At 41.5% G+C, this 72089-nt stretch overlaps 1 protein-coding gene across 4 annotated transcripts; it reads left to right on the forward strand.

Annotated features, from left to right (window-relative positions):
- The first annotated feature begins 21580 nt into the window (after nt 1–21580).
- Nucleotides 21581–51358, forward strand: LOC117547755 (up-regulator of cell proliferation-like). 4 transcript variants are annotated; one of them, XM_034218567.1, is made up of 4 exons: nt 21581–21591; nt 21792–21840; nt 42118–42186; nt 44590–51358. In XM_034218567.1, exons 3-4 carry the CDS (start codon nt 42156–42158, stop codon nt 49281–49283), a joined length of 4725 nt encoding a protein of 1574 aa, XP_034074458.1. In that variant the 5' UTR covers nt 21581–21591; nt 21792–21840; nt 42118–42155; the 3' UTR covers nt 49284–51358. The 4 variants fall into 4 exon arrangements, with proteins under 4 accessions (XP_034074458.1, XP_034074461.1, XP_034074459.1 ...); XM_034218570.1 differs by lacking the exons at nt 21581–21591; nt 21792–21840 and adding an exon at nt 24638–24733; XM_034218568.1 differs by lacking the exons at nt 21581–21591; nt 21792–21840 and having other exon boundaries at nt 41273–42186.
- The last annotated feature ends 20731 nt before the right edge of the window (nt 51359–72089 follow it).

The following is a 72089-nucleotide window of genomic DNA, read 5'->3' on the forward strand; positions in this document are numbered from 1 at the left end:
CTCCTGCTAAATTATGAACCATCCAGATCTCTCAGGTCTTCAGGGACTGGTCAGCTTTCTGTCCCCAGAGTCAGAACTAAACATGGTAAAGCAGCGTTCAGTTATTATGCTCCAAATATCTGGAACAAACTCCCAGAAACCTGCAGGTCCGCTGCAACTCTGACTACTTTTAAATCCAGGCTGAAGACTTTTCTTTTTGTCGCTGCTTTTAATTGAACTATTCATATCTTAGACTGCACTGTAACTTTTATCCATGTACTTTTTTCTTTTAATGATTAATTGACAGCACTGTAACTTTTATCCATGTATTTTTTCTTTTAATGTTTATTTTATTAGTTTTTCTTTTTAATGACTGATTTTAAATGCCATTTTCTTAATCTCTTTCATTTTTTGTAAAGCACTTTGAATTGCCTTGTGTTGAAAAGTGCTATATAAATAAACTTGCCTTGCCTTGCCTTGCCTTTGCGTACCCCTAGGTTTTTGTAGTAGGTCATGATGTGATCTACTCCAAAAAGCCCTGAGTGGGAGGGTAATTTATTTACAAGAGTTGTGGCTATGTTTGTGAAAAAAATGTTCAAGTACTTGGCCACATCCAGTTTGTCTGTGATGAGCCTGTTATCTGTCTTTATGTTTAAGTTAGAAAATCTCGTTTTGAGTTTTTTACTGCAGCCAAGCTGGTTATTGAATAATTTCCAAAGTTCACAGGGTTTATTTTTGTTTTCCTCAGTTTTGACATTGATTTTTGGCAGTTTTGATCATGGAGCTTACGTCATTTCTTAGTCTGTTTCTTTCAATTTTTAGTTCAGTCACGTGGGCCTGGAGTTCACTGCTCGTGCTTTTGGAAAGCATTGACTGACTTTTATGAAACTCAGAGCATTTTTTGTCTCTGGTTTTCATGGCGGTCAGTATGCCGGAGTGCATCCACGGCTCAGCGCGATTTTTTACCCTGGTTGTTCTTAGGGGGGCCAAATCATTGAATATTGCAGAGAATTTGTTTTTGAAACCAAGCCATGTTTCTTCAACTTGTGTACCACTGAGCTCATCTCACCAGTCCAGGCTCTCCAGTTCTAGGTTAAAGGCCTCGCTAGAGTAGTTTTTGAGGTCTCTAGATATGACTGTTTTGTGACAGCCGGCCCTTTGTTTTAGCTTTTTGCGGGTACAGAATATCATATAATGATCACTTAACCCGCATGCTATAACCCCTTTACTGGAGATCCTGGACTTGTCAGAGGTCAGAATGAGATCAATGGTAGTTTGTGTTGTTTCACATACCCGGGTGGGTTGGGTGATTAGCTGGCTGAAGCCGTGCAGATCACAAATCCTACTGAAGGACTTGAAGACGGACGTGTCTTTACGTTGCATATCTGTGTTCCAGTCTCTAATAATAATTGTCTCTACATCCCCCACATCAGCCAAACACCCATCTAATGTATCATAAAAGTCACTCTGTTCCGGTGGTCTATAGATTGTCCCGACTATTACAGATTTAGCATTGTCGAAAAGAATTTCAACCCACACAGATTAAATATTTTCATGATGCAGGTCAGTACGGTTTTTGAAATTGGTGTCTTTATGTATGTACATGCAGACACCACCTCCATTCACGTTCCTGTCCCTTCTCACTACAAGATAATCTTCAATTTCAATCTCTGAATCTGTAATGGAATTGTCCAATTTGGTCTCAGAAAAGCATAATATGCTTGCCTTACCGTTCATGAATAGCTGCCTGAGTTCAGCCAGTTTGTGTCTCAGGCTGTTAGTGTTCAGATGAAAAATATGTAGTCCATTTTTGTTGCTTAAATGCACAATGTCGTCAGCTTGCAGATATTTGTCTTTGTCCGTTACAGCAACCGGTATCGGTTCTCTTCCTCTCGTCACTGCCTCATGCGTGTCGGTCTGCCGAGGCGTCCCCGGAGGAATGTCGAAGTCTCCGTTAATTCCTCGGTCTCCGCTGTCTCCACGGTCTCTGTTGTCGTCGCGTAGTTGTTGCTGCAGCGGAAGAGATGCTAATTGTGATGCTAGTTGTGATGCTAGCTCCTCGAGCCTGCAGGACTGGCTTCTTGTCTGCACCGGGCCCGGATTCAGCTGGATGTCTCCCGCTAACAATAAGACCAAGACGATCATATTTCTTCGGTCTAGTTTGCCTGACGTGGGTAAGTACTTTCGCGTCGGGTTTGCAGTTAATAATGCATGAATGCTTGCACTTCCAAAAGTGAGGTGTTTCCTTTCCCAGCCATTGAGAAGGTAAAAGTCATTGTGGTTCATTTTATCCCCGCTTTCATTACTCTCCTTCTCTAAGTGATGTTGCCTCATTGATGAGTTGAGGCAGGAGTCCATAATCCATATTGTCAGGAGGATGAAATATGTAAAATATCTTGAGGAATAACCTCCAAAGCGGGAGCTCTCGAAAATGCGACCACTCATAGCGAAACCGGATGTGTGTACATGTTGTGATGTCTGTGTTTGCTTCCCCTGTCGCGAGTTCGGATCGCTCAGTGATGATACTATACCTATATAATCTGTGGAACCTCAGCTTTAATATATATTGTATGTGCAGCTACGATAAGTAATAAGGGTATCTTTATCTTGAGTTCTGTGCCAAAGTGCATTTTTCGCTCAGGGGTCATTTAGATGCTTCTTATGAGACTTGTGTTTTGTTTTGGTAACAATTGTTTGTATCGTCAGTTAGCTGAGATTCTTCCCGTTAATCTGGTGAAACTCATTAATAGGTCCTTAAATATTAAGATGCCCTGAGACACAGTGTCGTGGAAAAAAAAGACCCGCCGAAGGGGTCTTTGGGGCTTAACAGGTTAAACTGTGTACACTGTTGTTATCAAATTTAAAACATATAATTAATAAATGGGTGAAAATGTCTTGTGCCCATAATGGGCAGCATTAATATACCCACATGACAGCTAAGGTCAGAAGAGCTTTATTTAACAGCTGTTCTTATGTCTGTGACCCCTCCTGTTGTTAATTGATAAGCCTGAAACATGCACTTGTCAAGGTTCAGAGGCACATCTTGCAAATATGGCAGTAGCTATCGATCATCTTAAGATAAGATAAGATAGGATAAGATAAGATATACTTTATTGATCCCAAGTAGGGAAATGTTTTTGTTACAGCAGCATACTACTTTGTTTGTAGCCTTTATTTAACCAGGTGAAAGCCCCTTGGGATCAAAAGATCTCTTTTTCAAGGGTGACCTACTTTGTTCTATTCCACTACAATTCAGAGGTTAAACTGGTATTTTTACTCCACTACATTTATTTTAGTTACTTTGCAGATTCTGATTAATGACGTGAAATACAAACCTTAAATCAGACTTTAGTTACACCTGAGTCAAATTCAGGGAAGATGATTGTCAAGTGCCAAAATAAACTATGCAATATATTAGACGTTAAGTACTTTGCCAGGCTTAATATTTATCTGTAGATACCCCCAACGCTTTTTTCTTATTCAAAAGAAGACCTTAACTTAAAGTATTCTTTAATGTTTAAATCAGGGGTGGGGAACCTCCGGCCTCCGGGTCGTATACGGACCGCGAGACCATTTGATACGGCCCTCGAGGTTATTTATAAACACACGAAAAAAAGAAAAAAAATCTAGACCGCAACAGAATTAAACAATTGAGTGCATGTTTTTGCTGGCCAAGGATAGGTTCCTTGAACACAACACGAGCGTAACGTGTCATCACGTGGTGTAGTGCTGCCGGAACGCACCGGAATGCCGCTCCAGCACTTCAAAAATTGCAGTACACTTAAGGAGCCGTAAATATGCCGCAGTTTTTGCGTGGCTGTGTCTTTAGTTGTAAGCCCAGTGGCGATCTATTCACCCGACATACTGATCATACAGTCAATAACGCCATCGAAAATAATATGCTACATTACAGTACAACTACTTCTGGGTCTTTGTGTGTCATTCAAGCTCGGCTGTGTGTGTGTGTGTGTGTGTGTGTGTGTGTGTGTGTGTGTGTGTGTGTGTGTGTGTGTGTGTGTGTGTGTGTGTGTGTGTGTGTGTGTGTGTGTGTGTGTGTGTGTGTGTGTGTGTGTGTGTGTGTGTGTGTGTGTGTGTGTGTGGCCTGAGCGTATTTTGTGTGAGCGAGCGAGCGAGAGAGAGCGGTACCTCCAGCCTCTCCGGTTGATATTCTGGGCTCTCTCTATGAAAACATCCTCCCCTCTGTCATGAACCTTGGAGTGACCTTCACTAGCACTTTTAAATTCGACAAGCAGGTCAGCACCATAGTCGATTCCTGCTTTTATTTTAAATAAGACCTTTGGCCAAAACCAAGTCGTATTTATCTTTTAAATACCTAGAAAGGGTTATTAACGCCTTTGTTACCTCAAGACTGGACTATTGCAACGCTCTATACGTGGGTATGGACCAGGCCTCAATTAAACGCCTGCAGCTAGTCCAAAACGCAGCTGCACGTCTTCTGACTGGCCACAAAAAGCGTGACCACATCACCCAAATTCTGGCCTCACTACACTGGTTTCCAATTTGGTTCTGAATTGATTTTAAAATCCTTTTATTTGTTTTCAAAGCCCTAAATGGGCTGGCTCCTGCCAATATAGCCGAACTCCTCCATCGCTACATCCCAGCCAGAGCTTTAAGGTGTGCTGACCAGCTGTTGCTGATAGTGCCCAAGACCAGGCTCAAAACCTGAGGTCACCAAGCCTTCGCAGCAGCTGGCCCCAGGCTCTGGAATAGTCTGCACCTCCATGTGAAGTCGGCCGAGACACTAGGGTTTTTTAAATCCTCACTAAAGACACACTTCTTCTCTCTGGCCTTCTAGTCAGAGTGGAGAATGACACCTGACATTTCAACCCAGTCTCATGGCATTTCGTGTTCACCAACACGATTTTTAATCTATTGATTCGTGTTCACCAACACGATTTTCCCCTTTCCGCCACAATTATTGCTTTTATTTTAAATCGTATAATTTCTGACTTTTGTTGCTGTCTGTGAGGAAAATAAATGGGGCTCAGAGCCTCAGAATACTGAAATCTGTATTTTTTAAATCTTTTTTTCCTTCTAATTTGTTATTCTTTTCAAAATAACACACTGTTATTTACTCACCAATAACACACAATTATCCTTGCTTTTATTTATTGATTTAATTCCATAATCTCAGGCTTTTTTGGCGTCCGTCAGGAACTGAATTTCAAAATAAAAATAACCGGAAAGAGACGTAGGCCTCTAGGAGTTTAGGATGGCCGAAGACACTACACTACCCATAATCCCCAGCTATCGTTTAGGACTACAGTCCCCGTGATTAATCTTCAAGCTCTGGGATTGGATGTTGGAGTGGCAGTGCGCCAAGGTTACGCCGAGCGTCAAACAGCTGTTTGAAATGGAACGAAACCACGCCAGACTATCCAAAACTGAAATCGAACACCCCCCCAGAACTACACATGGCTATAGAGAGGCGAAGTTCCGCCCATCTACTTCCGACCCATGGGACCCCGGAAGCGAAAAATTATGCATTGAAGTCAATGGAGAGAGAAAAGTCATCTTTTGATCCTGTTTGAATTGTGCCACGAATGACGCTATATGGCGCTGACACAGCCATAATAACTTTGTATTATTAGTGTATGACACTTATGTATGTACAACATCTGAAGATGTGTAGTTTTATTCATGCTTTCACATAATTGTACAGCATATTGCCATACTATTTCAGACTCAGTAGCCTATTTACATTCTTATATTCAAAGAAAATGAATATCTTTAAAAACTACAAGTCCTTTTATATCAGCTGTGCACCGTTATGGTGTAAATATAACCTATCTATGAATTATATCAAATGTAAAAGTCAGCCGAATTAGTGTTGATACTGCAAGGAGACGTATTGTGTGAAGAGAAATTGAAGATGTTGTTTAATTGTTGATATATTTATGATCCACGTCAAGTATTCAGTTTCGGCGGCATTTCTTCCAGTTTTTCCAAAGGTCTTCTCATCAGGGCTCTATAAATAAAGAACTACGGCAGATCTGTAATATGTAATGCAGCCGAACCGTGTATTACAATGCCGTTATGTGATTACTTTCAAAGAGAAAAGCAAGAACACTCGGAATTAAGTATTATTTTATTCTTTTAAAATGTTTTCCGGAGTTCATATCATATAAACAACAAATCCCAGCATGCATTGCGGCTAAAACATCCAATCATTGAGCTTAAACCATAGCTGAGGATCTTGGGTAATCGCTCGAAATGCCTACGTCTGTTTCCGGTTCTTTTTATTTTGAAATTCAGTTCCTGACGGACGCCAAAAAAGCCAGAGATTATGGAATTAAACCAATAAATAAAAGCAAGGATAATTGTGTGTTATTGGTGAGTAAATAACAGTGTGTTATTTTGAAAAGAATAACAAATTAGAAGGAAAAAAAGATTTAAAAAATACAGATTTCAGTGTTCTGAGGCTCTGAGCCCCATTTATTTTCCTCACAGACGGCAACAAAAGTCGAAATTATACGATTTAAAATAAAAACAATAATTGTGGCTTGATATTGAGTAAGAACATGTTTTTATGAACCACACAGCTTCCAATCTTCCACGACCCAACCGGAGAAAAAGACGTGCTGCAGGCACGAAACATTACCAGTAGAAATATATTGCTTTTAAAATCGTGCTGTGCAACACGAAAAAAAGGGGGAAATCGTGTTGGTGAACATGAATCAATAGAGTAAAAATCGTGTTGGTGAACACGAAATGCCATGAGACTGGGTTGGACATTTTCCTGTGTTTTTGTTTTTTATATTTATGTTTTAAATTATTTTCTTTTATTGTGATTGTAGTAATGTGTTTTTATTACATGTACAGCACTTTGGCTCGACCAAAAATCGCTTTTAAATGTGCTAATGTAGTGCCAGGAAAAGGGAGTTGGAGGTGATGTATTAAGAACAGAGTTCCAATCTTTATTAGCCATTAATAACAGAGAGGTTATCACATGAACTGCTCTGCTTGACGAGCTAGCAGGAATGGAAGCTAACGTTACAGGTGTTCCCACTAAAGGGTCCGTGTGGCAACAGAATACGAGAGGTGAATTATGTCCAATAACGCGTCACCACACTAGCCCCCCCAGAATTCACGTGTAAACAAAATCCGTATGGCGGGGAGGAACAATCCGCCTGCCCCCACGAGACCTGCGAACCGGAGTCGGTACAGCGACCTCCGCCCGTGCGGCCCCTGACAGAGGAGGGACCGGAACAACAGGTCCACACTCCCTGACAGGACTACTAAGAAAGTGGATCACATCACTCCAGTTCTGAAGTCTTTACACTGGCTTCCTGTGTGTCAAAGAATATATTTCAAAATACTGCTGCTGGTTTATAAAGCACTGAATGGTTTAGGCCCAAAATACATTTCTGACCTCCTGCTAAATTATGAACCATCCAGATCTCTCAGGTCTTCAGGGACTGGTCAGCTTTCTGTCCCCAGAGTCAGAACTAAACATGGAGAAGCAGCGTTCAGTTATTATGCTCCAAATATCTGGAACAAACTCCCAGAAACCTGCAGGTCCGCTACAACTCTGACTACTTTTAAATCCAGGCTGAAGACTTTTCTTTTTGTCGCTGCTTTTAATTGAACTATTCATATCTTAGACTGCACTGTAACTTTTATCCATGTACTTTTTTCTTTTAATGTTTAATTGACTGCACTGTAACTTTTATCCATGTATTTTTTCTTTTAATGTTTATTTTATTAGCTTTTCTTTTTAATGACTGATTTTAAATGCCATTTTCTTAATCTCTTTCATTTTTTGTAAAGCACTTTGAATTGCCTTGTGTTGAAAAGTGCTATATAAATAAACTTGCCTTGCCTTGCCTTGCAAAAGCGCCGTCCACCTCTGCTGTCCAGTCGATCTCCTGGACGGGGGTCTTGCCTTTCAACGCTTCATACAGCGGCCGCATGATGTGTGCGGCCCGGGCGATGAAACGGTGGTAGAAAGTCACCATCCTCAGAAACTCACAGAGCGACCGGGCTGTGAGCGGGCGAGGAAAAGCCGCAACAGCCTCCACCTTCGCTGGCAGAGGTGTCGCACCGCCCTTGGTGATGCGGTGCCCCAGGAAATCGATGTCCGACACCCCGAACTGGCACTTTGCAGGATTGATGATTAATCCGTGTTCGTTGAGCCGTGTGAAAAGGGCTCGGAGGTGGGACAGGTGCTCCTGCACTGAAGCACTGGCGACGAGTATGTCATCGAGGTAGACAAACACAAATGGCAGGTCCCGCAGCACCGAATCCATCAGGCGCTGGAACGTCTGAGCGGCATTCTTGAGTCCAAAAGGCATCCGCAGGAACTCAAAAAGTCCAAAAGGCGTTATCACTGCTGTCTTGGGAATGTCCAGGGGGTGCATGGGCATCCGCCGTTTGGTTTGGGAACGACGTGCAGGGGGGAAGCCCAAGGACTGTCGGAGCGGCGGACAATGCCCAGGCGCTCCATGGTTGCGAACTCCGCCCTCGCTACAGCCAGCTTAGAAGGGTTCAACCGCCGGGCCCTGGCATAGACAGGAGGCCCCCTGGTAGTGACGTGGTGTTTCACGCCATGCTTAGTGGTAAGCGCAGAGAAGGTGGGTAGCGACAGGTCTGGAAACTCGGCCAACAGTCTGAGAAACGTGTCTGCCCCTGACAGCAAGCCTCACAGCCCGTCGTACGCTGCGCTGCCAAGTGTGCACACGAGGGAAGAAAACGTTAAGGCATCAACCAAACGCCTATTCTTAACGTCCACTAAGAGTCCATGAGCACACAAAAAATCCGCTCCGAGGAGGGGAAAAGAAATGTCCGCTGTCACGAAATCCCAGCTGAAACTCTGTCCTCCGATGCACAGACACATAGGCCTCACGGCGTACGTGCGAATGGGACCGCCGTTAGCCGTCGTCAATCGCGGTCCGTGCCCCCCACGGGCGACGTCTTCACTCGACGCTGGAACTACGCTCCGTTAAGCGCCCGTGTCACACAGAAACAGGCTCCCAGAAATGCTGTCGCTGACGAAGAGGAGCCTGCACGTGCCGCCGACGCTCAGGGCCACTACTGAGCGCCGGCCCCTCCGTTTCCCGGGTTTGTAGCTGCACAGAGCGATGCATCTCTTCGCCCTTGCCCCGAAACGTGTGTGGTGAACGCACTCTCCGGCGTGTCCACGCCGGCTCGCCACAGCCGTGTCCGGCCTCCGCCACGCTTTCTTGACTGCAGGTGGGCCGCTGAGCGTCATGGCTAACGTCTCTGCACTGGGCTGTTGTGTAGCCAGGAAAAAACAATCCGCTTCCTCAGCCAAAGCACGGGGCTCCGTGACAGGCGTGTTGTCCAGCGCCGTCTGGACCCGGGGAGGCAAGTGACGCAGGAAAATCTCGGTGAATAAAAGCCGGGGATCCTCCCCCCCTAGCAGATTTAGCATTTTCTCCATTAACTGAGAAGGCTTACTGTCTCCTAGGCCTTGAATGTCAAGTAACTGGCGAGCCCTCTCCTTAGCAGATAAGCTAAATGTCTTAAGGAGAAGGGCCTTAATCGCCTCATATTTGCCATGATGTGGGGGGGCTGCGATGAATCCCACCAACCTGGACGATGCAGAGCTGCCCAGCGCTACTACCACATGGTAGTATTTCAGGTCCCCGTCACGGACCTGTCGGCAGGCGAAGTGCGCCTCCACATGTGCGAACCATGTCTCCGCGGCGTGCTCCCAGAATTCCGGCAGCTTTACGAACACATCGCGTTCAGCCATGCTCGTTAATTTCCCGGAAACTTTCTCGGAAAAGTCAGGGTCACCAGTGTAGTGCCAGGAAAAGGGAGTCGGAGGCGGTGTATTAAGAACAGAGTTCCAATCTTTATTAGCCATTAATAACAGAGAGGTTATCACATGAACTGCTCTGCTTGACGAGCTAGCAGGAATGGAAGCTAACGTTACAGGTGTTCCCACTAAAGGGTCCGTGTGGCAACACAATACGAGAGGTGAATTATGTCCAATAACGTGTCACCACACAATATAAATAAAATGTAATATTGATTTGATTTATTGCTGTTAGCATCTGGTTAGCTAGCTATGCTAACGAATATAAGGAGCTTTTTCTACAACCAGGTGGAAGAGAGCTCTCTCCTTTCAGACTGAGAGGCTCACATAACCTCAGCTTAGTGAGGTAAAGGCACACCTTTATATGATCACTATAGTTATAAAGAGAATAAATGAAAAACATATATCCCTGGGTCCAAAGCCTTCACCCGAAGCCCGTCCGCGATCAATAGTGGCAACATTCTCAAGCTTCAGAACCAAAGCCGACATGCTACGGTTGGCCTGGCAGAAAAAGGGGTTTATGCACCAGGAGAGGAAAGTGATACTGGACCACGATTATGCCCCGGAGATCCTCAAGAGGCGTCAGGAATATACAGAAGCGAAGAGAGTTTTGAGGGAGAATAAACTACGCTTTCAAACACCATTCCCGGCCAGGCTGAGTGTAAGGGAACATTCGGTGTAGCAGCAATGCAGTGGGAGTCACCGACTCAGGAAAGAGACACGGGAAGAGCAGGAGCTTTGATGTCAAACACTGATGATTTATTTGGAATTTCGGCCGGAGGATTCACATCACAAGTCACAGCAGTCACTGTCTGACTGCACGGGTGGGTTGTGTAGTGGACATTTTATTCTATTCCTTATATGTTTAAACCAAATGCTTCTCATTTGTTTAGATGTGCTGTTTGCCTCTATCTTCTCTACTTCAAGGCCACAGAGCTGTTTTGGCTACTGAGTTGACTCACACAAAGTCACACGAGAACTTCTACAGCTCAAGGCCAGGTGTCTAATAACAATGTGACCGTGTGAAGATTTCTTACCTTCCCACCATTTTCCTCCCGTTATAAGCTTTGCTATCATATTGAACTGCGCACACTCGCGCAGACTATCCTATACTCTGTGAGACCTGTGTCTATATTTTATTGTATCTGATGTTTGTTTGAGGCCTCGAATAAACATCACCAGAAAGACAACTCTGTCTGATTCACCATTTATTTGTTTTCTGACTTGTACTCTACAGTATTGGGGTTTTTAGATTTCCATAACAATTGGCGTTGTCGGCAGGATCTCTGCAAGTTCGATTGGGAACACCTCCGGACGCTGGTGGTGGCCGGCTCCAGGATCCTCGGATCTTCCTCTACCCCGACAGAAACCGTATGGGACGAGAGGACCAGCGCCGGGGGTGGAACTGATTGACTTCACGAGATCAAACGGACTTAGAAAGGCTTTCCAATACTGGGTGAGATGTACAATGTCTAAATTGTTTAAAGTTAAACGTAATTAAAACTCCATGACGTTTATGAAAGGGGCTGCTAGAAGATAGGGTTTATCCCGTCGTAGATAGTGGGTTTACGATTAGTTTTTTGTGTGATTTGTACTGTGAAACTAACATCACATAGGGTTTATCCCGTCGTAGATAGTGGGTTTACGATTAGTTTTTTGTTTGATTTGTACTGTGAAACTAACATCACATAGGGTTTATCCCGTCGTAGATAGTGGGTTTACGATTAGTTTTTTGTGTGATTTGTACTATGAAACTAACATCACATAGGGTTTATCCCGTCGTAGATAGTGGGTTTGCGATTAGTTTTTACGTGATTTGTACTGAGAAACAAACATCACATAGGGTTTATCCCGTCGTAGATAGTGGGTTTACGATTAGTTTTTGTGTGATTTGTACTGTGAAACTAACATCACATAGGGTTTATCCCGTCGTAGAAGTGGGTTTACGATTAGTTTTTTGTGCGATTTGTACTGAGAAACAAATGAGGTGATTTTGTCATGGGAGCAAGGCAAAGTAGGGGGCTTGTACACCCTCCTGAGTGCCCGATTGTAGACGTCATGAGAGTAAGATATGGTGAGGACAGTCTGTCTAAATTAAGTATATGGAGGGAAATGTTCGGATTTCCAAAGGGAGGTTTTTGAGTAAATTAAAAATCAAGAAACTAAAGAATAAATGTATTCTTCAAGAAAGAAGTAGAAATACAAATAAAGTTAAAGTAAAAGACTTATATAGAAAACTGGACACTCACAGAAAGTGTTTATAATAAATACTGGGAGGATTAAGCAGAATGCCGTGAAAGAAGGCAGTTGGCATTGGGCATTAAAGAAAATATTAAGGTTGAAGATGAATGTGAAGAAAAGAAGGAAAATAAATTATTTCCAAAACCATGTAAACCCCAGACATCTCTGTGTTCTTCCATTGCAGGCCTGAGTGACCTCTCCTCGACTGGGTATCCTTAACCTCCCCCGGGGTACAACCCTGGCAATCCGGCTGGCCCACCTCCACCGCCACTACAAGCCCCAGCCATGCAGTCAACTCCAAGCTCGCCACCCCCATCAGCCCCAAGTAGATGGGGACAACAGCGGGATAAACAAACCCAAGCCCAAGCAAGTGTTTGGGCAACACACCTCAGTAATGCCTTTCTCAACGGACTCACAGACAAGCTACGCAGAATGCTGGCCGGTCACAATACCGAGGGAGAGGCAGAAGAGGTTTTCCGAGGCAGAAGACGAGAAGCAAGACCTTCATTTGAGAAAGATGTTTCAAGTGTGGCAGTGTTGAACATTGGATTATGGGACTGCTCACAGAACACTGGCGAGTGGAGGCAGAGAGGGGGACAGCAAGGACGTCATTCACAATCAGACTGACCTACACCAGATGGGGAGGAGGGGACCCGATCGAGCGAGATGGAAATTCAGCTAGCATCATCGAACCAGGGAAGTGAATACACACACACACATCTTACTATTGAAAATTGGAAAATGTAGAAGACATGCCTGTGGTTAAAGAGGGTACATATTTGAAATATGACAGGGAAACAGCATTTGGGAAATGTCCCACACTAACTTTAGCTATCATGGGTGTTGATGTTCTATAGTAAAAAGGGCAGATTTGCCTGATTGCAAATTTAGTGGTAGATTTATGCACTCAATAGGAGCGGCTGGGGTGACTGTAAAGGAGAAGTTTTTGTATCACTTCACAGTAGAGATAACGGTGATGATAGTCAATCCATTTCCCACATCAGTAAAAAAAACTGTTTCTTTTATCCTCCGTCTGCCTAATACATTTACTGGGCAGAGATCTGAAACTCCGGTTCGGCTTAGGCCTAATTTATTCCACAAATGAGGGGTTTAAAGTCCGGCAGCCATCTCCTACGATGGTTAAAAAACTTTTGATGATAAAGAACTGTGTGAATGTGTATTAAATGGCTGCTGACATATCCTGATTCTCAGGCGTTGTTGCGTTTGACTGATCAACGTGTTTTTCCACCTGCTGTGTTCATGGAGGCTTCTCATTTGCATTATACGTGCTAACGTTGTTAATGTTGTTAATCTGTGTAAATGCTATGATGAGTTTTTATGTTAGAATGTGTGAATGAGGAGCTCATGCTTAAAACTAAGCTTGGAGTTTGCTGCGCAGCGCTGGTTCCTGTTGCACTCACACCCACACAACACAAACTGTGTCAAATCCCAGGGGCGGTCCACACATTTCACTAGCCAGGGGGCCCACTGATAGATAGAGGGATTTGGGTCTAATCGTTAAAGATTTGGAGTCAGTCACTGATTGGACATCTACACACACAGATTATGTTATGTACTCTATGTCAGGTGACATGTATAAGATGAAAATGTGCACAAACGTAGCCGTTCTACGCACATTGCTGTTGGTTGAGGATGATGGGGTAATTCTCATATCTCTGAGCTTCCTGCCGCGCTCTCAGATGTGCCATACTCACTCTGGGCAGCTCACAGATATGACGTATGTTTGATGTCCACGTTCCGTTCAAATCAACCCCCGTACCCATTGAAACGTGAAGCTGTTGATGGCATTCAGCCAGTGTTACCTCTCTGTTTAAACAAGGGGTCATTATTCCGTGTAACGATTCCGGTACGTACTCCAGTGTTTCCTGTCAAAAAGATCAGAGACAAAACCTCCTGACGAGTGGAGATTTGTCCAGGATTTACAGCTGTAAATGCTATGCAGCTATGCACGCTCGTCCCAAGTCCTTATCTGATTTTTTCCTAAGTTCCAGCCTCTGCAGCATTTTTTTACTGTAATAAGATCTCTCAAATGCATTTTTCAGTGTTCCTGTACACAAAGACAGTCAATTTTTGTTCACATTTGAATATAAGGGTAAACCTTACAGATGCACACATTTGTGTCAAGGCTACTTTGTACAACCAGGCATTGTGTACAAGGTTGGCCTCTCTCCAAGTTTCTAAAGGCATCGCTCTCATACAAGGCCAGTTTGATGACCTCATGATTTGCGCACCCACAGCAGTGTTCATAACACACGGCTGTTGTTATGCTTGTTGTGATGTTACATTACTCCGTTCTCTGCTTGTAATTATGCCGTTACAAGTTTCAAAGTTGTATTTATCATCTGAATTTGCCGAAACAAGTTTGGTATTCTGAAGCCAATACTTTGTTTATTCTAAAACAGATGAAAACAAACGGTCTTTTATACAAAATGGAAATATTATACAATTAAAACTACATGTTACTTTAATCCCATGTAATTGTAGAATGAACAGTCTTCCTTTGTATAAGTCAGGTGTTTTGAGTAGTCAAAATTACCTACAAAATCATTGTACACATTTGTAAATATTATTTTCCACTTGTTACCATTGTGAGGTTATTTTTATGCAGCGCTGCGTGATTTTGTAGCTAGAATTCAGACTAAAGTACTCAGATATTGTACTTGAATAAAAGTAGAAGTACCAGAGTGGTACAGTAAAAGTCCTGCATTCAAAATGTTCCTCAAGTAAAAGTAGAAAAGTATTCTTATCAAAATATAGTGAAAGTAGCGACAGTAAAAGTATTCATTGTGCAGATTGGTCCATTTCAGAATAATATATATGATATGTTTTATAATGATTGATCATGAAAGTGTTCTCAAAGCTGGTAAAGGTGCAGCTAGGTTGAATGACTTTGTATACTGCAGGGTAGCTGGTGGATTTACTCCAGGTGGAACTAAAATCTGATTATATCACTTGATTATATTTCACATCGTTCATCCAGATCTGTGAAGTAACTAAAGGTATTAAATACATGTAGTGAAGGAAAAGTACACCAGGTACCTCTGACTTATGTTTACTGCCAACCTAAAAGTACTTAAAAAATAGTAATCAATGATGTTTTGAGAAGTTATTTGGCTGATTGTTTTTATATCGGCTCAGCCAGGTTATATGGGGAGCCCAGTCTACGAAGAGTCTGATTCCTCTCACACCTCACGCACCTTACACTCATTTGTTAGAATGCCTGTCTCCTCCTTCACTGATAACATGTCGTCACTTCAGCAGCTAGCTACACCAGTTGAGAAGGCTCGGTGGAAGGCTGTTGGGGCTGTTTTTGACACATGGGTTGGACAATGTGTAAAAAGGGGGGATGTTAGAGGCTATAAATCAGATGTTAGAGGCTATAAATCAGATGTTAGAGGCTATAAATCAGGAGTAATTTGCATTATGAAAAATAATGCTGGATTTCATTGAGTTTAGCCCATCAGAGCATCTTAAATTAGAACAACGGTTCACATTTTGCTAAAGAGGGAACGGCACAATCAAAAACAAACTAGCAAAATGCTGTGCAGACACAGGTCTGTCATGGACACAAGCTCTGCCCATTGTGCTGATGTACATGCGGATGTGGGAACGAACACGGAGCCAACTCAGCCATTTTAAATCCTTTTTGGGGCTCCTCCACAGATTGGACTCAAGGCTCCAGGATGTCCTCTTCCCTCCACAACTTTGTGTGAGGATGCTATGTTGCTATGTTGTATGTTAACCTGTCATCCACTTCAGCGACTGCCACTGGTCCACTTCACCATCTCCAACCCGGCGACTTCGTGCAGGTCAAGGATTTCCGGAGAAAGAGCTGGAAATCCAATCTACCTGCGTCTGGTCAACCAGACAGCGGTCAAGGTCACCGAGAGAGAGCTACGTGGGTCCACGCCAGCCACTGCAAGGTCGTAGTCACAGGAAAGGAGAAACGGTAGAAGCAGAAGACAACAAGTGACGTGTCCTAATCACCAACAGAAGTGGATGACAACAAGTGATGTGTCCTAATCACCAACAGAAGTGGATGACAACAAGTGATGTGTCCTAATCACCAACAGAAGTGGATGACAACAAGTGATGTGCCCTAATCACCAACAGAAGTAGATGACAACAAGTGATGTGTCCTAATCACCAACTTGCACCACACTTGCACTACATACACCAAAACACACTACACACAAGGTGTCACGAGCGAGTGCCAGCTGAGCGGTTCCATATGCTCTCTGGTTCCTCGTTTGTGTTACCGGTGTGCGGAGTCTGACTGTCCGTGTCACAACATCGACCGAGGGAATACACACACACACCCCATGGAGCATTCCCACCTCGTGACGACGGCTCGCCTGGGAAAACGACGCAACCGTGAGCAATACTACCGGAGAGCCTGGACAATCACAAAATGGTTCCTCTGCATATTTGCCATGATAGTTGTGTTAGGACTAGTCCTATATTTTATGTATCCATGGTCAGCACACAGCATGTCAGCCGAAATCGAGATATCTAAGAGGTACATGGGGAGAGCAGGGCGAACACACGGGCAGAGGGGCTGGTCAAGACAGGGATTGGTAACATTACTCTAAGGGATGGGGAAGATAGCACAGTGCAGTTACAGTGTTTACAATATCTCGTATTGCATATTCAGTGTCCCTGGAAGAATCCTTTCTAACATAGCATTCCCTGATGTTAACCATATTTCCCTCCAACTGGCCTGGCCCAGTGATGCTGGGTTTGGATAGGTACATGCACTCTAGTGGATTTGAATCCAGCCGTCACTGTCCTCATGTCCTTAATGTACACGACACATCATTACCCAGAGTTCCAACACCCCGACCACCACAAGGTAAAAAGAGAGCTGACGTCCACTGGAGCTAAATTCTTTGGTGGCTTGTTTCCATGGTGGGGTACAGTAAACAATGCGCATAACATAGATACCTTACACGTTCGGCTAGAGAACCTCACTTACGAGACGACGCAAGGCTTCCAGGTCATGCCCCATTCATAATAGCCTCTAGAATATGCTCATGCAGCAATTTGCTCTTGACCTGTGTCATATTATATGTCTGTTTGATTATCCCAATACTGAAGAAAGGCTTTTCCAGCCTGGTATCTTTAGCTTTCGTTCAGTATACTGCTATTCCATTACAAGACAATCCTTTGCGCCACAGTGAGATAGACCAGCTAGAATCAGAAGAGTCTGATTCCGACACTACAATATAATCAATATAATCATGTGTATCAAGTGTACTCTCCTCTTATGCTTACATTATATTGGAGCCTGTCCTCCACAAAAACAGCCAGTTTTCTATGATATATTTGTGATGTGTTTACTTAAACCAGTGATGGAGTGTATTCATTGATGTGTTATATCAGTCTATCCTGTCATTTGTTTTTTTATTGATCAAGTATGATCAAAAGGGGGGAATGTAGTGGACATTTTATTTTATTCCTTATATGTTTAAACCAAATGCTTCTCATTTGTTTAGATGTGCTGTTTTCCTCTATCTTCTCTACTTCAAGGCCACAGAGCTGTTTTGGCTACTGAGTTGACTCACACAAAGTCACACGAGAACTTCTACAGCTCAAGGCCAGGTGTCTAATAACAATGTGACCGTGTGAAGATTTCTTACCTTCCCACCATTTTCCTCCCTTTATAAGCTTTGCTATCATATTGAACTGTGCACACTCGCGCAGACTATCCTATACTCTGTGAGACCTGTGTCTATATTTTATTGTATCTGATGTTTGTTTGAGGCCTCGAATAAACATCACCAGAAAGACAACTCTGTCTGATTCACCATTTATTTGTTTTCTGACTTGTACTCTACAGTATTGGGGTTTTTAGATTTCCATAACAATTGCCACGTCAATTCTGGAGCGCCTCTCTCTCGTTAGACCATTTAACTGGTTTCACAGAGAGTAATCAACATATTTTGATAAGATAATTTAAACAGTTGGGCACACTGAGTTACTTTCGTCCGTCACTTTCGTCGAAGATGTCATACCTTGGAGTCCACAAACAACAAAGAAGGAAGTGTCCCAGTGCACCCACAACAACAGACCATCTGTGACCTAGTGTTGCCCGGTCACAGAATGGGAACAATAACATTATGGCTGAAGCAGCCTATGTCCTTAAAGGAGATAAACAGATGTCAGGGTTGGTCATGTACGTCATATCTAGGAGTCTAGGACAATAATTTCCCTAACACTGAGGGTATTTTACGAGGAGGAGACACGCGAGTACAACTCTGCGGCGGAGGCAACCAAGGACATGGCACAACGAGGACTACAGGTTTCTGTCTACAAACCCGCTGTGAGTTGGTCGGACAAGATTAAATCCTCGATGTGGCAGACAGCCGGAGCCTCTGCGAAAGACAGTCCGCCAGTAACCACGAGAGCGGGTTACACGAAGAAACTGGAGACGTATAGAAGAAAGTGAGGGTATTACACGGACATGTTTGTTTTAAACGTTGTGGTCATACCAAACTGAGGTAAATCATTTTATTTTCTCTTATTATATAAATAGCCCTGAAATTGGAAGACTTATCCATTTGATATTTTTTGTGGGCAGAATTCTCCTATCCACTTAACCCCGTGACGTTTCACTCAGAGGTCAAGGAATAGACGATAGGGTTAGAATTTAGGAGCTGATTTTTAAACTATCCGACCGCAACCAGGGATGTCTACTGCCATGCTATTCAGTTCACTTTCTCCTACTTCCTGTAGCCTACCCAGTTTCCTGTCTAACCTTCAGTAGGCCTACACATTTTACAAATATATAAATGTGCAAATATGAAACATACAGGTCAATATCACCTTGCTATTGGTAGCTGAACTGTCAATACCCCAAAACATATTCTTAGATATAAATACCTAATTTTGAATTTAGACACAATTAACACTTAAAGTTTCATGTCTTGTTAATAAGTGTTATAATGGTAGAATTACTATTCTTGTAATTTTACTTTACGTAATTCTTGCACAATCTGAATAAAAGGTTAACTAAAGGTTGATTATATTTTTATTATATTCAAAAAGTAAATACCATTATTATGTATCGTTCCCTGCTATTGACCCAGGCTGGAGTATTGACCCTGAACACACAGTAAGTGTTGGCTCCAGGCTCCGGAGAATCCTCAGTCGAGGTGGCCTTGCTTCTTGTCTCTTCTTCTACAATAAGGATTTTAGTTAGTCGAGTTGAAGTGTGTAGTATATTATTTATTTCCCTTTAAATCTTAATTCATATACAATTAATTTTGTTAAAAAAATAATACATAACACTTTTAGATTGGTCAAAAATATGTTTATCTAAGAAGAAACATTTTTTATAAATGTTTCGTAAGACTACATATTACATTTCATCAGGAAATAATTTGAAAAATAATCCATGCTGACTATGCAGATATTTATTTATAATAGTTTGGAAGGAGTGGTAGTTTCTCTTGGTTATCTTGTGATCATGATACCGAAAGAGAACATGAGGTATGTTTGTGTGGAGTCCTGAAGGAATGCCAAAATCCCACCCTCAGAAAAAATGTGAGTCTCTTCCTGTAATTGACACACACGCACATTCAAATGTAATTTTCACACCTGTTTCCTTGAGCTGCATGTAAACACGCCTGGTGTGCTAAACTGATGAAAAATGCATGTTCCAGTCAGACTAAAAGTTCCCTTACTGTGCGAGGTTGTGCCTTGTTGAGTAAATCTGCTGCTCATCTTACAAACTGTCCTTTAGGGGTAGTGGGAGGCTACATGGAGGCAAATTCAACTGATAAGGCTAAGTTTCTTTGAGCTTTCTCTTATCTTTCCTTACTCATACTCTGTGTGTTCTCGTAGATATAGGCCTCGATCATATAAGTATACGATCAAGACTCCAAACTCAATATTTACTCAAAATATATTTTATAACTTTTCGAAATTTGGTTTATTGACAATGAAAACTTAACTAATACTTTTGGGAATTAATTGGAATGAAGTTTGCAACGAACGTGTTCCACAGGATTTACAGCAAATGCAGCAGAAAGCATCATATTTGAAAAGGTTTCAAGCCATTATCCTGATTATATTTGAATATATACCATCTGTCATAATATCTCAACACATGTTCCTCTGATCTTAGCTACTGTATAGTCAAAAATGATTCAACATTTTTTTTTTAAATGACTGAAAAATGTTATATAATTTCACGGATATTAGGTCTACACAATAATTACAATCAGAATCATAATCAGAATACCTTTATTCGTCCCAGAGAGGGGCAATTTACCTTGTTACAGCAAAAAGGCAAAAGTGAAGATAGAAACAAAAAGACAAAAGACTAATAGAAAGGACAGGCATATAATATTTAAAATAAAAAAAATAATTTTATTTACTAGTAACATTCGTAAAATATAATTACAATTTGCATATTGCACACAAGTGTTATTGCACAGCAGTGGTGTCGTAGTCTGTGTTTGTTTTTGTGTTTTTACAATATTGCACATTGGTTTAATTTCACAGTGTGTGTGGGTGTCATAGTCTCTATTGTTATGTGTGTGGGTCTACCAGGGGCCGTGCTGGTTGTAAAGTCTGACCGCTGAGACAGCGGGGGTGGAGCAGCCTAGAGCTGCACAGTGCAGACAGGGTGTCCTGGAGGGGGTGGGGCACATTGTCCAGCAGGGAGGACAGCGTGGCTGCTATTCTCCTGTCTCCCACCACCTCCACAGTGTCCAGAGGTCTCCTGTCTCCCACCACCTCCACAGTGAGGACTCCTGTCTCCCACCACCTCCACAGTGTCCAGAGGACTCCTGTCTCCCAACACCTCCCCAGTAAGGACCCCTGTCTCCCACCACCTCCACAGTGTCCAGAGGACTCTTGTCTCCCACCACCTCCACCGTGTCCAGAGGACTCCCCAGGACAGAGCTGGCCTTATTTACCAGTCTGTTCAGTCTCTTCCTGTCAGCAGCCAAGATGCTGCTGCCCCAGCAGGCCACACCATAGAAAATGGCTGATGCCACAACAAAGTCATAAAATGTCTGAAGGAGTGCGCCCTGCACCCCGAAAGACCTCAGTCTCCTCAGCAGAAACAGCCTGAGAAAAAGTCCCTTCTTGTTTCTCTGGCAACAGAGGGTGAAGTTCTGATTGAGTTCCGTTTACTCCCTGTCGTCCTCAAGAGAGACGAGGCAGACGATGGCATAGTCGCCAGATAACTTCTGATGGCAAAAAACCAATGTAACATTTGTATTAATGTTTGAAATTAGGTTTACTATGAAGTTGTAACACAAAATGTGGTGATAATTTATACCGTGTGACTCAAACTGTCAAAGTAGACCAGGTAAGTTTGGACCGAAGGGAAGACAACGGTTACTTGTGAATGGAAAGACAATGCAAAGGTTAAAAATGTGAGGAGGAAATGACTGATTTATGGGGAATGGCTTGTTGATGGATGATATGGGTGTCAACACAATCTTGCCGGCAGCAAATGCTTTCGGTTTCTCTGGCAGTATAAATATCAGAGCAGACAAAGAGAGCCTCAGTCTCCTGCCACCAGATTTCTGGTAAGTCTCAGTTAACCTTATGCTGGAAAATGTTTACTATTAGTACTGTTAATATATAGCATTACTTAAAACAGTTATAAATTATACTTAATCAAGTGTTTGATACTGAAATTGCATGTGTTTCACTGATATTATATGCAATCATTAAGAATACAACATTCGGTTTTGTGAAAAGAGGTACTAAATACATTTTCCTCCAGGTTTATAGAGAAATGTCTTCGATGAACAGAGAAGTACCAGAGCTTGCAGGTAGAGTTCATCTATATGTACTTACATTTAATAAGAAATGATTTAAATTCAAGCCTGTACCATGAAGCATTATTTGGTTTAGTGAGGTAACTTCGGTGTACTGTTTGCATCAGACCCACGAAGGTATTCTGATTATGTTTCTGAATACTTTAATTGGGTTATAAAAGCAATGAGGAAATAACTATTTCAATACAAAATTCGTTTATTATTTTCATCTCAATTCCCAACAATAAAGATAAAATATATAATGTCTGCAATTACTCTCTGCTATTTCACATTTAACAATTGAAGTTTCATTCATGTTCTGTGATTAGTTAACATATAAAAAATAGAACCACTGTTAGTACAACTAAAATAAGGTCTTAGGTTGCTTATTCATGCTTGTCTTCCAAAAATGTTATTCATTAATGATTATTAATTTTGAACAGATTGTAAGAGATTGTCACATTTTCTAATTACAATGGAAGCCGTAAATAAATTACAGGTGTTGAACAGCTATGGAAACACAAGAAACACATTCAAATTGTTTTAGATACTGGCTATGAAATACATCCCTCAAAATAATTTTCATAGACAGATGATTGATGACATGTACACTTTTTTAGTGTCTGCTGATGAAATACATTATATCTGTAAAATACATGTGTGTATGTGTCGCACAGAACATCAGAGTATGTGTACTTGTTGCAGTAGCTGCATGCGGTCTTTGAATCCTTTCAACGTCCATATTTTAATCACAGATAATTTCAGTTTTCTTTCAATAGCTTCTGTCATGTGACCCATTATCTATTAATTATTACCAGTAATTAATATTAAACTGCATAATCTCTAACATAATAACAATAATACAAAACACTGGTTTTATGTCATTCAAACAATTTATTAATGAAACCCTGTGGTTCAGGGCGAGACTTGGATGTGATCTAATTGTCCATACGACAGCTGAAAGTTTGTGAAACGTATTACTTGTATCACTTGTAATACTTTGCTGCAGGTACTTTTAGTCATGCTGTGGGTGAAAGATGTTTTCACATTTATTTCATTATTTTATACATTAAAGTGCCTTAGTGCTTTTAATCAAGTTACAGTGTTGACAGAGGGGATGGCATTGCTTAATTATTTCACAGGAGGGTTGAACCTGCAGGCTTGGCTGCGAAAAGCCCCATGGGCCACTAGCTCTAATCACGTTTTTCTTTGCTCCCAAATCAGTTTCATAAAACCTGGTTTGTGGGTTAAAGAAAACAGCTAAAACAAATCAACATATCATTCATTATTTCCAAAAAATATATCATTCATTATTTCCAAAAAAGGATGAATGATAAGTGTCACTTTGAAATGATTACTGATAATCCATCCTTCCATTTTTGTCAAAAAACCTAAAAAACGGAGATTTCATATGCATGCTTGTGAGAGCTACATTACAACCCAGCTTCCGGTTTTGGCCGTGCTGGATTTTGGGACCCGTAACACATTCACCAATGGTAATGTTTAGATGGATTTTAGGAACTTCCCTCTCGATTCTATTGGCTCTAACGGTTCAAAAGAGGTGTCAATCATCAAAATCGACCGAGGGGGGCCAGAGATATGGCAAATCCACCCAAATGACCCCAGAAGTGGGTTGTTTTGTTGCTAAACCTCTCTAAAAAGGTCAAATGGCACTTGTTTTGCATCAATCTTGATACAGGGTACTTATTATATGTTATAGTTTGGATTCCTAAAGCTTTTAGTCTACTATCCCATCATTCAAGGGTGGTTTTCACTATAAATAATGGCTTTTTATTGGACGGACACTATAATTTAAATGTTTTTGTTCAATCTGAATTTAATTTAAAATAAAAAAATTCTATATTGATTCTGACTTTTCTACATCCAACTCACAGGTTTATCCTTGCTTTGAGAAAATAGATTATTGATTTACCCGTTTTAGAAATGAAGATACTAGTCATTTGTTCTAGGAATGTAATTTTCGAGCCGGAGACCTGAAAAACAGGCTCGGGGCTCAACAGGCTAACCCTTCTCTTGCGTTAGGTCATACCCCCCTTCCCATGCTATTTTCAGTCAAAATTGACCGGTGTGTTTTGCACAGTGATATCTCTGGAACCTGTTATCCAATTTTGATGGTTGACATCTCATTTGAACAGTCAAAGCAAGTAGAATCAAGGTAGGACAGACATAATGACACCAGGAGTGAATTTCATATTATGTTTGGCAGTAACTTCAAAGATAGTGCTTATTTTACATTACTGTATATTATAAAAATGCTTGCCATGTAGGCTGTGTTTACTGGAGATGGAAATGATTTAGTTAGTGTTGTAGCTGAGATTCTTCCCGTTCCAATGATGTATGGGATGTATTGATTTGATACAAGCAAGCCAGTGTTTCATGTCATGGTCCGGACCCACCGGTGGTCCCATCAAGTTCAGCATTCACTGTGATGAATATAAAATAAGACACTGATAATATTTTCCTCAATGAACATTTATTGAAAGAGAAATATACCATAACAGAACATGTGTGTGTTCACGTGTGTTCCCGCACATAGTTGGCAATGCAAAATTGTGGAATGTCACCTAGGGCTGAACGATCGATTTTAAATTGAAATCGCAATTTGAAATGATGTGATTATGAAATCGCAAAGCCTGCGATTTTTTTTTAACATTTTTCTTTTTTTAACATTGTTTTTCTTTTCTTGTTTGTCATTCATCTACACCAATCAGAAGTGCTGTGCTCCACATGTACCAGCCATTGTTAATCAATCAGAAGTGGCCCATGATAGAAGGTGATAGACAGATTGATCTAATCACCTGCCAAGTGCTTTTGAAAGTGCCTGCCCTTTCCAAATGGCTTCCAATGGAGCTTTAGATGGTTTGGTGAAACAAACCATCTGAGTCAGGTTAGTAATGCTCCATCACATGTTTCTATTACAGGGGGAATCTTAAACTGAAGCTTGACTTTAAAGCAACCCAACGGAAGTTTCATGTAAGTTTAGTTTTTTCACTCGTAGATCGGGCTGCGGGGGTGCTAGAGACAGGAGTACGTTTATACGACCTTCCTAGCCGGAGATATGGGCGCATTTTACAATAAACTTCCGTTGGGTCGCTTAAAAACAAATATCGCAATTCAAATCGCAATCGCAATATTTGTCAGAAAAATCGCAATTCGATTTTTTCCCAAAATCGTGCAGCCCTAATGTCACCTCAGGCTCCTCTCCCTCAGGGGCCTCTATCTCAGGGGCCTCTCCCTCAGGTGCCTTTTCCTGGTCTGTTGTAGGCTTATAGTCTGGATCACTGTTGTCTTCCATTTCTGAGACATCCTCCTCTATCTCCTCTTCATCTGGTTCAATCTCCTCTTCATCTGGTTAAAAAATGTGTCACAGTGAAATGTGTTTCACTGTTGAATAAATCACTCAAAATGCAATGCAAGTGGTGATCATCAAGTGTATATGTTCAGAGGCCTAGTGTGGAGGATAACATAAGGTATTGAGGCAATCGGATGAAAAACACAATATTTATGATTAAAATAAAAGTCATTTGGTCACTTTTGACCCGAAACGCAAGAGAAGGTGGGGTAGGTAATTTCGCAGAAACCAGCGGGCTAGAATTTGAAAATACACAACCGGAAAAAATCTGCCACCTCCTTACAGAGCCCCTCCTCCAACACACATGAACGCGCACATGACCAATGAGGGCACGAGATACATTTGTGCTCAGATGGAAGGCTGACAGGCAGGTAGGCCATCCAGTTACTTTAGCCGGGCCGGCTAAAATGATTGGTCGTACTTTTTACAGTACTACGGCTTCCACAGATGACATTTTTTCATGGATTTTTTGTCAAAGCACTTCAGATATTCATTGCTATCGGGATGTTAAGAGCATTCCATGGAGTATAACAAAAAGTGTATCTCGATATCACCATGAATCTTTCACATTTATTTCATTATTTTATATATTAAAGTGCCTTAGTAGATTGCTTTTATTCAAGTTACAGCGTTGACAGAGGGGATGACATTGCTTAATTATTTCACAAGAGGGTTGAACCTGCGTGCTTGGTTGTGAAAGTCCCATGGGCCACTAGGTCTAACCACGTTTTTCTTTGCTCCCAAATCAGTTTCATAAAACTTGGTTTGTGGGTTAAAGAAAACAGCTAAAAAAATCATCATATCATTCATTATTTCCAAAAAAGGGTGATACCCAGGGGGCAAAACCCAATTTTTTGGGAAATCAGACATGGAATGTTGTAAAACATTGTCCACCAGAAATGATATCTAGGACCTTCAAGGATCACAACCTGGGTGGACAACCCGGTCAACTAGCTACTGGAAAGCTACAGTGAGGGTCCAAACAATGCAACCCCTATATGAAAAAAGTCAACAATTCTGGCTGGATTAGATGCCATCATTCTCTTTCTGATTGAATATCTCTGTGACAGTTCATAGAAAAAAAAAACTGAGCCAACCTATTGAAAGAGCAGATAATAAGCTTTCAGGTGATGCCTTGGTTAAGTATGTTCTCAATAAGGCCACTAGATGGCGCTGTGCCTTTTGTGTCTCTCCAAAGCAAAATCCATTTCAAGCAATGCACTTGTGGTCCTCTGGATTGTTTGCTGTGTTCAAAATGGGTAATAATTATAATAATAATTATACATTTGATTTATATAGCGCTTTTCCTGGTGCTCAAAGCGCTTAACAAGCAAGTAAAGAAGAAAAATAACAACAAAAGTAAAAAGTGCTAAACTATGTGGAATAAGGGCGAGGGGTTAGTGGATTGGGAGTTGAAGGCAAGAGTGAAAAGGTGAGTTTTGAGGGATTGTTTGAATGATGTGAGAGTGTTGGCAGATTGGAGTAAATATACTTATAAGATTATTTCTATATAACATATTGAAGGGTTTACATTAATATACAGAAGGTTTACTGCCGATGCTAATTTGAATTGATTCAATGTTTACAGATGTTCCAGCAAGTGAGAGGATTTTAAGCTAGCTAGCTAGCTAGCTAGCTAGCTAGCTAGCCAGAACTGTTACTGTAAACTACAATTCTTTAATAATTTGTAAATCAGTTTCACAGTGTTAACATTTAACAACCTATTAATGATGAATACCCACTTAACGGGAAGAAACTCAGCTAACAGACAACGATAAACGGAACACAATTCCAGCACACCAAGCGTCTAAATCAGGGGTGGGGAACCTCCGGCCCCCGGGCCGTATATGGCCCGCAAGACCATTTGATACGGCCCTCGAGTTAATTTATAAACACACGGAAAAAAAATTAAGAAATCTAGACCGCAAAATAATTTAAAAAGCGAGTGCCTGTTTTTCCTGGCCACGGTCAGGGTCCTTGAACACAACACGAGCCTAACGTGTCATCACGTGGTATATATCTCGTCTGACGGGGGTGCAGTTCTGATGGAGAGCACCGGAATGCCGCTCCAAAAATTGCAGTAGGCATAAGGAGCTGTACACATGATGCCGCAGTTTCTGCGTGGCTGTGTCTTTAGTTGTAAACCTAGTGGCGATCTGTTCATGTGTCATATGCACATACAGTCAATAACTTTGTTGTTATTAGCATCTGGTTAGCTAGCTATGCTAACGAATATAAGAAGCTTTTTCTACAACCAGTGAGGTAAAGGCACATCTTTATATGATCATTAGTTATACAAAAATAAGAGAATAAAGTAAACAGGTATAAAATACTATATGACAGTAAAAAAAGTTGTTATTAATAAACAAGAATACAGTTTGAAAGGGGAGTGATTTGTAAAATATCCATAAAGAAAAATAAATCTGCTTAGAGTTCTGTTTCATATGGGTGTTGAGAGATGTTTCCATAGATCTCTTAATGTTGCTCTGAAATTGCACCAGATTGATGCTATTAACTTCAACATGTTAAAACAAATCTTCCCGGGGGTGCATGCCCCGGACCCCCCTAGAGGAAGTTTAGGTGTTCCCCCCCACTTAAATCATGTTCACATGGATCGGAAACTAAATACATTTGCACACATTTTGTACACTCTCAAGTTAGCAGAGAGTTACTATGGCAGTCAGTGTGGTAATAGTAAGAAGGGTCTAAGTGAGTCATGTGAAGATGTAAAATTCGCTGTATTCATTAATATTCTAAGAATAGGACGGCTGGTGTGGGGTGATTGGTCAGGTCATGTGAGCGTTTATAACTCCTTAATGAGTTTAAATGGAGAAATGTGTCCATATCTTTCTGTTTTGGTGGTCATGCCACTACCGTGCACGTGCATGCATGCACAAGTCAGGGTAAGATATCTGGATTAAGAGGTTGCTTTTTCTTTGCACAACATGAAAAAAAGGCGAAATGAATGGGCTGTGATTTTAGTTTTTTTAAGCTGAGGTTGAGTTCAATAATTTGTACGGCCCTCGGAGGATGTTGTAAAAATTGAAATGGCCCTTGAGAGGAAAAAGGTTCCCCACCCCTGGTCTAAATCAACACACTCTCACTCCATAATCATCCAGGAGCGACGTTTGGTTAGGGTCCCGTGGCGTGCAGTTGTGACGCTCCTAGGCTCCTTCAGCTTCATAAAGGGACGCAAATAGCTTTCAACTGATTGCAATGTATTCCCATCTGCGGCGGGATTTGACGCTCATGGAAGCACAGCATTCGTTTGTGTCGGCTGCCCTTAAAGGCAATGTGAGCGTCCATTCCCATTGGATAACGGATAATTGTACACCCGGAAGTAAGTATTCCCCTTACTGTCGATTGATTTTACAGTGATATCTGCACTACTCATCAACTAAAAAACACCAGATTATCCTTGTTAATTGTCACAACATTGATTGGTTTAAATTGTGTACAATGCTCTTGTATTTTTCCCCTTCGATTCGGAGAAACAAATATTTTTTCAGAGTAAAGGAAGGCAGAAGACACTACACTACCCAGAATCCCCAGCTATCGTTTAGGACTACACCATGTGCTCTGTTTGACAAACCCCGTTTTTTTTCACCATTCATTCCAATGGCTGGCATCTATGTCACGTGATCTTCAAATTTCTCCCTGCAGAAAAAAAAAACATGGCCGAACTTCGTTTTATTCTCGGTGGAAAATGCCTATTTTAAGGTTAGTTTGGTCATTAAAATGCGTTTTGATGTCATTTGATGCGAGAAATATGAGTTGTTATTTCAGATTATGTGTGCAGTGGATGTACATGATCTTTAGTTTGCTAGTTATTACGAAGATTACTTCAGGAAATTGCGTCCATAGAAAGTTTTCATTGTTACCAAGGTGGTTGCTAGGGACGCTGCTATCGATATTATTTCTGTTATGTTGTGTAACTGTTTAATGGTGTTATCTTTATTGCTACCCCCTTCCCCGTCAATGTATAGTGTTGGTCCACAGCGCAAACGTATTAGTTTAACAAAATCCGCATCTAAAGATAGCCTACGTTATTTCCCCCAATGCAATTCCAGTCTCACATCTCACAGCACATCGTCATTAACAAATAACGGAAACAGACCGAAAACATTTAAAAAAAATAAAATAATACTTTATTCCGAGTGTGCTTGCTTTTCTCTTTGAAAGTCATCACATAACGGCATTGTAATACACGGTTTGGCTGCATTAAATATTACATATCTGCCGTAGTTCTCTATTTATAGAGCCCTGATGAGAAGACTTCTAAACAAACATGAGGAACTGCCGCCAACACTGAAAATGTGACGTGGATCATAAATATATCAGCAGTTAAACAACATCTTACATTTATTTTCACACAATACGTCTCCTTGCAGTATCAACACTAATTTGATCCAATTGGTAGATAGGCTGTATTTATACCATAAAGGTGCACAGCTGATATAAAGGGACACCTAGTGGTTAAAGCATGTTATTGAATTTCATTATTTTTATCATTAGATATTAATAGGATCCCTATAAAGTATATTCATTACTCGTTATTCTCTACTAATAGTTCATTAAAGACTGTATATAATAACTATTTTGCACATCCCTTTCAAGATTTCAAGATGTTCTAAGGTTTATTGACATATCATACACAAACGGTGTAGTTATGCAATGAATAAAAAACTTGGGTCGCAGGTTCCTCAATAGTGCATTACAAGACATCTATCAATATTTGTGCATACCTCCAGCAATGTTAACTATGTTGAAGCACTTATTTTAACTGATATTATACATAATGTATTATACTCTTATAAGATATATGTAGATATTTCATCTCCGGCCTTGTCAGGTATTGAACAATCAATAAATAAAGAACACAGAATTGTTAAATATAAAACACAGAATTTGTGTGATTATACTAAATTATGTGAATAAACACCACTGCATATTTACAACTGTTACACATGCTGATGTAACGCAAATGTTTCCAACTTGGGATCAATAAAGTATATTTTATCTTAAGCTGATCGATGGCTACTGCCATATTTGCAAAATGTGCCTCTGAACCTGCATGTTTCAGGCTTATCAATTAATGTAATGTAATGTAATGTTATCAATTAACAACAGGAGGGGTCAACAACATAAGATCAGCTGTTAAATAAAGCTCTTCTGACCTTAGCTGGCATGTGGGTATATATATTAATGCTGCCCATTATGGGCACAAGCCATTTTCACCCATGTACTAAGTATATGAAATGTGTTTGGCCAGTTTCCGGGGCTCTGGAAGGAAAATGTGAGACAGTTAACTGCTTGGAGTGGAAACTGCTTGCGGCCTGTGGAACACTGATCTCCAGAGACCTCAGCTGAGCATTTGTATTCCTTATCACAACTGAAATAAATCAGTTTTATCATAACCGTACTGCCCGGTCCGACTCCTTGCTTTACAGAGGAATTTTGAATACGACTGCTCTCAGCCACATCTCCAGCACGTCAGATAAGCCAATATAGTCGTGGCATGCACCAAAATGGCTTCATGCACTGCTCAGGCTGAACAAGGCCTGTGCTCCTTGAGTCACCTTTACCGGCTGTATAACTCTAATCCACTAACTGAACCCCCTGGGTCTCCCTGGCTCACCATGATAAGAGTTGAGTCAAGCCTAAAGCATAGTTTTGTGCTCAACTGCTTTGTTACATCAGAGCTGGCAACACACTCTCACTCCATAAGCGTCCAGGAGCGACGCTTGGTCAGGGTCCCGAGGCGTGCAGTTGGGACGCTCCTAGGCTCCTTCAGCTTCATAAAGGGACGCAAATAGCTTTCAACTGATTGCAATGTATTCCCATCTGCTGCGGGATTTGACGCTCATGGAAGCATGGAAGTTTTTCATTATTTCATAACTACACCATAATTGTGTATATGATATGTCAATAAACCTTTGAAAATCTTGAGATCTTGAAAGGGATGTGCAAAATAGCAATTATATACAGTTTTTAATTAACTATTAGTAGAGAATAACGATTAATGAATATAATTTATAGAGATCTGCAAATAAATGTTTAGTCTTCTCAAGCACCAACAATCAAATATCTCTCCTGATTGTAGGCAATTTCCCTGAATTTCACTCAGGTGTAACTAAAGTCTGATTTCAGGGTTGTTTATATTTCACATCATTAATCAGAATCTGCAAAGTAACTAAAATACATTTAGTGGAGTAAAAATACCAGGTTAACCTCTGAATTGTAGTGGAGTAGAATTACAAAGTAACAATGAGCTGTCATGTGGGTATATATTAATGCTGCCCATTATGGATACCAGCGATTTCCCCCCATTTAGTAATTACATGTTTTAAATACACACACCAATTTGTTTCCTATCGCCTAAACCTCCAGGGCTATACACAGTTTAATACTGTCAACTTCTAATTTTGGGAAAAACGAAAACGTCTTTTAAAACTACAATTCCAAGACGTGCCATAGAGAACATGTTGCGAAACACAATAGCCAGCCAGGGCTCGAAATTAACTTTTTTCCTCAGTGTCCCACAACTGTCCCGAATTCTACTTTGTATTGTCCCGGATATAACCAGCAGTGTCCCAAATTTAAATTTGTATCGTCGCCCCCCCAATTATGCATATATATAATACATATAATTTGATACTTTTTTGTCACTTAATCATCACACCATAGACTCTGGTCCACCATGTAAGTTTAAAATACTTGTTCTTTTAAACATATGAATATTAGTCTGATCTGTTGCCTCTCCTAGAGTAGAAGGGAAGAGAGTTGTTTTAAGACATGTTTTTCTATTGTTTCTCAATATCCAGACTAATTTATCATTGTCATGTCAACATAGAAGAATTCTGATTTGTATTTTTCAATTCAATATGGTATGGCTGTATGGTCTCTGTGTTTTATGATCGGAACCCTCCATCTGGCAATAAAAGTGGTATGAATGATAATAAAAAAACAGAAGTTCCATAATACAGTTTAATAAATGTATCTGTTTTCAGTTCTAATTACAAGTGATCCTCACAAGTCAGTAGTACTATAGGAATATAAATTGATGTTCTATCTTCATTCATGAATGTCAATCATCTTGCTCTCACTCATTCACCCCCCCCCCCCCTAGGCACAAAAACAACTGGAACATTACTCTCTCTTAACATGACACATTATTCTCATACCAGAGTTGATTCTTGACAAACTAAAATTACCTTGCGACCGCCTTTCTAATCGTCACCCAATCTGACTGACGTTCTTGACCCAAAAAAACTAAAACACTAAAAAAAGATGAAAAGCTAAATGATTAGCTAAATGCCTTACGTTTTTGCAGCTGAAGATTCTAGCCTGGTCATTGACTGGCTGACAAAGAAAATACAAAAATGATCGGCTACACCTCTTATTCTGATCAACTGTATTTCACATCATTTTCACAAACTTCAAAAGAACATGACACCGCATTTTAGGACGTTTGTATGCATTGTAAGGCACACTTCAGTGGCTAGCGTTAGTTAGCGCTAGCTAACGCTAGCGCTAGCTAACATTGACACTTAAGACAACTAACTTACCACAGTGGAAGACGATGCATCATGACCAGGACTTGGGATGTTTTCGTTTCGGGAGTCGGCAGAATTGGGGCTTGCATCAGGGGGCTGTTTATTCAACCACCTCAGCATTTCTTTCTTCTTTTTTTAACTGTCGTGACCGTTGCATTGGCGCGAGTCTAGCAGCAGTCAGCAGCAGAGTGGATGACGTAGAATGCATTCTATGATTTGACAGCCCAATGACTTTGCAAATAACACCCATTTTGAAGTTTACTTTTAATTTTTTTTTCACTGTCCCGAAATAGTCCCAGACAAAATAGATTTGTGTCCCAGTAGGAATTGTTATGGTCCCCGGGACATCGGGACATCGTTAATTGCGAGCCCTGTAGCCAGCATGTGTAGTTCTGGGGGGGCGTTCGAGTCCAGTTTTGAATAGTCTGCTGTGGTTTCGTTCCATTTCAAAGAACTTGACGCTCGCCATAACCTTGGCGCACTGCCACTCCAACATCCAATCCCAGAGCTTGAAAATTAATCACGGGGTTTGTCAACGGGACTTTAGTCCCAAACGATAGCTGGGGATTATGGGTAGTGTAGTGTCTTCGGCCATCCTAAACTGAATTTTTTTTCGGATATCATATCGCATTAACAACACCACATCTGGCGTCACAGAGGTCTTCTGTTACTGTCCTTTCTTCTTAGAGGAAGTACAGAAACACGTAACTCTGGATTTGTTTTAATGTTTGAGGTTGTGGTGATTGACATTATTCACCCACGGATCTATGGGTTGGGGTATTGTTCTGCACGGACATTTTAGTGAACCGGACTTCCTGTTTCCGCCGGTCTTCGCTTCCCGTGCATGAAGTGTTTACATGTTGTTTAGAGTTGGCGAGGTCCTGATAATTTATTCCGGTAAATTACTCTGACCTACTAATTGACCTGACCGAAGTTATTGAGTCTATGTAAGTTTACTGCTTGGCTCAGATCCACCAACGTCAGCAAGATCTCACCTCTATTAACTCGCCGAAGAACCAGGTTCAATTAACTGCTGTTTCAATTCTGACAACTCTTTTTTAATCTGTTTAAGGGATCCCGAAGGATTTTGATATCAGTAAATGGAGTGTGCCCCTACCTAAGTGTGAGTGGCAGGGTGCAATCTTACCTTTTAAGCAGGAGAGGAGAGCACAGATTTTACAGGTGAGATCAGTTTATTTGAAGAAAAATAGGTCCAAACTAATACAGGGTTTTTACCTTTTAACACATTATAATCATATGCAACATATCATGCTGGGGTTATATTTGTATCTAAAACCTTAATTCATATTTCTCATCTATCCAAGATCTAAATAAAACCATTAGTTATAAAATTCCTGTACGTACTAATAACGCCTTCCAGGATAGCCTAAATAAAGCTATTAGGTCTAAGATTCCTGTACGTACTAATAACGCCTTCCAGGATAGCCTAAATAAAGCTATTAGGTCTAAGATTCCTGTACGTACTAATAACGCCTTCCAGGATAGCCTAAATAAAGCTATTAGGTCTAAGATTCCTGTACGTACTAATAACGCCTTCCAGGATAGCCTAAATAAAGCTATTAGGTCTAAGATTCCTGTACGTACTAATAACGCCTTCCAGGATAACCTTACCGAGAGCCATTTACCCAGCCCTCTCATCCTCTCTTATCCCGTGGCTTTTATGCCCCTACAACCGGATAGAAAACCCCGAAAAACACCTCCTTTACGCCCATATTTGTAAAACTGGGCCTGGTCTCTGATGTATAGGTTTTGCAAAATATTATCCTCGGCTATGACATAATCACCCATTAAAAGCCTTAGCGTGTTTCTCCTTAAGGCAGGAGACCCCCCCCCCCCCTTGTGTTTCTGCTCTGAGAAAAAAAGAGAGGGGAAACTGCCCTCCTCCTTATCAGTGACACCCATAAATCACAGACCTTACACACTCAACTTAAACAAACCACTTTGTTTTTTACTGCAAATATAAAAACATAACAGATGAAACATTTTCATTGTGAGTTATACAAGAATATAATTGATTATACTTGATTATAATTAACTTTCGTTTTAAGTACATCACCCAACTATGTAGCTCTCAACAATGTGTTTGCAGATGCTAAATAAAAGTCTAGCTTGTACCTTCGATACCCCGCCTCCGACTCCCGTCTCTCGGCACTACATTGGTGACCCCGACATAAGTCTCGTTGAAGGATCCGAGACTGAACCGAGCATGGCAAGTAATGCCGTTTTTTTCAAACTGCCGGAGTTTTGGGAGACATCTGCGGCTGAATGGTTCGCTCAGGCAGAGGCTCAGTTCGCCCTCCGTGGAGTGACTGACGACGCAGCACGCTATTTTCACGTTTCGGCGCTGGGGAGCTCCACTGCGACCCGGACGGTTGGCTTTATTACATCTCCTCCTGCCCAGGATAAATATGCAGCGTTCAAGACTTTCGAGCTGTCACGGTCGGAACGGGCCCGACGCATGCTCGCTATTCATAGCCTGGGGGACAACAAGCCTTCTGACCACATGGAGATGATGCTCAGCCTGCTGGGTACGGAAGAACCTCATTTTTTGTTCATAGAACTGTCTCTTCGGCACATGCCGCCGCATGTACAGACAGCGCTATCTAACATGGCTATTACTGAGCCCCGCGCTTTGGCCGAAGAAGCCGACCGGTTCTTCCTGGCAACCCAGCGTTTTTCCCCGGAGGTGCTGGCCCCGACATGCAGCGGCACCTTCCCTGGTACAGGCATGCCACCAAGCAGAAGCTCCGGGGCCGACGTCAGCAACTCCAGCCCTGGCCTGTGTCATTACCATGCACGCTACGGGGCGAAAGCGAAGATGTGCCGTCCCCCCTGCACCTACAAGGTAACGGGAAACGCCAAGGCCTGCGCTCGGTAGTGGGCACATCCAACCGGCTCCTGTTCATCAGGGACGCCCTCTCTGGTCGCAGACTCCTTTGTGACACAGGAGCCCAGCGGAGCGTCCTGCCAGCTTCCGTGGAGGACGCCGCCGGTGGAGGCCACGGCCCACCTTTAACGTCCGCTAACGACACCCCTAATTGCACCTATGGCACAAAGACAGTGGACCTGTGCTTCGAGGGTCAGCGGTTTAAGTGTGATTTCGTCACGGCTGACATCTCCTTTGCCCTCCTCGGCGCAGACTTCCTGTGCGCTCACGGACTGCTGGTGGACGTCAAGAACAGCCGCCTGGTGGACGTCAAGAACAGCCGCCTGGTGGACGCGCTGAGTGTACCCGCGGCGAGGCGTCATTCAGCGGGCTCTCCAGCTCACTCTCACAGGGCGACAAGTTCCAGCACCTTCTCAGTGAGTTTCCCGACTTGACGCAGCCCACCGTTTCCACTGACACTACCAAACACGGGGTAGAGCACCACATTGACACTGAAGTCCCCCCTGTCTACGCTAGGGCCCGGCGGCTCAACCCTGACATGCTGGCAGTCGCCAAGTCGGAGTTCGTCAACATGGAGCGTCTGGGCATCATCCGCCGCTCAGACAGCCCTTGGGCTTTGCCGCTTCACATGGTCCCTAAATTAGCCGGTGGCAGGCGAACGTGTGGTGACTACCGCCGCCTTAACGACGCCACTACGCCAGACCGCTACCCGGTCCCTAACATCCAGGACTTCTCTGCACACCTGGCAGGCAAGCTGGTTTTCTCCAAGGTGGATCTGGTGCGGGGCTACCACCAGGTTCCGGTGCACCCCTCGGACGTCCCCAAAACTGCGGTAATTACGCCGTTTGGGCTTTTCGAGTTCCTGCGTATGCCGTTTGGACTTAAGAACGCAGCTCAGTCCTTTCAGCGGCTGATGGATTCAGCGCTCAGAGACATGCCATTCACCTTCGTCTATTTAGACGACATCCTGGTAGCCAGATCCTCCTTCGAAGAGCACCAGGCACATCTCCGGGTCCTTTTCGCGAGGCTCAACCAACACGGCCTGATTATTAACCCGGCGAAGTGTCAGTTCGGATTGTCTTCCATCCATTTCCTCGGGCACCTCATCAGCAAGGATGGGGCGGCCCCCCTCCCGTCGAAAGTGGAGGCCATGTCTGCCTTTCCACGAGCAAGTCATTTCATTGGACGAGAGGCATACTATGAGAGCTGGTCACAGGGATGCGTTCAAATGTAGTCAGTAATTTGAGAAACTGTCGAAATGGCAAAACGCAGATAAAGTTGAGCTGAAAATCCTCCAGCATCATTGAAGTCTCCGGTTTGGGAACATTTTGGTTTCGCAGTTACGTACAAGGATGACGGACAAAGACAGGTGGACCGAACCAAAGCTGTTTGTCGGCATTGTTCAACCAACATTGGTTACGCGGCTGGCAATACATCACACTCATTTGAAAAGGCATCACCCGAATGTGAATATCACCGGTACCAAAAGAAAAAAGACTGAAGTGCAAACCCAACTCCCACTAGCATTTAAGCCTCCACCACTCGCAGAAAGTTCAGACCGAGCCAAAGCTATTACAAACGCCAAATATCCTTATGTTGCCATGTTAGCAAAGTGCTACCTGGCTGTATCTGCTACCTCTGTCCCTAGAGAGGGTGTTCTCCACAGCAGGAGACATTGTTAGTGTCAGCAGATCTGCCATTTCAGCAAGCAATGTGGACAAGTTCATCTTTCTTTAAACAACATGAAAATACAATGAAAATCAAGTCCTATTGTCAAGCTGGCTGCTTAGGTACTAGTACAGTTCAAATACAGATTATTTCAGTTCATCGAAATGCTGCACCTTAATGTTTATTTTACTATATTTTGTATTTATTTGAATACATTAGTCACAGTTTAATAATAATTAAAAAAAAATATTTAATGTTTTGTGATAATCTTTTCTGCTGTACCGAAAACGTACCGAACCGTGACCTAAAAACCGAGGTACGTACCGAACCGAAATGTTTGTGAACCGTTACACCCCTACAATCAATGTTAACTTGGAAAGCCACAATATTAATATTTTAACTCAATCACATAGGTGATATTATTGTGGCACATCAGTAAAGCCTTACAAATAAGGTGGCAGACGTAATTTAATGAATTTTAACTGAACAATAACTGAATGAGTTTGTCTCACTCTTAGACCAGCAGGGGTACCAAATCTATGCAGACTGCTGCAATAAGTACATTAATTAACTGTCTCATCGATGTTTGTCTGAATGAATATGATACTATTAACAATCATATTATTCCTATCAGCTGTCAATCACTGTTAATAAATAATAATAATAATAATAATAATAGATTTAATTTGTTAGCGTTTTTACAGGTGCTCAAAGACGCTTTACAGATATAGTGAAGAACTGTTATGATTCACATATTCATTTATTATTGAATAAACTATATTTTTTGGAGGAGTTAATGATGAATGTTCATCAAGATGCTTGCTCACCCTCATTCAAATTTGAAAAACAAGTAATTATATCATTATTGATATACAGTTACAACCTTGACTTTACATCAGAAAGAACAAACATTAAAGAAGTGACTAACTGCATCAGTTAGGGTTAAAAAACGTGTATTCAGCTAAAACATCGCTGCAGTTATTATCCAGTGGAAGGTCCTTACCTACTGGCCTAGTTAAATCAAAGTGGTTACTTTCTGTTGGCTGGGCAGTGTAGTTTTACACACCGTCTTATTTTACTTTCTCAGGACTTAAAACTGTTTTTTGGGGGCAGACCCCCTCAAAGAAAAAAATATATACACGCATACAAGGTCATCATCTTAACAGTTTGTTATTCTCATCGAGTCACCCGTGAGCAGAGCATCAAGTTGGCATGTCTATTACAGCTGAATGCGGCGATTACTATTTTGTTCAGCAAAACGCCTCACAAACTTATTAAGATCAACAGCTGTAGTGCGTTTTGATTCAATGCTGAGTACAGCCAAACTTGACATTCTCTTCTCTGTCATTGTAGACCGCAAATACCTCATTCCTTAAGTGCTTGGGTCCGAAAGGCTTCTTGTTTTGCGCCGTCCCCCCGTTCAAGTGAATTTGCCACCAATAATGTTTCCACTCTCGTGCCAGGACCGGGGGAGGGGTTACATGACGTGCATCTTGTGCTGCATTCACTTGCACTCGGACATTAGAGACTTTGTCTCATAAATGTCCGATGAGCCACAACTTTTCTTTCAAAACAAAGATGCCAACTGGGGTGGCAGCTGGGGTGGCAAGGCTATTGTTTAGGGTGGCAGTTGCCACCCCATGCCACCCCGGTAGATCCGCCCCTGGAATGAATGCTTATTAGAGTTTCGGCTGGAGAGTGCGTGCGGACCTGTCGGTTAGATAACAGGCGTGTGTAAGTCCTGCATCTGTATGATACAAATGTGTGTAAAATGATACCGGGTGCTGTAATCACTCCTCTGGTTACGTTATCACATTGACCACCACACCCCCGACCCAAAAGAAAGGACGTATTATTGGCTTCCCCTATTTTTTTCCCCACGCCACGCTACTGAATGATACCCATCCCTACTTGACAATGTGAAAAAGGTTATCTTTTATCTGATCTGCTTTCCTTGGTTTAAATGTTGAAGGACAGATTTTGTATTTATCTTTCAGCAGATAGTTTAATAAAATATGTATTTTTGAATCAAGTAATCATCTTTATTTTCTTCATTGTTAGTTTCCACATGCCTAAAACAACCTCAAGCTCAATCTAAAAGTTGATGGCTAAATAAGAGCGTTTGAGAAATTGTGCAAGGCATAATCCGAATAGTCGATTCATCGTTTCATTAATCGATAGATTAATCGATTATCAAATTAGTCTTTTGTTGCAGCCCTAATTGTATTCATTCACAATAATTGGGACAAACATCTGTTTATTAGACCAATCTTAAAACAATTTTTTAACGTTATTATAATATATCAACATTTCTTTCATTGAAACGTGGATTTTTTCAAAAGCTTCCATATGGTTTGACCTTATGGCCCAGTATTGATGCAGAACTGTATAACAAGTAGGACACATGTTTTTATGTTTTAAGGTTTTTTTGTATGGTTATTGTTTAGCACATTAAGTCGTTTCTGTATTGAAAATCCTTCTATTTTTTATTTGCTCGTTATGTGACCCAATGACTCAAAATCACTGCAGCATCTTTCTTAACATGTTAACCCCTGAGCCTGTTTTTCAGGCCTCAGGCTCGAAAAATGACATTCCCAGAACAAATGACTATATATTTTCTTCTAAAAGGGGTAAATTAATAATCGTTTTTCTCAAAGCAATAATAAACCTGTGAGTTGGATGTAGAAAAGTCAGAATCAATATATATATTTTTTTATTTTAGAGTAAATTCAAATTGAACATAGTAAACATTTATATAACATATAATAAGTACCCTGTATCAAGATTGATGCAAAACAATGACATTTTATCTTTATAGAGAGATTTAGAAAAAAAAACTCATGTCTGGGGTCATTTGGGTGTATTTTCCATATCTCTGGAACCCATCGGTCGATTTTGATGATTGACACCTCTTTTTAATCGTTAGAGCCAATAGAATCGAGGTGAAGTTCCTAAAATCCATCTAAAAATTACCCATTGGTGAATAGAGTGATGCGCAGCCAGAATACCAAAAACCGGAAGCTGTCATACACTAGCTATCATAGCAGCTATATATGAAAACTCAGTTTTTGCCATCAATATGACGATGGATTATCAGTAATAATTTCAAGGTGACACAGACACATTGGATTAACCTATGGATTAACCTTCAGCAGCGTTTTTATTGTTTTAATGCCATTGAACACAACTTTTGATCAGAAAAACAGCAAAGGTAAGACTATTTGCCGTTTTTGCGCCGTAAAGCTATGTCGTGTGATGTCTGGGTTTGCTTCTCCTACTGCGAGTTTTGATCGCACAGTGATGATACTAATACTTCTAGAATTGGTGGAATCTCAGCTTTAATCTGATATCTTGATTGTGCAGAAGTATGCGGGCGGCAGTGGCGAACCGTATCTATCGCAACTGGACCTTCTGTAGACACACACGGTTATAATGTCCGTCTTTTCACTGAACTGTCGTCTTGAAAAGGGTACTCACAACAAGTCTGCAACAACTTCATCTTCACCTGTTGCACTTGTCATTTCAACGTTAAAAACAATAAAACGGCATGAATTGCTTCGTCGCATTCATCTAGATCCTCTGTCTCTCTCCAGTTAACTAGCGGGCCTTCTAGAATACCCTGGAACCGAGGGAAACTCTGAAATGATGCGCCCATTGGCTACAAATCAATATATGATTGGTTGATCAAACTGTCAGTCCAAACGTACGCTCTCATTCAGTGCAACGGCCAGGGCATTCGATCAAGGATGTAGAATACCTTGGTTGAAGGATATTCTACCCAGAGACCCAGAACAAGATCTGATTGGTTGCTTTCTCTTCTAACACAAACCCACTGAAATGCGTAGTGCATGGTCCGAGAAGGACAAACAAATCAACGTAACACTGTAATATTACTGATCAACAACACAGATACGATTCTCATTCATTCATTTTATATACATTTTATTTATATAATTAAATCAATTTTTTGTTTGTTTTATCTGAGTGTTCCAGGGTATTCTCTGAATACCTTGAAGGCCCTGATGGTTTGCCACTGGCGGACGGGGGCATCCAGGCTTAACAGGTTAATGACTGTGATAAACTTCACTGACAGCTGCCCCTTTAAGATGTTTTGTTTGTTTAAGTTAATTATTTAATTGACTATTGAAACTTTGAACTTGGTGAACTGTTGAACTCTGCTTACACTTTGTGCACACAGGGAACCAAATTGTGCTTTCTGACTGTTGTTTTTGAGCAGGGAGTTGGGGTTTTAACACCTCGATGTATAGATAAAAGCTCCACTGCCAGACAATGGAACGCATTCACATTTGTGGTTCTTAGAAAATAAACATTGTAAGATCTTTGACCAACAAAAGCTTGATTGCCGATACACTGAGACATTATCAGTGTTGTAAAGAAGTACTTTTTGTACTTGAGTAAAAGTAGCAATACTAAATGTTATATCATCAGTGTTTACCGTATAGCTACTGCAAACACTTTTTAATTGATATGCTTCAATCGGACTAAATCAGAATTGTATTGCTACACTAGACAGTAGGACACACCTCTTTGGTCACATTATACATATTAATAATATTTCTCTAAGCAAACTTGTGACAAATATTGGCAGTTAGCGCAGCGGTTTTAAATAAGGACATTGGTTTTGCTTCATTCAAACAGTAGTTTGTTCTTTATAATTGCAACTGATCTGCAATGAATAAGCAATAACACAATGTGTTACGTCTTTGAAAATAAAAGTAGGCTACTCAAAATGAAAAAATAAGCTTTATTTGTTGTACCTTTTTTAGGTTTCCAAGCACAGGAGAGTTGAAGGAAAAGTCAGACCATGTCTACAAACACAGGTGAAGAACATGCAGGTAATTCCCCCATTCACTCAACTTTGATGTTTACTGACGTACTGTATATAGAAGTACACATGAAATTGTTAAAGGATGTATTAAGATGTATATAAAGTGTAAAAATGACCACATAAATAACTAAATACATCTTTGATCTCTTAGAATTGTGAAACTACAAAATCACAGAGATTCAAATGATTCACAGATCTTGGAGATGTGCAATCCAGTGTAATCCAACAAAATAAACAATTCTGCAAGCTTGCAAACATGGATGTACAATAATCCACACTTTTAAAATAATGAAAAAAAGGCTTTATGTTAAATGAACGCCAGTAAATTTTACTGTTGAATCATAAAATCGATATCCACCGGTGATATCCGTAATGAGCTACCTCCGTGCCTTACCACAGTATCTGGCACTATATCGGATAGGACCACCATACTAAATTGTTTTAATGAGCATTTTGTGTCCTGTGGCTCTCTGTTTCATTCTGTTTCTAATTCTGCTTCTGTGAACACCACAGTCTGTGACTCAGAACAATGTGGTCTGGAAAACCCCTTCAGTTTTACTCCTTTTACTGTTGATGTTGTTCGTGAAGTCTTAACCAAGCTAGATCCTAAAAAGCCGGCTGGTCCGGACAACGTAGAACCTTTCTTTTTAAAGATAGCTGCAGATTTTATTGCTCCACCTCTTACTACTCTTTTTAACCTCTCCCTCAGCACGAACAAAATCCCAAAAGTATGGAAGTCAGCTTATGTCCTGCCACTACTAAAAGGAGGGGAGGCCACCTTATTAAACAATTATAGACCCATCTCTAAATTGTCAGTTCTGGCCAAGGTTCTTGAACGCCTAGTGAGTGAACAGGTAAAGGAGTTTTTATGTAACAATGACATCCTGTCTAAACATCAGTCAGGCTTCAGAAAGCAACACAGCACCATCACTGCCACAATGAAAGTGGTAAATGATATTACGAGTATTTTAGATAATAAGCAGAGTTGTGCAGCTCTATTTGTTGACCTATCCAAAGCTTTTGATACCGTCGATCATCGCATTTTGAAGCAGAGGCTGGTCAGTATTGGTATATCCAGCCATGCAGTGGGTGGTTTGTAAACTACCTCTCTGAAAGATCCCAATGTGTTCACTTTGATGGGTTGTCTTCTGAGTGGTTAAACATCACTAATGGTGTACCACAAGGTTCAGTTTTAGGTCCGCTATTATTCTCTATCTATATTAATAGTTTAGGTGAAAATGTCGAAGGAGCAACCTTACATTTTTATGCGGACGATACCGTGATGTACTGTGCAGGTCCCTCGATTAACGAGGCTGTTGTTAAATTACAGGCTGTTTTTAACATTATTCAGGCTCAGCTCTCTGAGCTTAAGCTTCTTTTAAATGTGGATAAAACCAAGGTAATGCTCTTTTCTAAAGCTAAAGCTAAAAATACACCAGAGACTGCTTTGGATATTGTAACTACGCAAGGAATACAACTTGAAGTGGTTACCTGTTACAAATACTTGGGTATCTGGCTTGATGACTGTCTCACTTTTAAACTTAATGTCAATAACCTGCTTAAAAAGCTGAGGGTTAGGCTAGGTTTCTTTTTTAGAAACAAGTCCTGTTTCTCGCTTGAGGCCAGGAAAAGGCTAGTCACTGTGACCTTTTTACCTGTGCTGGACTATGGTGATTTGTTATATATGAATGCACCTGCCAATTACCTGAGCAAGTTAGATGCTGCGTATCACAGTGCACTGAGATTTTTGACAAATTGTAAAGCACTTACGCATCACTGTACCCTGTATACCAAGGCGGTTTTGCCATCACTTACTGTACGGAGGCTCAGTCACTGGTACTTTTTCATTTACAAAGCCATGTTGGATAAACTACCATCTTATATCTGCTCCCTGATCTCTCGGCGAATTGAAAGTACTTATTGCCTGAGATCGCATGCTGTGGTTTTATTAAATGTGCCAAGTGCTAGGACTGTCTTAGGGAAGAAAGCTTTTAGATGTGCAGCTCCACTAACATGGAACAGTCTGCAAAAAGAATGGAAAATTACCAAGCTAGTACCACTACATGTTTTTAAAGCTCGGTTGGATGCTACTCAATCAGATGCTGTTGGTATCTGTACATGTGGTTAGATATGTAAATTGTAATCCCTGTACATTTTGCTGTATGATGTCCTTTTGTTGTTCTGTTGTTTATGTTTTGATGTCTTCTTGTGGAACCTACTGCTGCAGGTCTCCCTTGAAAAAGAGATCATTGATCTCAATGGGATTTTACCTGGATAAATAAAGGTTTTGAATTGAATTGAATTGAGAAAGGAAATGCCTTCAGCACGTCAGACCTCGAGGAAACATCCATATATAATCCATTAAGGGCTGCCTAATATCTAAATATGACCTTCTCTTTCTCTTTAACAGTCCTAATCACCTTTCTCTCCAAACTGGGACTGGAGATATTTTATCCCAACAAGCTCACTCTTCGGTCTCTATTGGAGATCAACAAAAACAGCATAAATGAAGAAGCTGCCTCATCAGTACAGAAAATACCTTGGTGCTTTCTCAGTAAACTATTTAAACTCAATGCAGAATGCAGGGGCTGTACACAAGGATCAAACAGTGATGATGAGGAAGAAAGCAGTGATCCCTTTGATCGTGATCCTTTCACTGCTGATGAATCTGCAGACGATAGGGTTAACCCTCTCGACCTCGTAACAGCACTCTTCCTTTGTGCTGACAGCTTCTTGCAACAGGAAATGGCCCTCAAGATGTCAATGTGCCAGTTTTCTGTCCCACTGCTGATGCCCCATGTCAATAACAGTCAGAGTACCCTGATGCTTTGGGCTCTGAGGGACATTGTCAAAGAGTGGTGTCCCCACCTGTCTGAATCAAGAGGCTTTGTTGAAAACCACATTGTCCAAGCAAAGATACCATTCTTTTCCTTTGTGAGGCTCCATAATTGTAGTTTGTCCAAGACCCAGATTTTGAATCAAGTTCTCAGCCTTGGCCAGCAGAATCACAATTACTTCATACACAGAGACATGAAAGGAGGAGCAATTGAAAGACACATTGCCAATGGCTTGGCTGAGGTGTGCTGGTACCTTCCCAGAGGCAGAGAACATCCTGATGTATTTCCAGACCCAATTGCCTTCGCCAATCTGAGAGGAAACATTTCTGAGTCACTTGCTCAGTTCACTTTTCTGTTTCAAGTGTCAACTGCTACCTTTGTTTTCCTGGACACAATTGAAAAAGAGGAGCATGAGATTCTGACTTCTCTTCAAGATGTGAAATCCAAACTGTTCTTGGTTGTTAACCGCAAGGATGGAAGTTCAAAAGAGGACATGGAGTCTGTCAGGAAAACAGTGAAAGAATTAGGTTTGCCAAACAGCAGTGTGAAAGTTAAAGACCCAAGAGTAAATGTTGTGGAGTTTTCAGAGAAACTTTCTGCCGCCATTAACAAGATAACAGTTGAAACACTACCAATGAGCATTGAAAATATGGTTCAGAAAGCTGTTGATTTTGGTCTGTCTGTGGACGAATACACAAGTGATGACCAAAAGAAAACCGCTGAAAAGCTTGTCAAAGGAATTAGGGCGCAGAAGATACCAGATTACAAGAGAAAACAGCTTCCTCTGCAAGGCGCTGACTGGAAAAGGTTATCGCAGTTAGAGAAAAAGGAATGTAGCTTGAAAACACATGGTAATGGTAATCTAGCACCTGAAGAATATAAATCTCAGCTACAGAGAGAACAACAACAAATCAAGGAGAGGCTTGGAAAACAGAAACTATCAGATGATATGGAGACTTTCATTAAACAGTTACCTAAAAATGAAAATGACAGCAAGAGCAGAGATTTTTTCCTTAAGTGGATGAAACTCAAACTGGATGCACATTCCCGGGATCAGCTATCTTCACTCCGCCATCAGTGGAAAGACAAAATCAACGAAGAGAACAAAGATGTGAAAGAGATTAAGAAGCTGGATCAGGAGATGCTGGAAAGCTCTTTAGGGTTAGAGCATTACATGAGAGAGATGGGACTGATCTATGAGTTTTCCTCTCAAAACTCTGCTGATGAAGTACATCGTCTCCCTGGTTTGGCAGCTGAACTGCTGTTGGATGGATATCCTTTAGAGCTCTTGGATGGAGATGCTTCCAACATCCCAGAGAAATGGGTGACAGATGTACTAATGGAGCTACACAGGAAGGTTGGAGAGAAGAGCAGACTGTTGGTACTGACCGTGTTGGGTGTTCAGAGCACCGGGAAGTCAACACTCCTCAACACCATGTTCGGTGTGCAGTTTGCAGTCAGCAGTGGCAGATGCACAAGAGGAGCGTATATGCTCTTCCTCAGAGTAAGTGATGATATGCAACACCAGCTGAACTGTGACTTCATAGTTCTCATTGACACAGAGGGCCTCAAGGCTCCTCAGTTGGCACAACTAGAAGACAGTTATGAGCATGACAACCAGCTGGCAACCTTTGTCATTGGTTTAAGTGATGTGACAATTATCAATGTTGCTTCAGAGAACTCCACAGAAATGAAAGACGTGCTGCAAATTGCAATCCATGCATTCCTGAGAATGAAGGAAATTGGTAGAAGGCCAATTTGTCATTTTGTTCACCAGAATGTTGCTGGAGTCTCCGCTCATGAAAGGACCTTGACGGAGAGACAGCATCTCTTGGACCAACTCAATGAAATGACAGAAATTGCTGCTGAAATGGAAAAGCATCCCTCTATAAAGAGATTCACAGATGTGCTGGACTATGATATTGCAAAAAACAACTGGAACATCCCCGGACTCTGGCATGGGACTCCACCGATGGCATCAGTGAACACAGGTTACAGCGAAGCTGTAGCAGATTTCAAGAAAAACCTCTTGGAGACAGTGAAAAAAGACAAAACCGGTGATGTTTCACGGATTCCACAGTTTCTAGAATGGGTAAGAAGTCTCTGGAAAGCAGTCAAATATGAGAACTTCATCTTCAGTTTCAGAAACACTCTCGTGGCTCAGGCTTATGACAACCTTTGCAAGGAGTTCAATGAATGGGAATGGGAGTTCAAAAAAGACTTGATCTTTTGGCAGGATGGGGCAAAGTTAGAGATCTTAAATTCTGACAATGAAACTCATGTGGAAACTTTGAAGATATTGGTTGCCTCAAAAAAATCACAGTTGTTGCAGAAAATAGAAGAACAAAAAGAAATGGAGAATAAACTTGATGACTACTACAAAAGGAAAGACATACACGTGAGTCTGATAGAGAAATACAAAATTGACTTTATCAACCGTATCAGAAGTCTTAAAGACGAATTCCAACATTCGGTAAACAATGCATTGGATTTTGCGCTTCACGAAAAAAAAAGTTCAAAAGAGGCTCAGGACATTCAGAGCAAACACAGAGAAATGATTGAAAAAGAAGTAATGAAACTCTTGAGTGATCGCGAACACCGCAGACTTTCTGATGAACAGTTGAAACGTGACTTTCAACAGATGTGGACAAAAGTCACAGCAAACGTGTCTGGCCTGAAAGAACTAAACATATCTGATAAAATCCTTGAACAGTTGAGGATACATTTCTCAAATCGTAACTTCAATGAGGAATTACAGAACATTACAGACCTAAAGGACATAGGAAAGAATCAATTGATGATCAAATCTGAACATGTAAAAGTAGGTTGGAAAGGTATGGCAGTCTGGCAAAAAGAAGAAAAAAAAAGAGAGTTGCAAAGTTTTGCAGACACTGCCATTGAGTCTTGCAGACGGTCTGTACGTGGTATTGCAAAAACCGACGCAGACTACCATGACTCTTTTACAAAGGATCTTTTGGAAAAGGTAGATGAATCCCTTACAGGAAACACTTTCCAGCCCAAGTTTGAGATTGACCTGAAACTTCACATTTGTGGCATTGCCTCAAGAGAGTTCCTTCAAATGCACAAACATTTCTTGTCAGCAAGGGATCCCAGAATTCAGCTGGAGAAGTACAGGCCACAGTACTTGTTGGATTTTATCGATCTATACAAAAAGAGAGATGATTGCCAACGCAAAGCAGATGATTTTGTCAGACTTTGTATCAAACCTGCTGTGGAAGAGTACATCAGTAGACATCTGGGAACTAACATTGTGGATCAAGTTTTGGCAGGCCGCCATTCAGCAGAGTACAGTTCACGAAACTTTTTACAGTACAACATTCAGAAAGAGTTGCTGCAAAAGGAAGACTTTCAGAGTTTTGTCAAGTTCATTTGTAAATATGAAATATATGTAAAGGATTTGATATTTCAGCACATCTTGCAAGAAATGTCAGAGGATAAAGCTTTATGCAAACTGAAAAGTGAGAATCTGAAAGTCATAGTTAACAAAATAACAGATGCAACTGAAAGGGCCTCAAAAGGAGAGGATGGTGTCCTGCTGCCAGATAACAAGGAAAGCATCACAGAGCTCATCAAAAACATGCGCACATTTTTGACCAAAGATGTCTCTCTTTCAGAAGAGGCTCAAAAAACCGCCCTGTTTCAAATCCAAAGCACATGCCATCCATTTAAAGAGAGCCTCGTCAAATCATTGAGTAAAATGAATGAACAGCTGCAGGAGGAGTTCTCAACATCTGAAGACATCACAGAGACTGTGAACAAACTTCCAACCAAACCAGAGGATGAGCTTTTCAATCGGGTGTGTGGTTGTGGACAACAATGTCCATTTTGTAAAGTTCCTTGTGAAGCCGGAGGTAAAAAACATAAGAAACATCATGCAGCTGTTCATCGGCCACAAGGTCTCGGTAGATACAGCTATGAAGACTCTGAGAAGCTAGTGGAAACACTGTGCACAACTGATGTTCACAGTGAGCGTAAATTCAGATGTGCAGACACTAATGGAGAGTATCATCCTTACAAGGACTACAGCACGATCTACTCAGACTGGCTCATTCCTCCAGACTACACCAGGGAGGCATCTGACTACTGGAAGTATGTCCTGGTTAAATACAATGAGAGATTTGCCCAAGAATATAACGCCAAGCCAGCTGATGTTCCAGAAGCATGGAGGAAAATTACAAAGGAACAAGCACTGAAAGGCTTGAAGGAAGCCTTCAACATTAAAGACAAACCTGCAAAATCTCTTTAACAAGAGAGAGACAACCAGAAGGAAACAGGAACTGAACACGCCAGGGCAAAAACACAGAACAGATGAACACTGTTGTGATAAAGTTGACTGCACCGTGATCTTTAGTGGCATCCTGGGGTTTGACGATCACTATTATTGACAACTGTTGATTTTAAGAAGTTGCAGAGAAGTTCAAAAGATAGTTATGTGTGGCGTGTTCTTTTTAACATTACAAATGTTTTGTTTTCCTTCATCAATCTTCAATAAGACCTCATGGACAATGATTGGTATGCTGATGATAATGCTAACAAAAAAGAGGAACAATTCTTTAAATCTTTATTGTTTTTTTTTTCTTCTATTTTCAAGATGTTGTTTTCCTCTGGGTGTAATGACTGGCGTAACAACAATGATTCTGAAAATGATGTACGTCATAGTCCACCTGAAGAAAGACATCATGTTATTTTGTTTTTGTCATTTTAGTTTTTTGACTGCTACATTTATTTTCAGTAAACTGTTAAACGTAGTGCGTTATAACTGGAGTGCACAACAAAGAGATGTCAATGATGAAGATGCTTTACTACAAAGACCGTGTTGGAGACAAAGAGATGTTTTGTGATGTAAATTTCCACATGACTCATGTGTTGCTTCACATTTGAGCTTTTAAGTAACAAGTTTTGCAGATAACAACCAGGAGGAAAAATGTATTTCATACCAGTCTGAGAATAATACATAACGATACAAATGAAATTGTTTTCTTGTTTTATTCATTCCTTGTGTTCATGCAATGATGTCTAAAGACCATGTGATGAGATCATGTTTGTGTTTGTTTTTACTACTTAGTATTACTTTCTCCACAGTTTTTCATTTTTCATTTTATTATTCAACATTTATTGTAAATATAAACGTTGAAGTGTTCTTGGAGAGTACATAAGCCAGCCTCAGTTGAAGTACTGTAAGTGCATGTTGATGACGTTTTGCTTCATGTGCAAATACTGTGGCATCCTTCACATCTTGTTGATGAGGAACTTTTGATTTTCATTCTTTTAACGGATAATGATGTGATGAACAAGTCAGAAAGAAGGACTGATTGCTCAGATTACACGAGTTTTATTATTTGATGATTGCAGCTCTTTTCATAAAGACTAGTGCACAAATATAAAGAAGCTGATGTTGTTGATGATGTTAAAATACAAGAACAGAGAAACAGATGTTGTCTCATATGTCTTCAATATGTTTACTGTTATAGTTTCATGCAAGACATTTTTATCATTTATATATTTTAATGTTTTTTTGTAATATTTTTGAAAAACTCTCAACGCCGTGTGCACAACATGATGATGTAGGCAAAGACTAGTGATGAGATCATGTTTTATCTACTTTTATTTGTACTACTTATTATTACTTACTCAACTATTTACATGTTTTGTTTTATTATACAACTTTGCTTAATGCACAAAGGCCATGAGAAACAGATGTTATCTAATGGCATCACTATTCTTCAATATGTGTACTGTTATAGTTTCATGCAAGACATCGTTATCTTTTCATTTATATGTTTTACTTTTAAATATTCCATTTGTTTTATTATTTTCAAATAATTAGCTTAAAGAACATTATGCTGTGTGCACACTGTGATGTTGAGGGTCTGTGTCGTACAAAGACCATGTGATTAAATCGTGTTTTACTTACTATTAATATTCTTCTTATTTTCAACACTTATTGCATCCTTAGAGCTTAAAGTACAGAGACCATGAGAAACAGATGTTTTCTAACATGTACTCATTATTCTTTAATATGCTCTACTGTTTTGTTTACTTGAAGTTAAGTCAGTAATCTAAACAAGCCAACAGCAGAGAATACTGTTGATCATGGTATTGATATTTTCAGATATATTAAAAGTTGATCCAGAAAAGAAAGTTGAAAAATATATCGTATATAGTTTCACATTTATATCCTTTTTTTTGTTGTTACTTGTATTCAGGTTGACAAACATAAAGTTGTGTGCATAATGGAAACCAACAAAAATGATATGTTGTCAGATCCTATGAAAAAAAAATTGTTGAAGCAAATATAACAATAAAATGATTCTGATCAAAGTCAGTCGTCAGTTTCCTTTTCTCAAGTGAAAATAATCTATCTGTGTTTTTCTGTGTTTTTTCATCCAGATTTTCAGATTTAACTGAGTATTCTGCCTCCACCAGAACAACATGCAGGACACTAAATGTATTTTATGGTACCATGCATTACAAAATGACATTTAAAAACAGCAGTTCAATTATTATAATTACCACAAACTAATTGAAATCTGTTTCTGGTCATTTAGGAAGTATTAAATACGTTAGTTAGAAAAGGTTTTGTCTATATTGTTTCTGTTGAACCAAGTATTTTAACAAAACTATTTGCATGTATACATGTTATATAATGTATTCATACAATCTGAACAAGGTGACCTGTGAATCTAGTGTGAGAATAAGTATTCAGACTCTTAACTTCAGTAAAAGTGGAAATACTATGGTTTTCAGTAAAAGTCCTGAATTCAAAATGTTGCGTATGTAAAAGTACAAAATGATTGCTTCCAAATATACTTGAAGTACAAAAAGTAAAATGACTCACTCTGCACAATGGCCAATACCAGAACAGATTATACATTTTAAAACTATTATCAGAAAAATAAAAAGTGCATGTTATGCAGAATGGCTCTTTCCACAACATTATATTATTATGGTTATTATAGTATCCTGTTTTTTATCATTACAAATTCCTAGCACTTAAAAGTTGTAGTTTGTCAATGTGGAGCCAATTATAGATACTTTCAAAAATACTGGGTTTATAATTTGTAACATACTGCATCTTATCATATAGTATTTCATGTGTTTATATATGTAAAAAGTAACTAGTACCTGAGTGTTAAATATATGCAGTTAAGTACAAATTACAGAGTTTAAGTATAAAGGAAAATTATGTCAAATATTACTTCAGTAGGGAACTTTAATAAAGGTACTTAGTTATATTCAACCACTGTGTGAAGGCACATGACACAGTGCAGCATTGAAGAGGAAATGTGAGAAAAAAGCAGTTACATTAATGTGAAATTCTGCTTTCTGCCACTTGAGGGAGCAAGAAATCACAAACTACCCAAACATAACAGTAGTGTCAGATTTGCTCTTTTCTTTTCAGCAAATACTACTTTAAGTCCTCATAAACTAATGAAAATGATTTGATGAAGCCGTAACTACAGGCTGTAGGCCTACCAAATACTGTATAGGAAATAAAGTCTGCACAAAAACAACACTCACTTATATTTGGGGGAAAGGCCACAAGAGGGCACTAAAGGCTCATGAAGTCCACGATGAATGAAGGTCAGCAGCACCAGATGCTTTCCAGACAACGGCCATTTAAATACAGGAGCAGAGCACACGTACTTCACAAAACAAGTCAAATATAACAAACACATACACATTTTATTTAAACGCGTAGAGGTTTCAGATTTATCGTTATAGCGCTAACGTTGCTAGCCCCAATAATTATTATAGTTCTGTAAATCATCATATAATATAACAATATCTAATAACAGGTGTGAAATCACACAAACAGGACAATCAAACAAAAACACAGTGTAAAGGGGATTCATTAGTTAAATATATAAATAAAGGGAAAACATTTCAACAAGGGAGAGATGAGGGAATTTCCATTATTGAAACTTATAGGGAATATGAATATTTAAACAGCTTGATACCGGATATACATCAGCTGTGTCACTGCAAGTACCTCAAAAGCCGGGATTTGACTTTACGAAAGTCACGATTTAACCATTTTCCACGATGTCTAGCAGAGGTTAATATACTTTATGACGTTTTTAATTCAATGACATTCAGTCTAACAGCATAGAAGCCATTTAGTGACATCTCCTCTATACTTCCTCTGTAATTAAATGATGAGTAAAACCAGCAGAACACAGTTGCTAATCCTCAGTAAACACACACACACAACACTTGCAGAGTGTAATGTAGATTTGGAGGAAGAAGAGGGCTGTTTTTATATTTTCCTCACAGCAGGAGGAGCCCGGGTTTAGTGAAACGTTGTCATCACTGTTTAGAGAGATAGAGGAAGTACTGTAACTATGAACAAGTGAAATGGTGTGTATTAGCTAATAGCCCACTCAGTGAGTGTCGAGAGGAACAGAAGATGCAATGTTGCTCCCCAAACATGAATTGAAAGATTCCTGGAGTATTTGAGGCTTTGGATAAATGATCCATTAACTCTTCAATGTAATAAAATCATCTGATGCAAATGTTATCCTCTGACCTCTCAGATGCTCACTTATTTGTGTGGTATAGGCAACATTATTACTAAAACTCAGTTAGCGCTGAGCTTCAGTCTGCAATGTTCAAAACAACAGATAAAGCCAGAAATCTAGGTGTAGTCATGGACTATGACCTGAGTTTCAACAGTCACATTAAAACTGTTACTAAATCAGCCTACTATCACCTAAAGAATATATCTAGGATTAAAAGACTAATGTCACAGCAGGATTTGGAAAAACTTGTCCGTGCTTTTATCTTCAGTAGACTCGACTACTGCAATGGTGTCTTCACAGGTCTCACTAAAAAATCTATTAGGAAGCTGCAGCTGATTCAGAACGCTGCTGCTCGAGTCCTCACTAACACTAAGAAAGTGGATCACATCACTCCTGTTCTGAAGTCTTTACACTGGCTTCCTGTGTGTCAAAGAATAGATTTCAAAATACTGCTGCTGGTTTATAAAGCACTGAATGGTTTAGGCCCAAAATACATTTCTGACCTCCTGCTAAATTATGAACCATCCAGATCTCTCAGGTCTTCAGGGACTGGTTAGCTTTCTGTCCCCAGAGTCAGAACTAAACATGGTAAAGCAGCGTTCAGTTATTATGCTCCAAATATCTGGAACAAACTCCCAGAAACCTGCAGGTCCGCTGCAACTCTGACTACTTTCAAATCCAGGCTGAAGACTTTTCTTTTTGTCGCTGCTTTTAATTGAACTATTCATATCTTAGACTGCACTGTAACTTTTATCCATGTACTTTTTCTTTAAATGTTTATTTTATTAGCTTTTCTTTTTAATGACTGATTTTAAATGCCATTTTCTTAATCTCTTTCATTTTTTGTAAAGCACTTTGAATTGCCTTGTGTTGAAAAGTGCTATATAAATAAACTTGCCTTGCCTTGCCTTGCCTTGATTGCCTAAAACTGTCCATTTCTCACCATGTAGCTCCCCTGTGCAGCGTGACATATTTAGAGCTCTGAAGAACATTATTGCTTCAAGATTCAAGGTTCTTTATTTGTCATACAAACATAGCTACAGAGTAGTTATGTTGATGAAAATCTTAGGTCACAGGCTTAACTACTCTGTAGCTATGTTCGTATGACAAATAAAGACAAATAAAGAAAGGTTTATGAATAATGTGCTACCAGAAGGTCTTAAACTATGAATAGAAGTGAGCTTTATGACAGTGTTATTGGTGAGCACAACATAAGGAAGGAACTGCATTTCTGCTACTTGTAATATATTTATTCGCTGAGGTTCAGGAGAGGGCACCGTGCCAATCACAAGCAGTTCAGAGCTTAGCACTTGACAGGAGAAACAGACAGTCAGTGTAGTGTAGGGCCTGGATGACCTTGGGAAGAAGACTGGACCTGGGTGAAGCCAAGAGGCGTGGGCTCGCCTGTACTCCAATCAACAATCGACAGTACCTCACTCATAAATACACATCCAATCATAATATGACACCTTTATTCTGTACTAAGTATATGAAATGTGTTTGGCCAGTTTCCGGGGCTCTGGAAGGAAAATGTTAGACAGTTAACTGCTTGGAGTGGAAACTGCTCGCGGCCTGTGGAACACTGATCTCCAGAGACCTCAGCTGAGCATTTGTATTCCTTATCACAACTGAAATAAATCAGTTTTATCATAACCGTTGTTGAGAGTTTTCATAGTATGTTTAATACTTAAAACGAAAGTTAGTTATAATCAAATATAATCAATTATATTCTTGTATAACCCACAATGAAAATGCTTCATATTTTAGGTTTTTCTATAGTTACAGTATAAACAAAACCAAGTGGTTTGTTAAGTTGAGTGTAAGGCCTATAAGAGTTATGGGTGTCTCTGATAAGAGAGTAGGCCGTTTTTTTCCCTCTCCTCTGACAGCAGTTCACAGGGAGGGGGGCTCCTGACTGAAGAAGAAATACATTGAGGCCTCAAAAAGTTGGTTATGTCATAGCCATAGAATATGTCTGTTCATGTCCTGTTTTCTACACAAACATGGGAAGGTGTGTCTTAGGCCATAGCCAATAGAAGATGTTGGTTGGGAATAGAGGAGGTGTTTGTTTTTTGGGGTTTCGATCCGGTTTTTTGAGCATAAAGAGACTGTTTTTTTGAGAGAGCGCGAGAGAGAGGGGGGTTTCCCCTGGTAAACTCTCTCCCGGTAGGCTTTGTCCTTCAGAGCTGGGTTAATAGCTCTCGGTAAGGTCCTCTCACACTTGGTAAATATCTCTCAAATTTCTTGGTTGTTGGCTGAGTGGAATGATTTGATGAGAGATGTGTTTGTGAATATTAGAACCGCCACCTGTGAGGACCTTCCTCCGAATTAATGCGGACAGGAATGGGTTTTTGAGTGTTATTCCCGCCGTCTGTGTCGGAAAAAGTGTATGAATATTAGAACCGCAACCTGTGAGGACCTTCCTCCGAATTAATGCGGACAGGAATGGGTTTTTGAATGTTATTCCGCCGTCTGTGTCGGAAAAAGTGTATGAATATTAGAACCACCACCTGTGAGGACCTTCCTCCGAATTAATGCAGATAGGAACGGGTTTTTGAATGTTATACCCGCCGTCTGTGTCGAAAAAAAGGTATGAAACTGATGTGAATTGATTTGGTGAATGAAAAGTTGAATGCGCTTTTATTGTCACCGGTCTTTTTATGAGGAAATACCTCTAAATTCTATCGGGTGAATTTTAAAATGTCACAACTGAATTGGGCAGTTGAAATTAAACATTTTGGTAATAAATGTAAGACTGTGAATTCAAGTTTCATATTTGAACATGATCACAGCACCATTTTTTTAGTATGATTATAATGTTGTAAAGAGAGAAGGTAAACACCCTGTATTAGTTTGGACCTATTTTTCTTCAAATAAACTGATCCCACCTTTTGGACTGGATAACTTAAAAGACACCTGTGCTCTCCTCTCCTGCTTAAAAGGTAAGACTGCACCCTGCCACTCACACTTAGGTAGGAGCACACTCCATTTACTGATATCAAAATCCTTCGGGATCCCTTAAACAGATTAAAAAAGAGTTGTCTGAATTGAAACAGCAGTTAATTGAACCTGGTTCTTCGGGGGGTTAATAGAGGTGAGATCTTGCTGACGTTGGTGGATCTGAGCCAAGCAGTAAACTTACATAGACTCAATAACTTCGGTCAGGTCGATTAGTAGGTCAGAGTAATTTACCGGAATAAATTATCAGGACCTCACCGACTCTAAACATGGCGCCCAACGTGGGGCTCTGTGAAAAGTAATACTTTTACAGAGTCAAAATACAAGAACCAAAACGACCTAGTGAAAAAAGTCGATGAGTACAAATCAGCGAAATACAGGCTGAAAGTCTTGTTAAAATACCTACCCAAAATCCTAGAATATATAATTAAACCTAAAAGTGTAGTAATTTAAGTTGATACTATTGCACCGGACTGAGGGTTATATTATGTCGGATATTGCTGTCTGTTAAAGAAGCTAAAGTAGGTTCTTCTTCCCCTAGCCAAATTGAGAAGCCCCTGTGGTCTTTTTAAATACAGGTTTGGTGGCTATTAGTGAAGTCAGCCGTAGGAGCACTGCTCAGTACCTGTCCAATTACTTTGAAACTTATAGGTAGGACTTGACAAAGAGCTGCGGTTTTGAACTTTTGCGTTAAAACATAACGTGGGGAAGAGTTAATAGGAGATTTAATAAAGATAAACATAGGTCTAAAGGTACCTATGCTGTTGAAATAGCTCGAAGCTCGGTACATAACACTCTTAAATTGAGGTATCCGCATGTACTAGCTGAATCCAGAAAGAGTAACCTAGAACCAAGTGACGGTATAGTCGGAACTGATCCTCCGGTGTGAGTAATAGCCTAGGAACTTGCATGTGTATAAAAGAGTGAACTTGAACCCTTAAATACATATTTTTTTTAACAAACAAACAAAAATAAATAAATGGCGGACGAGGTTAGAACGCAGTTTAATGACTCGGAGCCAACCACACAGGGAGGGATACACAGAAGCAAAATCCGGAGCTTCTGCCCGCCCTGGTCAGCTTAGCCCAGACCCACGGGCGTACCGCGACCTAAATACTTTCCTGTCAGACTACCGTTTGGACAGAGAGCAACAAGCAGGTGGTATAATGTCTGAGACCCTACCTCCACCATACAGGGATAAAAGCTCACAAATGCCATTTTTGAGTATCTACTAATCCTAGAAGAAAACACATTGTTAGACATGATATTCAGGGAAAAGGAATGTTGGAAATAAATAATGTCAAATATTGAAAATCCTAAAACTGGATCAACAAACCATGTTAATAAACCCTGCTAATAGGAAAATAAAACATGCAGGAGAAATAGCAATAGCTCTGGCAAAGAGAATAGGTCCTAGCATGCAAGCACAGAGTGATAATATGATAAGGACTATTAAACTGTCAGAAGGCAATGTGGTGATCAGATGACCCACAAATACCGGTTGTTTTGCATGTACTTTTAAGAAAAAACCTATGTGGGAACTATCAGCAGATATCAAGCCCCAACAATATCTTCAAAACTAATATGAGAAAGTTTTTTGCGAAGCTAAAGCTCAAATACTTTACCAAAATCAACTAAACTATTTGCTTTTGACCCCTTTTTGGGAATGGGATTTTCCGTTACACAACAGAAGACTCAATTCAAGCCTTAAAGAACGCTTTAAAGACAAGTCAAGGAGAGTAAAATGTGGTGCTATTTTGCTCATGAATGGAGCTTACACTTTTGGAAAAAAAAATCTCCTCTTTTCTCTGCTCCTAAGGTGCTGCAGAAACACGCAGCACACGGGGTCAGAGACAGGCGTGACCTCTGGAGGGGAAGAAAATCTGAGCAGACCACAGAGAGACCCATTAAAAAATGATATGGCCTCTACTCGGGGAGGAAGATCTGGAGATTGTCAGGAACTCTCCCAAAGTAGGCTACCCATCCCCCACCCCAGCACAAGGGAAATAGTGTTCCTCTCACCAATGAACAAATCAACTCTTAACCAAGTCGGATCTAAAATAGACATAGCTCCAGTTGTTAAGAAAAGAGGGAGATTCAAAAAATTATCTTAACACCAGAACAAAAATCTCAATATCAAAAAACAAAAGAGTATGTTGTGACCCATTCTCAAAAACTAACAATGCGAGATAAGAAGAAAACTTGGGAAGTTCATCTAGCCACGAATGATTTAGGAGGAGGTGTGGAGATAAGGAACCAGGGTGATAGAACATCTGTGTTATTCATGTCCATGACTTGATCAGGAACAGAGGAAAAATTCTCTCCTGAAGAGAAGCATCTTGCACTTGCATTCAGAATTTATCCAGCCCTGAGGGAAATGTCTCAAGGTACCAAAATGTGCATATACACTCTTTATTTTTCAAAATCTGAAGCTACTAAACAAACTGTTCAGGGAGCAAAAGCAATGATGAGTAGATGGGGAAAAGGGAAGATGATGATGTCTGATCCAGATGTGGGGTGCAGAGGACCTCAGGAAGTAAGCCACAAAGGGAAACATTGAAACCTTTACAGGAAACCGCTACTCCAAAGATAACATTGTTGACAGAGGGGAGTTTGCGAAAAGGTGACCAAGCAGCTACTTGGGCCTTTATAATGAAAACGAATTCAGGTGAAGTACTTTGCAAGCAAAGGGGTGCAATACCAGGTACAGGCTGCTGAGGAAAAGGCCATTTGTTGAGGGACTTCTTTTTGCTAAAAAAGGTAAAATAACACACATCCGTATTGTTACTGATAGTGATTATTGTTACAAAGCGGGTAAAGAAGAGCTTAATAATTGGGAACAAAGGCAGTTTACCAATGTGAAAGGTGAAGCGCTGACACATGCCCATCTATTGAGGGTCTTATTGCAGGGTTAAAGGCAGGCATGTAGAGTGGAATCATGTCCGTAGCCATACAGATAAGATCGAATTTAACTATCAGGGTAATAGAGAAGTTTTACCTTGCTTAAAGCACGGGACGAGTTAACCACCTGACTGCCATATTCCCTAGAATATGGAAAAAGGGTGGAAGCATTCACGTACCACCTGAAGAAGCTCCTTAGGTTGTGCGTGAATTACACAGCAGTTTAGGCCATGTGGGCTTATTTCGGATGAGAAAATATTGTCTCCACCATAAAATCCTCTTACCAAAACTGCGATTTGCACTTACAACACACATGGTCAACATGTCTTCAATGTGTAAGAGGTGGATGGGTTTAAGAAGTTCATCCTGAGCATCTTAAAATAATAGGAAGAACCACTAACCATTTTTAGTGCTGACATAGCAGGTCCTTTTCTGACCCGCACTCCCAGTGGGAATAAGTATTTCCTTGTGACCTTTGATAATGGAGGGAGTCATAATCATGTTTATCCTCTGACCAGAGCAACTGTAACACAGTGTCTGCTAAAATGGCGGAACATATAAGTATTTGTTCCTAAAACTGAGAGAATAGGAATGGATAATGCCACTCATTTTTAAAACATGAGAACGTTTTGTCACCCTTGCAGGATAAAGGGAGTCACACCTATCTGGTCTTTACCATATAAGTATCAGGCATTAGAGCAGCCAAAGAGTGGAGTATAAAAAACTGTAAAACAAATTGGGACATTCCAATCAATTTGACAAGGCTGAATATATTCCTATGGAAAAGCTACCTAGGGCAAAGGTCAGGTCATATCTAACTATCACACCTTTTCCGTTTAAGTTCAGAAATCGTGTATGGGTGACCAGAAAGGGGCAAAGTCCAGAGAAGGGTTAGCTTAAAACTAAATTAGAAGGGTTGGATACAGTGAAGTCAATCTCTGGGAACTTAGTTTCACTCCAGAAGAGAGAACCGGTTCACCCAGCCAACTGAGTTTAGAATCCAGATAGGAATATGACTGCGGCCTACCCATCCACTGTTGATGCTATCAGTCTCACATCACATGACATGTTTTGCACACACACGTGGCAGTTAATGTGCTTTCTTCCACAGGAGAGGATGGCTTTTTGTGGGATCTTCCCGCAATAATTTAGAATTTGTCTTGGTAAATTCTGTACCAAGGGATATTTGATAGAGCAAAAGAGGGAATTTAAATCTGAGTAACAAGCAATAGCTAAAATAAAAAGGATTTAGCAGTAGAACTGTTAGAATCTATAGTGAATTATGCAAAGAAAGATGGGAAGACGAAACTCTGTCTATTAGCATATGGATCATTAGAGCTTGAATGGAGAGTACCTCAGTATCAAAGAGGAAATGGAAAATAACCGTTATATTATTTTTCTCATTGTTTTTTAATTTTACACTATTAGTTTTCTTTTCAGTTATTTTTAGTTGTTATACGCTTACACCCTAAAAGAGTATTCATTTAAATTTGATTTTTTTGAGCACATCTCTCCTTCTTTTTTGGCTGGTTTCCACACAGCATGGAGATGTAGGGCTGTCAGGTCGTTTAAACTGATAAGAGTAAATTATGGCCCAGTGCTTTCTGCCGTTAGAGGCCAACTGAGTAAGAGGAGAAACAATCACCTTGCTGTATATAGAAATTCCAGAGCAATATGGAATACACGACCCCCCTTGAGAAAACCCTTGGGGAAGTTGTTTATTTTTATTATTTTTTTAACTGAAACAACTTTTTATGAATCAGAGAAATGATTTAAACTTGATTTTAGCTATATTGTTGAGATTAATACCTCAGCAATCTACCAAGAGGATTTGAACCTGCCTAGCGGGGAAACTTTAGTCACAGTGCCTCAAGTGAAGCCAAGTCCTGGACCCAGGAAACCTGTGCAGCATGGATCAGCGGCTGAGTCACCTGTACCCCTGTGGAAGATGATGTTTCTTCCAGCTCTGTGGGACAGGCTGCATCTCTACCCCGCTGAGCCACTCAGATCGCAGTGGATTTCCCAGAAAAGGATGACGACTACCTGATAACTGCATGGTCAGATATCAGACGCCAGGTAGCAGCGACCCTACCTACCCCCTGCCACTGGTCCACTTCACCATCTCCAACCCGGCGACTTCGTGCTGGTCAAGGACTTCCGGAGAAAGAGCTGGAAATCCAACTGTTGGCAAGGTCCCTACCAGGTGCTCCTCATCACCCAGACAGCGGTCAAGGTCACCGAGAGAGCCACGTCGGTCCATGTCAGCCACTGCAAGGTCGTAGTCACAGGCCAGGAGAGACGGTAGAAGAAGACGACACAAGTGACGTGTCCTAGTCACCAACGGAAGACGACAACAAGTGACGTGCCAAGTCACCAACAGCACCACACTGGCACCACATACACTTAATCTCACACTGCACACACAGGATGTCATGAGCGAGTGCCAGCTAAGCTGTTTCATATGCCTCTGGTTCCTCGTTTGTGCTATCATTGTGTGGGGCCTCATTGACCTTGTCACAAAGTCATGAGCGATTATTGACGAGGTCTAAAAAATCCATAACAAATGTCGACCGAGTTATCTGGCCTTTCGTTTGGAGATGTCGTCCGGCGAAAAACTGCAAACCCCCTCCATGGTCAGGGTCAAGGATTTACATCAGATAGCAACATGGATTTAGGAGTCTACACTGGAACAAACAGATGGGCCCCGCGCTCGAGAACATTCCAGTGAGGTACCATGTTTTCGGTGTTTTTCACACCAGGTTCATCAAAAGGTCGTCCTGATTACACATACTGAAGAACTTTTCATGATATTGATGCTTGAAGTTTTACGGATGTAATATGTATGTGTTTTTACGATTTTATCTGTTGCTATTTGATAACTTTGGGTTTTAAAAAGAGGGTGTTGAGATCTCCATATGAAGTGAATACTTACAACGAAAGTTAATTATAAATCATATATGAAGTGAATACTTAAAACGAAAGTTAATTATAAATCATATATGATCAATCATATTCTTGTATAAACCCATAATGAGAATGCTTCTTGATGGTTTTTGAACATGTATGTATGCTTATAATTTTATCTGTTGCTATTTGATAACTTTGCGTTTTGAAAAGAGGGTGTTGAGAGTTTTCATAGTATGGTTAATACTTAAAACGAAAGTTAGTTATAATCAAATATAATCAATTATATTCTTGTATAACCCACAATGAAAATGCTTCATATTTTAGGTTTTTCTATAGTTACAGTATAAACAAAACCAAGTGGTTTGTTAAGTTGAGTGTAAGGCCTATACGAGTTATGGGTGTCTCTGATAAGAGAGTAGGCCGTTTTTTCCCTCTCCTCTGACAGCAGTTCACAGGGAGGGGGGCTCCTGACTGAAGGAGAAAAACATTGAGGGCCTCAAAAAGGTGGTTATGATAGCCATAGAATATGTCTGTTCATGTCCTGTTTTCTACACAAACATGGGAAGGTGTGTCTTAGGGCCATAGCCAATAGAAGATGTTGGTTGGGAATAGAGGAGGTGGGTTTTTGAATGTTATTCCGCCGTCTGTGTCGGAAAAAGTGTATGAATATTAGAACCGCCACCTGTGAGGACCTTCCTCCGAATTAATGCGGATAGGAACGGGATTTTGAATGTTATACCCGCCGTCTGTGTCGAAAAAAAGGTATGAAACTGATGTGAATTGATTTGGTGAATGAAAAGTTGAATGAGCTTTTTATTGTCACCGGTCTTTTTATGAGGAAATACCTCTAAATTCTATGGGGAGAATTTTAAAATGTCACAACTGAATTGGGCAGTTGAAATTAAACATTTTGGTAATAAATGTAAGACTGTGAATTAAAGTTTCATATTTGATCATGATCACAGCACCATTTTTTTAGTATGATTATAATGTTGTAAAGAGAGAAGGTAAAAAACCCTGTATTAAGTTTGGACCTATTTTTCTTCAAATAAACTGATCCCACCTTTTGGACTGGATAACTTAAAAGACACCTGTGCTCTCCTCTCCTGCTTAAAAGGTAAGACTGCACTCTGCCACTCACACTTAGGTAGGAGCACACTCCATTTACTGATATCAAAATCCTTCGGGATCCCTTAAACAGATTAAAAAAGAGTTATCTGAATTGAAACAGCAGTTAATTGAACCTGGTTCTTCGGGGGGTTAATAGAGGTGAGATCTTGCTGACGTTGGTGGATCTGAGCCAAGCAGTAAACTTACATAGACTCAATAACTTCGGTCAGGTCAATTAGTAGGTCAGAGTAATTTACCGGAATAAATTATCAGGACCTCGCCGACTCTAAACACCGTACTGCCTGGTCCGACCCCTTGCTTCACAGAGGAATTTTGAACCACGACTGCTCTCAGCCACATCTCCAGCACGTCAGATAAGCCAATATAGTCGTGGCATGCACCAAAATGGCCTTCATGCACTGCTCAGGCTGAACAAGGCCTGTGCTCCTGGAGTCACCTTTACCTGCTGTATAACTCTAATCCACCAACTGAACCCCCTGGGTCCCCCTGGCTCACCATGATAAGAGTTGAGTCAAGCCTAAAGCATGGTTTTGTGCTGTCAACTGCTTTGTTACATCAGAGCTGGCAACACACTCTCACTCCATAAGCGTCCAGGAGCGACGCTTGGTCAGGGTCCCGAGGCGTGCAGTTGGGACGCTCCGAGGCTCCTTCAGCTTCATAAAGGGACGCAAATAGCTTTCAACTGATTGCAATGTATTCCCATCTGCGGCGGGATTTGACGCTCATGGAAGCATGGAAGTTTTTCATTAATTTCATGACTACACCATAATTGTGTATATGATATGTCAATAAACCTTTGAAAATCTTGAGATCTTGAAAGGGATGTGCAAAATAGCAATTATATACAGTCTTTAATTAACTATTAGTAGAGAATAACGATTAATGAATACAATTTATAGAGATCTGCAAATAAATGTTTAGTCTTCTCAAGCACCAACAATCAAATATCTCTCCTGATTGTTGGCAATTTCCCTGAATTTTACTCAGGTGTAACTAAAGTCTGATTTCAGGGTTGTTTATATTTCACATCATTAATCAGAATCTGCAAAGTAACTAAAATAAATGTAGTGGAGTAAAAATACCAGGTTAACCTCTGAATTGTAGTGGAGTAGAATTACAAAGTAACAATGAGCTGTCATGTGGGTATATATTAATGCTGCCCATTATGGATACAAGTGATTTTCACCCATGTAGTAATTACATGTTTTAAATGTGTACACACCAATTTGTTTCCTATCGCCTAAACCTCCAGGGCTGTACACAGTTTAATACTGTCAACTTCTAATTTTGGGAAAAAAACGAAAACGTCTTTTAAAACTACAATTCCCAGACGTGCCATAGAGAACATGTTGCGAAACACAATAGCCAGCATGTGTAGTTCTGGGGGGGCGTTCGAGTCCAGTTTTGAATAGTCTGCCGTGGTTTCGTTCCATTTCAAAGAACTTGACGAACACCACATCTGGCGTCACAGAGATCTTCTGTTACTGTCCTTTCTTCTTAGAGGAAGTACAGAAACACATAACTCTGGATTTGTTTTAATGTTTGAGGTTGTGGTGATTGACATTATTCACCCACGGATCTATGGGTTGGGGTATTGTTCTGCACGGACATTTTAGTGAACCGGACCTTCCTGTTTCCGCCGGTCTTCGCTTCCCGGGCATGAAGTGTTTACATGTGTTTGCAGATGCTAAATAAAGGTCTAGCTTGCACCTTCGATACCCCGCCCTCCGACTCCCGTCTCTCGGCACTACATTGGTGACCCCGACATAAGTCTCGTTGAAGGATCCGAGACTGAACCGAGCATGGCAAGTAACGCCGTTTTTTTTTCAAACTGCCGGAGTTTTGGGAGACATCTGCGGCTGCATGGTTCGCTCAGGCAGAGGCTCAGTCGCCCTCCGCGGAGTGACTGACGATGCAGCATGCTATTTTCACGTCGTTTCGGCGCTGGGGAGCTCCACTGCGACCCGGACGGTTGGCTTTATTACATGTCCTCCTGCCCAGGATAAATATAGCAGAGTTCAAGGCTTTCCTGCTAAAGACTTTCGAGCTGTCACGGTCGGAACGGGCCCGACGCCTGCTCGCTATTCATAGCCTGGGGGACAACAAGCCTTCTGACCACATGGAGATGATGCTCAGCCTGCTGGGTACGGAAGAACCTAATTTTTTTCGGCACATTGCCGCCGCATGTACAGACAGCGCTCGCTAACATGGCTATTACTGAGCCCCCTGCGCTTTGGCCGAAGAGCCGACCGGTTTCTTCCTGGCAACCCAGCGTTTTGCCCCGGAGGTGCTGGCCCTGACACGCAGCTGCACCTTCCCTGGTACAGGCATGCCACCTAGCAGAAGCTCCGGGGGCCGACGTCAGCAACTCCAGCCCCTGGCCTGTGTCATTACCATGCACGCTACGGGGCGAAAGCGAAGATGTGCTGTCCCCCCGGCACCTACAAGGTAACGGGAACGCCAAGGCCTGCGCTCGGTAGTGGCTGCGAGCGTGGGCACATCCAACCGGCTCCTGTTCATCAGGGACGCCCTCTTCTGGTCGCAGACTCCTTTGTGACACAGGAGGCCCAGCGGAGCGTCCTGCCAGCTACCGTGGAGAAGCCGCCGGTGGAGGCCATGGCCCACCTTTAACGTCCGCTAACCCGACACCCCTATTTCGCACCTATGGCACAAAGACAGTGGACCTGGCTTCGAGGGTCAGCGGTTTAAGTGTGATTTCGTCCACGGCTGACATCTCCTTCGCCCTCCTCGGCGCAGACTTCCTGTGCGCTCACGGACTGCTGGTGGACGTCAAGAACAGCCGCCTGGTGGACGCGCTGACGTTTGCCTCGTTCACGTGTACCCGCGGCGAGGCCGTCATTCAGCGGGCTCTCCAGCTCACTCTCACAGGGCGACAAGTTCCAGCACCTTCTCAGTGAGTTTCCCGACTTGACGCAGCCCACCTTTTCCGCTGCCACTACCAAACACGGGGTAGAGCACCACATTGACACTGAAGGCCCCCCTGTCTATGCTAGGGCCCCGGCGACTCAACCTTGACATGCTGGCAGTTGCCAAGTCGGAGTTCGTCAACATGGAGCGTCTGGGTATCATCCGCCGCTCAGACAGCCCTTGGGCTTTGCCGCTTCACTATGGTCCCTAAATCAGCCGGTGGCAGGCGAACGTGTGGTGACTACCGCCGCCTTAACGACGCCACTACGCCAGACCGCTACCCGGTTCCTCACATCCAGGACTTCTCTGCACACCTGGCGGGGCACGCTGGTTTTCTCCAAGGTGGATCTGGTGCAGGGCTACCACTAGGTTCCGGTGCACCCCTCGGACGTCAAAACTGCGGTAATAATTTTCGAGTTCCTGCGTATGCCGTTTGGACTTAAGAACGCAGCTCAGTCCTTTCAGCGGCTGATGGATTCAGCGCTCAGAGACATGCCATTCATCTTCGTCTATTTAGACGACATCCTGGTCGCCAGATCCTCCTCCAAAGAGCACCAGGCTCATCTCCGGGTCCTTTTCGCGAGGCTCAACCAACACGGCCCTGATTATCACACCCGGCGAAGTGTCAGTTCGGAATTGTCCTTCCATCCATTTCCTCGGGCACCTCATCAGCAGGATGGGGCCGCCCCCCCTCCCGTCGAAAGTGGAGGAGGCCATGTCTGCCTTTCTACGGACCGCCTACAGCACGGGCTGACTCCGAGGAGTTCCTCGGGATGGTGACGTTTGTATCACCGGTTCATCCGCCGGGCGGCCCACACCATGCGCCCGCTTGTACGAGGCCCTCAAGGACATGTCCCCCGGCCATGGCCATAGACTGGACGGCGAAAGGGAGGATCGCTTTCAACGCCACCCTGAGCGAGGCCGGCCATGTGGCTCAGCTGTCACACAGGGCCCCCATCGCTATCACCACCGACGCGTCTGACTACGCAGCTAGGCGCGGTGCAATGAACAATGGGTCGACGGCGCCTGGCAACCCGCTCGCCTTTTTCAGCCGCCAATTGACTCCCAGGGAGCGCAAGTACAGCGCTTTCGACAGAGAACTCCTTGGTCTCTATTTGGCGGTTCGCCACTTCCGTTTCCTGCTGGACGGCCGGGGATGTTTGCGGCGTTCGTGGATCACAAGCACTGACCTTCTGCATGTCCAAGGTGGCCGAGCCGTGGTCCGCCTGACAGCAACGCCAGCTTTCGTAACATCTCCGAGTACACCAGGGACATACGACACGTCGCTGGCAAGGCTAACGTGGTCGCGGAGGCTGTGCAGCTGGGCCTTGATTACCTCCACATGGGCGCTGACCAGGCCTCTGACCACGGGGTCCAGACCCTCAAGGCCTCGGTCGATTACGCCTGGAGGAGGTCACGGTCGGTGACTATGGCGCAAAGCTGTGGTGTGACGTCTCCACGGGCCAGCCTCGACCGCTGGTCCCTGCGGACTGGCGCCTACCCGTTTTTGAGGCAGTTCACAATCTTTCCCACCCCGGTAGGAAGCCGTCCGTGAAGTTGTTGTCGCAGAAGTTCGTGTGGCAGGGGCTTAAGAAGGACGTGTCAACGGGCCAAAGTCCACCGCCATACTAGGGCCCCTTTTGAACTTTTTGCGGTTCCTAAGAGGAGGTTTGACCATGTCAATGTCGACCTCGTAGGTCCGCTTCCCCCCTCTCACGGTTTCACCTACCTGTTTACGATGGTGAACAGGACGACCCGCTGGCCCGAGGCCGTTCCCCTCGCCTCGACGTCAGCTTCCGACGTCGCCCGCGCTTTCATCGGCACGTGGGTGGCGCGCTTCGGGACCCCGTCTGACCTCTCCTCTGACGCGGTTCTCAGTGCACCTCGGAGCTTGTGGAACGCTGTTGCTGTGTGGTTTGGGGGTCAAGCTGCACCGCACCACCGCATATCACCCCCAGGCTAACGGGATTGTGTGAGCGGTTTGCACTGGTCCATGAAGGCGTCACTGCGTGCCGGCTTGACAGACGGCAAACTGGGTGGATAAGCTCCCGTGGGTTATGCCTCGGCTCAGGTGTGCCCCCAAATCGAACACATGCAGTCCTCGTCGGCGGAGCTCGTCTATGGCCAAACGCTAAGGGTCCCCGGGGAATTCATTCCCACCGCCACTGTGCCCTGGTCTGCGGCCGGCAGCGCTCCTCCCTGCTGGAGACCGCCGGGGCATTCGCGCCCGTCCCCACATCGCAGCACAGCAACCCAGCTTTCCGGGTGTCCCCAAGGATTACGGTCGGCGGATTTCGTTTTTATTCGCCACGACGCCCACCCAGTCCCCTGCGGCCCCTTAACGCGGTCCGTTCAGGGTCATACGTCACGGGGACAAGAGCCTGGTGGTGGACGTTTGGTGGCAGGGCCTGAGACTGTGTCCGTTGATCGGATTAAGCCTGCTCACGTGGGACGTTTTCAGGCCGTTGGAGTTGGCTCTGCCCCCACGTCAGGGCCGCCCTCCCGTGGCCGCCCCCCGCCCCCTCTGGGATGCCCTCGTTGGCGCCCCTGCCCTCGCCCCGCCCCTCCTCGGCCCCTGTGGTCTGTACGCGCCGGGGGGTCGGGTGGTACTTCCTCCAAGGCCGAGGATTTGGACTATGGTGAATACTGGGGGGGCTTGTGTGGTGATTGACAGTATTCACCCACGGATCTATGGGTTGGGTATTGTTTCAGCACGGACATTTTAGTGACACCGGACTTCCTGTTTCCGCCGGTCTTTCGCTTCCCGGACATGAAGTGTTTACATGTGTTTGCAGATGCTAAATAAAAGTCTAGCTTGTACCTTCGATACCCGCCTCCAACTCCCGTCTCTCGGCACTACAAAGGTGCAATAAACGACACAGCAGCTTTTGGCATGTTAAAAACTATTATGTTCTGCCTTGCTCATGAGAGTAACAGCTGGCAAAATTACAGCCTCGCCTACTGATTTCAAATGTGTGCTCTAAAATGATATTTATAACGACTATTATCATTATTATAAGCAGACAATAAATGGCAAAGATATGTAGAAAATAAACGTATTAAGATACCAGTTTCTTAAGAACGGAACGTGGGAGAAATATGTTTCTAGCTAAACGTAATTGAGAATGCAGTTTAGTTCTGTGGGAACGTAATTTTTAGAGACAGGGTTGCATGTGCTAGCTAGCAAGCTAAAGTAGCTAGCAACCCGAAAAGAGTGAAGGCAACTGTGGAGTTACAGTCGCTAAGAGAAGGAGAGTTGTGAGTGCTTAAGCTGTTAGTACCGTGTGTGATTACAAACGCCAGGCAGTTGCCGTGATCAAGAGTTTTTAAAACGATCGATTTAAGTTAAGATAATATAAGCTATCAGCAGCAGAACAGGCACATAGGCAACCCAGTCTCACGGCATTTCGTGTTCACCAACACGATTTTTAATCTATTGATTCATGTTCACCACACGATTTTAATCTATTGATTCGTGTTCACCAACACGATTTGCCCCTTTTTTTCGTGTTGCACAGCACGATTTTAAAAGCAATGTATTTCTACTGCCTGCAGCACGTCTTTTCTCCGGTCCGGGTCGAGGAAGACCGGAAGCTGTGTGGTTCATAAAAACATGTTCTTACTCAATATCAAGCCACAGTTATTGCTTTTATTTGAAATCGTATAATTTCGGACTTTTGTTGGCCGTCTGTGAGGAAAATAAATGGGGCTCAGAGCCTCAGAATACGGAAATCTGTATTTTAAAATATTTTTTCCTTCTAATTGTGTATTCTTTTCAAAATAACACACTGTTATTTACTCACCAATAACACACAATTATCCTTGCTTTTATTTATTGTTTTAATTCTATAATCTTGGTCTTTTTTGGCGTCCGTCAGGAACTGAATTTCAAAATAAAAATAACCGGAAACAGAGCCTATAAGGGACATTTCGAGCATCATTGCGATTGTCAACATTTCTGAGTTTAGGATGGCCGAAGACACTACACTACCCATAATCCCCAGCTATCGTTTAGGACTACAGTCCCCGTAAGGTTACGCAGAGCGTCAAACAGCTGTGTGAAATGGAACGAAACCACGCCAGACTATCCAAAACTGGAATCGAACGTCCCCCCAGAACTACACATGCTGGCTATTGTGTTTCGCAAAATGTTCTATGGGACGTCTCTACTGAACGTTTTCGTTTTTCCCACAATTAGAAGTTGCCAGTATTAAACACATTGGTGTTATCAAATGTAAAACATATAATTAATAAATGGGTGAAAATCGCTTGTGTCCATAATGCGCAGCATTAATACCCACATGACAGCTCATTGTTACTTTGTAATTCTACTCCACTACAATTCAGAGGTTAACCTGGTATTTTTACTCCACTGCATTTATTTGAGTTACTTTGCAGATTCTGATTAATTATGTGAAATATAAACAACCCTTAAATCAGACTTTAGTTACACCTGAGTAAAATTCAGGTAAGGTGATTGTCAAGTGCCAACAATCAGGAGAGATATTTGATAGTTGGTGCTTGAGAAGACTAAACATGTATCTGCAATTGATATGAATGGAAACGAGTAATAAAGTATATTCATTACTCGTTATTCTCTACTAATAGTTAATTAAAGACTGTATATTATGGCTATTTTGCACATCCCTTTCAAGATTTTCAAAGGTTTATTGACATATCATATACACAACTACGGTGTAGTTATGCAATGAATGAAACACTTGGGTCACAGGTTCCTCAACAGTGCATTACAAGACATCTATCAATATGTGTGTACCTCCACCATTAAACTGTCATATTCGGCACATTTCTTATTCTATCTACATACATAAGAGTATAATTCATATAATATCAGTTAAAATAAGTGCTTCAACATAGTTAACATTGCAGGAAAGCAATATATTAGACGTTAAGTACTTTGTCAGGCTTAATATTTATCTGTAGATAGATACCCCCAAAGTTTTTTTCTTATTTAAAAGAAGACCTTAATCTGTTATTTAATGTTTAAATAAAGGTTAATTAGTTTTTCTGTTTTGCACCTCCTCCTATTAATATCTTTGTACAATCTGCACTAAACTGTTTTATTGTAGAGATCACTTATAGTATCTTCTTGATTTTTTATATTCTATATTTATACTTTCCCCCTATGAAAGTATGTACTCTTAATATTTTTTTAATCAAATAAAACACAATAATTAAATAACGTGCTTTAACCACTAGGCGGTGCACACAAGGTACACACACCCATAATAACTTTGTATTATTAGTGTAGGACACTTTTGTTTTCGTACAACATCTGAAAATGTGTAGTTTTATGCATGCTTTCACATAATTTTACAGCATATACTATTTCAGACTCAGTATTTACATTCTTACATTCAAAGAAAATCAGTAATATCTTTAAAAACTACAGTCCTTTTATATCAGCTGTGCACCGTTATGGTGTAAATATAACCTATCTGTGAATTAGATCAAATGTAAAAGTCAGCCGAATTAGTGTTGATACTGCAAGGAGACGTATTGTGTGAAGAGAAATTGAAGATGTTGTTTAATTGTTGAATATATTTATGATCCACGTCAAGTATTCAGTTTCGGCGGCATTTTCTCAGTTTTTCCAAAGGTCTTCTCATCAGGGCTCTATAAATAAAGAACTACGGCAGATCTGTAATATGTAATGCAGCCGAACCGTGTATTACAATGCCGTT

Source organism: Gymnodraco acuticeps, unplaced genomic scaffold, assembly GCF_902827175.1.
Source record: "Gymnodraco acuticeps unplaced genomic scaffold, fGymAcu1.1, whole genome shotgun sequence".
Taxonomy (NCBI): domain Eukaryota; kingdom Metazoa; phylum Chordata; class Actinopteri; order Perciformes; family Bathydraconidae; genus Gymnodraco; species Gymnodraco acuticeps.

Bases quoted from the DNA above. Each gene is read 5' to 3' on its own strand.
- LOC117547755 (XM_034218567.1), top strand. From the start codon at position 42,156: ATGTCTACAAACACAGGTGAAGAACATGCAG. The intron at 42,187-44,589 runs GTAATTCCCCCA...TCTCTTTAACAG, and splicing joins CACAGGTGAAGAACATGCAG to TCCTAATCACCTTTCTCTCC.